The following is a 56194-nucleotide window of genomic DNA, read 5'->3' on the forward strand; positions in this document are numbered from 1 at the left end:
TCGTTACACAGTGCTCCTTGGGATGTTTAAAGCTTGGGAAATCTTTTTGTATCCAAATCCGGCTTTAAACTTCTTCACAACAGTATCTCGGACCTGCCTGGTGTGTTCCTTGTTCTTCATGATGCTCTCTGCGCTTTTAACGGACCTCTGAGACTATCACAGTGCAATTGCATTTATACGGAGACTTGATTACACACAGGTGGATTGTATTTATCATCATTAGTCATTTAGGTCAACATTGGATCATTCAGAGATCCTCACTGAACTTCTGGAGAGAGTTTGCTGCACTGAAAGTAAAGGGGCTGAATAATTTTGCACACCCAATTTTTCAGTTTTTGATTTGTTAAAAAGGTTTTAAATATCCAATAAATGTCGTTCCACTTCATGATTGTGTCCCACTTGTTGTTGATTCTTCACAAAAAAATACAGTTTTATATCTTTATGTTTGAAGCCTGAAATGTGGCAAAAGGTCGCAAAGTTCAAGGGGGCCGAATACTTTCGCAAGGCACTGTACATACACACATAAATACATACAGCGTCATTTTGCGTATAAATTCATAAACCATGTGACATGGTATCGGTACGTCGTAAATCTCATCCAGACTATTTTGCAATCTGTATATTTTTTGGTCCTTAAACGAAACTGCTATACTTTTTTATTACTCACAATTTTCTTTAACCAATTATGGTCTTTAATGCAGGGCCGACAAGTTCCCTACTTTTACCCCTTCGCTTTCCCCGTCCATTTTTGCGGTAATGCTGCAATTAGTTGGTAGCCACGTTATTTTTCCTCTTCATTGTTATTCGTTATTCACTGTGTATTTATTCTACGTGTCACTGTTTAAATTTTTTATCATTATCTTTAACTCTGCATTTTTGGAAAAGGACCAGTAAGCATTTCACTGTTAGTCTACACCTGTTGTTTATGAAGTATGTGACAAATAAAATGAGTTTTGATTTGAAAAGTGAGATTTGACTGTACAGTTGCAGTAACAGCCTATCCCATTAAGGCTTTCAGTATCAACCTATCAACCTGTAAACCTGCGATTAGCCTCCACTGATCTCATCAGGGCTGCCTAAATCTGAGGACCAGAGCCCACAGGAGCCCACTGGTTTATCCCTGCCAGAGTTACACACACTTCTCACTCACACCGATAATGCACTTAAGTTTAAGCGGGTGGCAGGTAGCCTAGCGGTTAAGAGTGTTGGACCAGTAACTGAAAGGTTGCTGGTTCAAATCCCAAAGCCAGCAAAGTGAAACATCTGCTCTTGAGCAAGGCAGTTAACCCCCAACAACAACTTCTCCCTAGACATTGATTAAGCCAGCCCCTCGCACCTCTCTGATTCAGAGGCGTTGGGTTAAATGCGGAAGACATTCTGGTTGCATTCAGTTGTGCAACGACCTAGGTATCCCCTTCCATACAAACACACACTGAGTAAGCATTTCACTGTTAGTCTACACCTGTTGTTTACGAAGCATGTGATGAATAAGATTTGACATGTTAACACACAAAATCATATAAAATGTCACTGTAGTCCCCTTTTACATTGTCTTGATGTTTGCACGCCACAGACACATTCATTGGCTAGCCACCTCTCCTCCTATACAGATCCAACACTGATGCTAGTGTTAGCAGGGTAGGGCACTAGAAGTGAAACATGATGTCACAAAGGTCAGGCCATGAGGCCACATTCTGTGTACTGATTGACATGAGGAGTTTGCAGGGTGAGTGGTGGGGAATGGGCAGCCACTGACAAGCCCTGACAGACTAGCACTAAGAACTCTCAAAGAGTACACACATGCACATACGCACCAACACACGCACACATGAACAAACATAGACACACACACACAAACTTGGACACATACACACCTGTCAACTGGAGGTCGAATGCTTCACAAGCCCTCTGCCTGGCGTGGGTGGCATTTTTCTGCTATAAGTAATAGTTTGCATAAGGAATGCAAATTCCACAAAGAAAATGCAAATAATTCAAATACAGTACATCTAGAGGGTGTACTAGATATACACATACTATACACGTGTGTGTGTGTGTGTGTGTGTGTGTGTGTGTGTGTGTGTGTGTGTGTGTGTGTGTGTGTGTGTGTGTGTGTGTGTGTGTGTGTGTGTGTGTGTGTGTGTGTGTGTGTGTGTGTGTGTGAGAGCATGTGTGGCAATGTGCGTACCTTTGTCAGCGAGCATGAACGTGTATGGGTGTGTGCATGCATGTGTTGTGTTTCTATGACAGAGATGGTTAAAGTAGATGCAGGCTCAGAGGGACTAGTGGACCCTGGAAAGACTCAAAAGGAATAGTGGACACTGGAAAGACTCAAAAGGAATAGTGGACACTGGAAAGACTCAGAGGGACAAGTGGACACTGGAAAGACTAGGAGGGACTAGTGGACACTGGAAAGACTCTGAGGGACTAGTGGACACTGGAAAGACTCGGAGGGACTAGTGGACACTGGAAAGACTAGGAGGGACTAGTGGACACTGGAGAGACTCGGAGGGACTAGTGGACACTGGTGAGACTCGGAGGGACTAGTGGACACTGGAAAGACTTGGAGGGACTAGTGGACACTGGAAAGACTCGGAGGGACTAGTGGACACTGGAAAGACTAGGAGAGACTAGTGGACACTGGAAAGACTCGGAGGGACTAGTGGACACTGGAAAGACTCGGAGGGACTAGTGGACACTGGAAAGACTCAGAGGGGCTAGAGGACACTGGAAAAGCTCTCCTTCCTGGTGGGAAAACGGGGTGCTGAGGTTCATCACCTTCTCCACTATGGAGTAGAGGTCAAAAGATGCCTGCCATAAACCACTGGCCACCAACAGAGAAAGGCCTCTGTCCAACACAGGCCTTGTTCAACTAGGCTATATTCACTGCCACAAAGTTTCAAGGCAAGATGGCCCTTTGGATTGTAGCCTGGACAGAATGTATATGCCTTACAATGTTTTTCTGTTCTTTAAAATGACAGAAATACACATATTTGTGTCAATTGTGTGTATTTATCATGATCTTAGATGTACATTATAAGGTCAAATGTAATAGTACTGTAGTAATAGTGGTAGGCCTATACCTGCATATTAAAAATGATCTCATTTCAATTAACAGCATATAACCACATATTACCGCTAGGTCCAATTTATATAACTGATCAGGCTAGTAGTATCTTATAACATTTAAACAGCACCTGGAAAGCCATTCATATTCGTTATTGTTGTTCATTTACAGGATCAGGATCTGCCTGTCCATGCCTTTGCAATGCTGAGAATAATTATTGAAAATAAACAATTTATCTGTGTGCATGGTAGTTCCTTCCATTCGTGTCGTCAAAAAAAATCAGCAAATTACCTTGCATTGAGATCCTTCAATGAAATGATAGGGCAGGGAAGGTACCACTTCCACATTTTGGGTGCGGTTATCACACAATACACCCACTAATAATTCTAAATAATCTTCGGTCTATAAGGCTATATAGGCTACAATTACTCAAATACAAGACAACATGATACTATTTCAGATTTACATCAGAAATGTATACTATTTTCTGTCTGTCTGCTTTAAGTAATCCGCCTTGTGGGGGCAGCACTCCCTCTGAAAGTGATGTCTTTTGGTTTCTCCCAAGATGATGTTCCAGATCCTTTTAAAATCTCCTGACCGCTACCTCTGCGCGATGAAGTTTGGAGCGGCGCCGACCGGCCATACTGACGGACGTGGCTGGAAATTACTATATTTTTTTGCAGAACATTTTCTGTGAGTAAATGTATTGAACCAATTACGAGGTTGGCGCAAATGATTTTCTCCGAAGTTGGACTAATGGACAATCCTGCTACTGGCTGTCTAATCTGAAATCGGCCACATATGTTCCTAAAACGACTCGCCATTATGATCCTTTCACTCTGGTGCAAGTAAAAGTTGTATTTCTCACGCATCGCAAGACAGGGAAAGATACCTCACAACAAGACGGTTTGCAATATAAACGTTTGGAACGGGATGTTTTATCCCTCTGAAGTCTTATTCTACATCGAAATGGATCAAGCACCTCCAGGTATTTGTTGGATCTGTAATCATTATGCATATTATCATATTAATCATCACTTCCAACAATGATAGAACGTTGACATTTGGCCAGTTGTGCACACACAGGTGTCCGTGCTGGTACATTATTGTGTGTCCCCTCTATGGGCTTTGCCCAGACATGCAAAGTGCAATTCGCTGCTTGCCAATTACGTAATACTTTTCTCGTGGACTTGCTTGACGCGGTGGTTTTGCTCTTTGTCTTGCTTCGTGTCACTAAAGAGATATATCAAAATTAAACATGATATGTTTGGTCGTATGTTGGTGAAATACTCTGTATCGTATTATTATGTTATAACGCACCTTACCAGCGCGTGAACAATGTTGAGTGGAGAAGAAATTCCGCATGAAACGACTGCTTTGTTCCCCTTTCTCCTCTCGTCTACTGTAGCCGACCATATTTAATTCGTACGCAAGCACTGAAAGGCTACCAACTTGTCGCATGACTTATTTTCAAACTACCAATTCACGTGTAGCCTATGCTACTTGATGTGATATTGTAATAGTTTAGAATATATCACATCGTTTAATATTTTTAATTTAGTAGTCTCTATAAGCGATTACAGTGAATGACATGGTGCATTGGGCTGGTTTGTGTCAAAGAGAGGGACAAGTCCCTGTGTTGCATGAACTGAAATACATAATTAATGTATCTTTATATGGGCTTTTATAAACTATTTTCCTCATAATACGGTATTTGTGTATTAGCCCCTAGGCTACTTTACATCATGACACAACCTCTAGAGTGATGGGCACAGTCACACTACACACACGTACACACCACACATACATACAGTTGAAGTCGTAAGTTTACATACACTTAGGTTGGAGTCATTAAAACTCGTTTTTCAACCACTCCACAAATTTCTTGTTAACAAACTATAGTTTTGGCAAGTCGGTTAGGACATCTACTTTGTGCATGACACAAGTAATTTTTCCAACAATTGTTTACAGACAGATTATTTTACTTATAATTCACTGTATCACAATTCCAGTGGGTCAGAAGTTTACATATACTAAATTGACTGTGCCTTTAAGCAGCTTGGAAAATTCCAGAAAATGATGTCATGGCTTTAGAAGCTTCTGAGAGTCTAATTTACATTATTTGAGTCCAATTGGAGGTGTACCTGTGGATGTATTTCAAGGCCTACCTTCAAACTCAGTGCCTCTTTGCTTGACATCATGGGAAAATCCTAAGAAATCAGCCAAGACCTCAGAAAAGAAATGGCAGACCTCCACAAGTCATGTTCATCCTTGGGAGCAATTTCCAAATGCCTGAAGGTACCACTTTCATCTGTACAAACAATAGTTCGCAAGTATAAACACCATGGGATCACGCAGCAGTCATACCGCTTAGGATGGAGACGTGTTGTGTCTCCTAGAGATTAACATACTTTGGTGCGAAAAGTGCAAATCAATCCCAGAACAACAGCAAAGGACCTTGTGAAGATGCTAGAGGAAACAGATACAAAAGTATCTATATCCACAGTAAAACGAGTCGTATATCGACATAACCTGAAAGGCCGCTCAGCAAGGAAGAAGCCACTGCCATAAAAAAGCCGCCATAAAAAAGTCAGACTATAAAAATCGCCATAAAAAAGCCAGACTACGGTTTGCAACTGAACATGGGGACAAAGATTGTACTTTTTGGAGAAATGTTCTCTGGTCTGATGAAACAAAAATAGAACTGTTTGGCCATATTAACCATTGTTATGTTTGGAGGAAAAAGGGGGAGGCTTGCAAGCCGAAGAACACCATCCCAAACGTGAAGCACAGGGGTGGCAGCAACATGTTGTGCGGGTGTTTTACTGCAGGAGGGACTGGTGCACTTCACAAAATAGATGGCATCATGAGGATGGAAAATTATGTGGATATATTGAGACAACATCTCAAGACATCAGTCAGGATGTTAAAGCTTGGTCGCAAATGGTCTTCCAAATGGACAATGACCCCAAGCATACTTCCAAAGTTGAGGCAAAGTGGCTTAAGGACAACAAAGTCAAGGTATTGGAGTGGGTATCACAAAGCCCTGAACTCAATCCTATAGAAAATTTGTGGGCAGAACTGAAAAAGCGTGTGCGAGCAAGGAGGCCTACAAACCTGTCTCAGTTACACCAGCTCTGTCAGGAGGAATGGGCAATAATTCACCCAACTTATTGTGGGAAGCTTGTGGAAGGCTACCCATAACGTTTGACCCAAGTTAAACAATTTTAAGGCGATGCTACCAAATACTAATTGAGTGTATGTAAACTTCTGACCCACTGGGAATGTGATGAAAAAAATTGAAGCTGAAATAAATAATTCTCTCTACTGTTATTCTGACATTTCACCTTCTTAAATTAAAATGGGGATCCTAACTGACCTAAAACAGGGAATTTTTACTAGGATTAAATGCCAGGAATTGTAAAAAATAAAAAAATAAAAAAAACATAGTTTAAATGTATTTGGCTAAGGTGTATGTAAACTTCCGACTTCAACTGTATGTATGTATGTATGTATGTTTTTCACAACTCATGGCATTTAATCCTAGTAAAAATTCCCTGTCTTAGGTCAGTTAGATCACCACTTCTTTTTAAGAATGTGAAATGTCAGAATAATAGTAGAGAGAATGTCTCATGCACAAAGTAGATGTCCTAACCAACTTGCCAAAACTATAGTTTGTTAACAGGAAATTTGTGGAGTGGTTGAATACAAGTTTTAATGACTCCAAACTAAGTGTATGTAAACTTCCAACTTCAACTGTACATACATACATACATACATACATACATACATACAGTGGGGCAAAAAAGTATTTAGTCAGCCAACAATTGTGCAAGTTCTCCCACTTAAAAAGATGAGAGAGGCCTGTAATTTTCATCATAGGTACACTTCAACTATGACAGACAAAATGGAGAAAAAAAAATCCAGAAAATCACATTGTAGGATTTTTTATGAATTTATTTGCAAATTATGGTGGAAAATAAGTATTTGGTCACCTACAAACAAGCAAGTTTTCTGGCTCTCACAGACCTGTAACTTCTTCTTTAAGAGGCTCCTCTGTCCTCCACTCATTAACTGTATTAATGGCACCTGTTTGCACTTGTTCAGTATAAAAGACACCTGTCCACAAACTCAAACAGTCACATTCCAAACTCCATTATGGCCAAGACCAAAGAGCTGTCAAAGGACACCAGAAACAAAATTGTAGACCTGCACCAGGCTGGGAAGACTGAATCTGCAATAGGTAAGCAGCTTGGTTTGAAGAAATCAACTGTGGGAGCAATTATTAGGAAATGGAAGACATACAAGACCACTGATAATCTCCCTCGATCTGGGGCTCCACGCAAGATCTCACCCCGTGGGGTCAAAATGATCACAAGAACGGTGAGCAAAAATCCCAAAACCACACGGGGGGACCTAGTGAATGACCTGCAGAGAGCTGGGACCAAAGTAACAAAGCCTACCATCAGTAACACACTACGCCGCCAGGGACTCAAATCCTGCAGTGCCAGACGTGTCCCCCTGCTTAAGCCAGTACATGTCCAGGCCCGTCTGAAGTTTGCTATAGAGCATTTGGATGATCCAGAAGAAGATTGGGAGAATGTCATATGGTCAGATGAAACCAAAATATAACTTTTTGATAAAAACTCAACTCGTCGTGTTTGGAGGACAAAGAATGCTGAGTTGCATCCAAAGAACACCATACCTACAGTGAAGCATCGGGGTGGAAACATCATGCTTTGGGGCTGTTTTTCTGCAAAGGGACCAGGACGACTGATCCGTGTAAAGGAAAGAATGAATGGGTCCATGTATCGTGAGATTTTGAGTGAAAACCTTCCATTAGCAAGGGCATTGAAGATGAAACGTTGCTGGGTCTTTCAGCATGACAATGATCCCAAACACACCGCCCGGGCAAAGAAGGAGTTGCTTCGTAAGAAGCATTTCAAGGTCCATGAGTGGCCTAGCCAGTCTCCAGATCTCAACCCCATAGAAAATCTTTGGAGGGAGTTGAAAGTCTGTGTTGCCCAGCAACAGCCCCAAAACATCACTGCTCTAGAGGAGATCTGCATGGAGGAATGGGCCAAAATACCAGCAACAGTGTGTGAAAACCTTGTGAAGACTTACAGAAAACGTTTGACCTCTGTCATTGCCAACAAAGGGTATATAACAAAGTATTGAGATAAACTTTTGTTATTGACCAAAAACTTATTTTCCACCGTAATTTGCAAATAAATTCATTAAAAATCCTATAATGTGATTTTCTGGAATTCTTTTCTCATTTGTTTGTCATAGTTGAAGTGTACCTATGATGCAAATTACAGGCCTCTTGAACTTGCACAATTGGTGGCTGACTAAATACTTTTTTGCCCCACTGTACATACATACATACATGCATGCATACAGTAGGTGTGCAGGGTGAATTTTATGAGTCTAGTAGGAATCCAGGATTTCAGCTTCTTCTGTCTGTCTGCCATTGTGCTTTTGCACCTGTCTTGTGCTTATTTTAAAGTTGTTAAAAAAAAAAGAGAGAGCGGAGGGAGTGAGAAACCATATTTCCCCCTGACTGAAGTTATGTGCAATTCTGCTACAGGTTCCTGAAAGGCACTTCTGTCCTGTAGTGAAAGATATCGCCTTTCTCTTCCTCTTGATGTGGTTTTCTCCCCCATCCCCAACCCCCTCTTGTCATTTTTGGAGAGATCCAGACGTTTTTTGTTGTTGTTAGTTTTAAAATGTATATAGAAACGTTAAAGCTGCAATATGTAACTTTTCACATATAAATGTGATTCTCTACACTATACTTGCTTGTTTTGTCTCATAAACGGAAATTAGGGGAACTATTAGAATTTTTGCAACTGGGATATAACAGAGCGATTTCTGCATAGTGCACCTTTAAGAGGGTTTAGAAAGTCTGAAAAATTAAAATACTTTTATAGATGATCGTAACTTTAGAATCCTCCCTGAAGATGGATGGTTTATGGTTTTGGGGCAGTTGCAGTTTGGACACTGGACAAGCAGGGGATGTAAAGTTTACCCCATCCACTTTACTGACAGACCAGTGAAAATGGGCAGAATTTGCAGCATTTACACTTGCCTTAGCTTCATTGGTTTTTCTGACCTGTTGAAAAATATGTCAAATATATTTCCCCTGCAAGAAAAAAATATTAAAAGCATACTGGAGTTAGCCGGCTTTGTGTGTGTGAACCTACCCTCTTTTTCACTGACCGATCTTGTCCTTCGTCTTTGTTTCAGAGCATGTGGCAGTCTGGCATGTTCTCAGTCCTGATATGGTCGATCTGGGCCATTAGGACATAAACTGTTATCAGCTGGGGACATGCCTAGACTTGTCTGGAGATTTGACAGTGTCTGGAGAGAGTGTGTGTGTATGGGGGGGTTGAATAGAGATGCACCCCCCACTTGTGCTGAAACAGCTTTTTCTTACAAACTGTCATCCTGATCTGATCTCTTTTTCTTTCAGCTCTCCCTCCCAGGTCAGCCAAACCCATTACCTCCTTCATGAACGACAACTGCCTAAGGGAAGCCCCAGTATATCCCCTGCAGGATGCCGAGTGGTACTGGGGAGACATTTCCAGGGAGGAAGTCAACGAGAAGCTCCGCGACACACCTGATGGTTCCTTCCTGGTTCGTGACGCTTCCACTAAGATACAAGGAGACTTCACACTAACGCTGAGGAAAGACGGGCACAGCAAGCTGATTAAGATCTACCACCGTGAGGGGAAGTATGGCTTTTCAGAGCCCCTGACCTTCTGCTCTGTAGTGGAGCTCATCTGGCACTACCAGCACCATCCTCTGGTGGAATACAACGCTGTACTGGACGTCATGCTCACACACCCTGTTTCCCGCTTCCAACAGGTAGGCAGTAGGCACCTCTCATCCTCTGTTTCAAGACGGTCTTCAAAGAATGCAATAGAGTTGAGTTGACATTTGTCAGGGAAGGAAATTTGCCTTTGTCTTCAATTTAGTTACGAAACCACTCATCATGCACAGACAACAAGTTTATGTCTGCTGGACCAGCCGTGAGTTTCATAAATGTATTAAATATGTCTGTGTGTATCCAGGATGAGCAGGTGAAAGTGGACAGTGTTGATGTTGCCGGAAGGAAGCTACAGGAATACCACAGTCAGTACCAGGAGAAGAGTCAACAGTTTGACTGTCTGTACGAGGCCTACACTAAAACCTCACAGGAGATCCAGATGAAGAGAACTGCGATAGAGGCCTTTAACGAGACCATGCTGATCTTCGAGGAGCAGTGTCGCGAGCAGGAGCGTTATGGGGAGGAGTGTGAGAGGAGCATTCGATCTAAGGGAACAGAGAAGGACTTGGAGAGGTGAGTCTGGTAACTAGTCTGGTTGTATCTTGGTCTATCTCACATGGAATGTGAGACGTATGCTCATAGTGTGGATAGATGGATGTCTTTTTATTGTTTCCTCTGACTTGCATGCAGCTGTGGTTCAGCTCAGGCCAGTGGCACTACCCCTGACCCTTCTTTTGACCTCTCATGACCTTTGCCCTTTGCTCCCCAGATTCCTGATGAACTATGAGAAGCTAAAGTCTCGGCTGGGGGAGATCTATGACAGTAAGGTCCATCTGGAACAGGACCTGAGGACCCAGGTCCAGGACTACAGAGAGACAGACAGGAGGATCAACAGCCTCAGGCCTGACCTCATAGAGCTACGCAACATCAGAGACGAGTACCTCAAGTACATTACAATACTTCTATTTTATTATATTCTATTAAAGTCACTATTAATAAAAAGTCGCTTTTTTAAAACACTTGGCACAGACATTCATTTTCTTTGGTTTTCAGTTGGCTGAATCACGAAGGTGTGCAACAGAAACGCATTAACGATTGGCTGGGGTTCCAAGACAATAGCAGTGACAAGTAAGTATTTCACATTATAGACCTAAATTGTAATAATACTTCTTAATTGTATTTAGTTGTGCTAAGAAATGCTTGTAGTGCTTATAACTGTTTAGAACTTATTCAATACTAATGTATACATAGTATGCACACTACTTACTTATCATTTATGATTCTTATCAATTAAAGATTTGTTAAATGTCCTTTCTGGTGTGTGCAGCACCTACGTGTTGAAGGGTGAGAGTGAGAGACTGGCGCACCATGACGAGGGGAGCTGGTTCGTGGGCGAGCTGAGCAGGACCCAGGCTGAGGAGATGCTGTTGGACAAACCCACCGGAACCTTCCTGATTCGCGAGAGCAGCAAGCAGGGTTGCTACGCCTGCTCCGTAGTGTGAGTGTCCTCTTCCTGTGAAAAAAGAACAATATGTAAATGGTCATGAAGGAATGTGGAGTTGGAAGAATATGGGAATACTGCTACACTGTTTTATAGGCTCTTGTTAAGTTACTTCACTGTGATCCATGTTCCCAAGGCTTAGGGCCACTACACTGGTACTAACCTATATTTTTATTTTGTATCCTTGCAGTGTTAATGTAGAAGTGAAGCATTGCATGATTTATAGCACGCCACGTGGCTATGGCTTTGCTGAGCCCTACGACCTCCACTGCTCTCTGAAGGAGCTCGTTCTGTACTATCGCCTCAACTCCCTGGCACAGCACAACCAGGCGCTGGACGTCCGGCTGGAGCACCCTGTCCACGTCACTCCTGTCTCGTCAGCCTTGCCACACACAGCCACAGAGGACTGCCTGCTACAACAGACGGAGGAACACCACCTTCTACAGACTCAAACTAAACTACCTGCTGGACTCCCTGCAGCCGCTCCGGAGATGTAGATTAGTCAGCTGTGGGACGTGTTTGCGTACTGTAGCTATCCTACGAGGACTACTTGAGGGTGGACTTGTTTGCGTACTGTAGCTATCCTACGAGGACTACTTGAGGACGGACGTGTTTGCGTACTGTAGCTATCCTACGAGGACTACTTGAGGGTGGACTTGTTTGCGTACTGTAGCTATCCTACGAGGACTACTTGAGGACGGACGTGTCTGTGTACTGTAGTAACTTGAGGGCGGACATGTTTGCGTACTGTAGCTATCCTACGAGGACTACTTGAGGACGGACGTGTCTGTGTACTGTAGTAACTTGAGGGCGGACATGTTTGCGTACTGAAGCTATCCTACGAGGACTACTTGAGGGCGTTCTTTTCTCAAAGAAGAATGTGTGAAATTTGCACTAGGATGATTCCAACTGATTGGTGAATGTAATTTCACTTAATTGGAACTTTGACCGGAACTTGAATGTCAGCTAGGACTTTGTTTTTTATAAGATTCTGTTTGCTATTTGTTTTTTTTGTACCCATTTTTCACCTTTTCTTTCATGGGATTTGATTTGTTTTAGTGGGCCTGGTCATCCGGGAGATGACTGACTACATATACTATGTCACAATATGTTGGTATTTGTCAGGTGCTGTTTTTTATTTGGACTTCTAGGGTCCCATTTTGACAACACAAGTACTGGTGCTAATGTAAAATGAGATTGTAATACACCCAATACCTTGGAATTTAGAATTTATTTCAAACATTTTAATTGTTGTGATGTCCATGCACGGAAGATCCTAAAAGTGGAATTAGAATATAATGGTACAGAAAAACAAGATGGCTGACTCAGTGGCATAGCTAGCTGTGGTACACATGCCAAACATGTTCTGGGTATTTCAGTACATAGTCATGCAAATATAGGAACTGATGTGGCGCATCTTGACAGTAGCGCTGTTTTTTTTGTTGTCAAAATATAACCCAGTTACCAGTTGATATGTATTGTATGTAGCATAAACAATTTTCTGGATATCCTTAGAATGACATTTTCCATATTGTATCCAATAACCAAAGCACTTGCTATTAGTGATAAAAGTATATATTCCGACCAGAATATTACATTTATGGTGATGGCGGAAAACACACCACACGTGCTTGATCAAAACATAAATTGAAGTACTGTATATTATATTCTGTTATTCAAAGTATAAGCTTTTTGTATTTTTTGATATTATATATTTTCTGAAATATGCCACAGAAGATGAAAGCTTGAGGAAAGTGCAATCCAACAGTATTTGTAATTTTAGAAATTCATTATTATAATTATGGGGGGGTCATCAGCTTTTGCCACAGAAATGCACTAACTTTTAATTGGTGGTGTTATTCATCTGATGACGTGACCTTTTAAGAACATTGTGTGAACTGCCAGAGATGCGGAAGTGTACATGTTGTCTCTATTACTTGAACTGTGGCATTGCTCAATAAGAGCGATTAATATTTCCTCAAGACATGTAGGCCTTCATAGCTTAAGGAAAATAATAAATTTTGTTCTTGGCACATATGTCAAGTTTGAGGACAAAAGACACTCTGTATTGAGATACTGTAAAACTTTTGTGGTTGGTTGGATGGAGGGTGTTTTAGTCTTTCTTAAAAACTAGACAGGAGCATTGAGGAAACTCCCGGGCGACTTTAAGCAATGTGAGATTCTTAATTTTTCTTGCTGAAGACAATAAACTGATGAGGGTTTTGTTGAAGTTGTGTTGTCCTTGTTCCACTTCTTCCAAGTGTGTGTTAATGCAACCAATCAATTACAATATATATCTTATGAAGACATCACTATGCCTTTAAATGTTGCTGCCAATCCTACACGAGGCGGGAGTGAAATCTCTCACCCGAGCAGCTGCTTATGGACAGATCATCCCCCCCAGCCTCAGGACATCCTTTCACCTATAAAATCCTCAAAATCCTGGTGTGATGAGAGTGATTGAGAAGGGACATAGGGACACAACACATGAGTCAATCAGAGATAGAGAGAGAGAGAAAACGTGGCGACATGGGTCAAATGAGAAAGGAGGGATGAGGGTTTCCATTAGATAAGATAGCCACAAAGTCAGATTCTACAAAACAGCTTTATGGTGTTAATTTAAGGTTAGGGTTAGGAACAAGGTTAGAAGGGTGGTTCAATTTAGGGTTAAGGTTGGGGTTAGGAATCAGGTTAGAAGGGTGGTTAAATGTAGGGTTAAGGTTAGGGTTAGGAATCAGGTTAGAAGGGTGGTTAAATGTAGGGTTAAGGTTAGGGTTGGGAATAAGGTTAGAAGGGTGGTTCAATTTAGGATTAAGGTTAGGGTTAGGAATAAGGTTAGAATGGTGGTTCAATTTAGGGTTAAGGTTAGGGATAGGAATAAGGTTAGAATGGTGGTTCAATTTAGGGTTAAGGTTAGGGATAGGAATAAGGTTAGAATGGTGGTTCAATTTAGGGTTAAGGTTAGGGTTAGGAATAAGGTTAGAATGGTGGTTTAATTTAGGGTTAAGGTTAGGGTTAGGAATAAGGTTAGAATGGTGGTTCAATTTAGGGTTAAGGTTAGGGATAGGAATAAGGTTAGAATGGTGGTTCAATTTAGGGTTAAGGTTAGGGTTAGGAATAAGGTTAGAATGGTGGTTCAATTTAGGGTTAAGGTTGGGGTTAGGAATCAGGTTAGAAGGGTGGTTCAATTTAGGGTTAAGGTTAGGGTTAGGAATAAGGTTAGAAGGGTGGTTCAATTTAGGGTTAAGGTTAGGGTTGGGAATAAGGTTAGAAGGGTGGTTCAATTTAGGGTTAAGGTTAGGGTTAGGAATAAGGTTAGAATGGTGGTTCAATTTAGGGTTAAGGTTAGGGATAGGAATAAGGTTAGAATGGTGGTTCAATTTAGGGTTAAGGTTAGGGATAGGAATAAGGTTAGAATGGTGGTTCAATTTAGGGTTAAGGTTAGGGATAGGAATAAGGTTAGAATGGTGGTTCAATTTAGGGTTAAGGTTAGGGATAGGTTTAAAGTCAAATTTGAAAGCAGCGAAGTTCAACTTTTTGGGAGACGACAAAATTTGCATAGAAATGCGATAGATCTTTCATTCTCATTGAAAGCACATTTAAGAAGCCAACCTGGTCTCAGAGCGAATAAATCCGAGATACCCCATTTAATATGTGTTACGTTTGGTATGGTTACATAAGACAGATGGTTACTTGAGGTAAAAACGAAAGGAGAGTGGTTGGTCGAGGTGGGTGTATAACATGAACGTTTAGCAACCCAAAGGTTGTGTGTTCGAATCTCATCACGGACAACCTTAACATTTTCGCTAATTAACTACTTTTAAACTACTTTTTAGCTACTTTGCAACTACTTAGCATGTTAGCTAACCCTTCCCCTAACCCTAACCTTAACCCTTTTAGCTAACCCTTCCCCTAACCCTTTAACCTACCTAACTCCTACCGAACCCTAACCTTAACCCCTAGCCTAGCTAACGTTAACAAGCTACAGTAGCTAACATTAGCCACCTAGCTAGAATTTGTAACATATCATACGTTTTGCAAATTCGTAAACATTTTGTACGTTTTGAAAATTAGTAAATATATTGTATATTTTGTAAATTCGTAACATAACATAACATAATCACTCAAAATGACATATCATACTAAATGGAGTGTCACAGATATATGTACAGAATAATACAAAATGCTCTGAGACCAGGTTGAAGAAGCAGTAGATCTGTTCTATGTGCACTATTTCTATGCTCCCGGTTTTGCATACCAGTTTAAAACAGCTGAAAATACTATATTTTTGGTTATCGAAAAGCAATTTCACAGTGGTTTAGATGGTACAATGATTGTCTACACTATAATTGCTTGTTTTGTCACATAAACTAAAGTTTATGTGGCAAACTATTACAATTTTAGCAACCAGGAAATGGAGGGGCAATTTTTGCAGAGTGCATATTTAAGAAGAGAAATTGTAGAAATGGGCAGGGTTTAGAGAGTAGACAGGACAGCCTGCTTGGCGGGAAGGATGGACCAGATGCAGTGGAGTCAGGACAGCCTGTATGTTCTCACTGCAACCGTGCCAGCCACCATGAGCTGCTGCTGACTCACTACCAGGGTGTGTGTCTGTGTGACAGAGTGTTCCTGATTATAAAGTGGACAGAAGGCAAAGCATCACCGAGACAGATTACACGAGACAGATTGCACAGGTTAATTTTGCACTGCTCCGATTACACCTCCAATTTAACCCTTAACTTCCTCCCAACTTCACTTCAACAGTTTGAGCCTAATAATCGATGCTACCTGGTTTGAACTCTGACTGACTTGACCTGAAACTCTCTTCCCGCCATAACCCTCATCTCTTTCTCTCATGGCAATATTTGCACATTTGCATTCTTCCATTGATAATCCACATACTGTTTTATTTATTTTTTGCAATCCCTTGCTCTCTAACTATCACCATACCCCCTTCGAAATAACTTCAGAGCAAGGAGGGCTTGAGGAGAATGAATTACCTTTATAGTCACACCTAAATACTGTTTCCACTAGTTACCACAGTCACAAAGTAATTTAAAAAAAGGTCTATATCGTAAAATATAATGAAAACAACATTTTGCTTTTTTGTTTTAAGTTAAGGTTAGGGTTAGGCATAAGGTTAGCAGTGTGGTTCAGGTTAGGTTTAAAATCAAATTTTGAGCCGAGGAATATAAGAAATAGGCGGGGTTTATGACTTTGTGGTTTGGTAACTAGTGACAACCCTAAAGGACACCGTCAAACCTGCTCTCAGGCATTGGCAATTGAGCCAATGACGGCCCTCTTCCCTCTGTCTCTGTCTGCCTCTCCGGTTCCACACCAACCTGGTCCACCAATGAAACGGCGAGCTGATCTCTGACTGGCAGCCAATCAGCAGCCAGTTGCTATGTTGGTGGCAGACTGTAGCCCAGTGACTGACACTGACACTTTCCTTTCACCAGCATATATACACTTGAATGGTTTGTGGAAGGCATGAAAAAATGTGGTTAGTTATGCATACATTGTCTGTTTTGTAATCCTGCAGAATCTTGAAGGTCCCCAAACATTAAACAAAAATTGTCCTAACTGACATCCAGTCAATGCTCACACAATTACAAAGAATAGGCCTATCCTCATTATACAATTTGTTTTAATGTAATTTCAACCCAGTAAAAATATTATTTTATTAACTGTAATTGTATTATATACATGCTTGCTTAGATTTTTACTTGTCTTCTCAATTTTATCCAGGCCTGCTGTGTATTTTATCACTACTGTGCACACATTGTTCCATTGCTGAACCGTTCTTGTCGCCAGTGTGGACTGAATCATTTATCCTATTTATTTGGTATTATAAACTGGGTGGTTCGAGGCCTGAATGCTGATTGGCTGACAGCCGTGGTATATCAGACCGTATACCACAGGTACGACAAAACATGTATTTTTACTGCTCTAATTACATTGGTAACCAGTTTATAATAGCAATAAGGCAACTCTGGGATTTGTGTTATATGGCGTTGCGTCGTGCCTAAGAACAAACCTTAGCCATGGTATATTGGCTATGTACCACAGCCGTATTGCTTAATTATATTAGTCAAGTGACTGTCTATCCCAGGGCATTACTACCTCAGGGATCTAATTTACTTATAAAGAAAATCTATAAGCAAACAATTAACTGTTTATAGACTACTTAGAATCCTTTCATTAAGTTTTACCATGAAGTCTTACATTGTTCCATGTTTATGTAACCTTACATGGTTGTTTTCGGCTTGACCTTTTGGCAAAGGCTACCTCTGGCATCTCTGGTCAGGTAGAGGGTTGAGGCCAGACGTTCTGCTGGTTCAGCAGTTTTAGTAGGCTACTACTTCCTGACTGACCGCCCTATGCTTGCTAACAAACCATCCAGGGGGATGCTAATCCAGCAAATATGATCTGTAGGAGCTAGTTTGGCAGCCAGGGGATCCGTCTTTCACACACTGTCCTCCTCTAATTAAACCTCATAACCCTTCTTCACTCACCCTCATCATATAATTATGATTATGAATGTATTTATTTATCCAGGAAAATCCACTTACAATTGCCACAGTTTACCCGGGAGTCCTCTTTTCCATCCCAGTTACTCTCACGAGTCTCACCTGATCAATTTGAGTCCACTTGCACTGAGTATGACGTCTGATTTAACTGCGGAACCCAATTGGCCCGGGCCCCCTCATAATCCTCACAAAATTATCTCACCTCTGTCCGTGAACAAGAACCTCCGTCCACCTCGACAGTCAACCGTGTAAAGGTGTTCAGCTCTGAAATATTAATATGGCCACTGGGCTGGCACAGGGCCAGTGTCACTTGGATGTGGCCTGGGATTGGAAACCATTAGCTACATGCAGATGGCTGGAGGGCCGCTGGTGACTAATCACGGAGGAATTAGAGCTGGAAGTGGTAAGGATGGCGAGGTCAGCCAGGAGGAGTAAAAGGATGTAAGACCTAGAGTCAGGCGAAGATACTCTACTGATGATATCCCCCACAAGGCCACAGAACAGACGGCATTTGACATTAGGGAGATACATGAGATACAAAACCTCACTGAATGGATATCAGGTGTACGCTGCACCTGAATGGATATCAGGTGTACGCTGCACCTGAATGGATATCAGGTGTACCCTTCACCTGCATGGATATCAGGTGTACCCTTCTACCCTGCATCTTAGAGACTGCTGCCCTATGTCCATAGAGTCATTGAACACTGGTCACTAAATACCGTTTTACCCACTTTATATGTATAAATTGTATCATGGCTCATCCTATACAACTACTGCTGTACATACCTTTTCTATTCTAATGCTGTCCATACTTTCTATATTCCGTATTCTGGACCGGAAGCTAATTTCCTGCAATTCTGTCCATTTTGCCATGGGGTTTTGTACTGTGCATTTAAATACTGTATTTGCGACATAGCTCATTCTAATATTTCTACTTCTGTACAGTACATTGCATTTTAGTTACACTGTTAATACACACTGTATATTTATTTATATACTGGATTCTTGACATAGCTCACTCTAATATATCTACTGCTGTACATATCATTCTTGTGTAAATTAATTTGCTGTATATACATGTAGATTGCATTTGGATTACTGTTACAGTGCTATTTGAATTGTTAATTTAATTACTTCCACTATTTCTTGATTTAATTTATAATTTCAAAAGATTTGACATTTTACTGCATTGTTAGGAGCTAGTAACATAAGCATTTCACTGCACCTACTATAACATCTGCTAAACTGTGTACGCAACCAATAAACTTTGACTTGATTTATAGATTCTATTTATAAAGGGCTGACTAGTGGAGAAGAAGAGGGATTTGAAGATCTTCTTTAAATCGAATGAGCTAATTGAACCAATTTCTTGATTGTCTTGATTAATTGACCTTTTTAACCTTAAGGTTAAAGAGGAACAGGTTTCAGACACCGTGAACAGGGTTCCAGACAATCAAATCATCCAAATGTCCCAAAAATGAAAGAAGTAATGGGTTGGTGGGCTATAAATGTCCGCCGCCCTGTGTCGTCAGGCCAAAGAAAGTCTAGTTAACGATAGTCAACAGGTTCAGGTTCAAAAAGTAAATTGAATGAATTCACTTTTCGTACAGTAGCCTATGTTCTACAAAAACCATTAACGAGCTTGTTATAGGCTTACTGTCCTGATTCTGCTCTAATTTACATATCTGATTAGCCAGTTGTTTCACACAGTCAATGGCCATAATGTTAATAGCTTAAGCACGAAGCAAGGGCTACAGGCAAGTTTGCAGTAAGTGCATGTAGGGGCCATGTAAAGCCTCACAAACCGTCTGATCTCGCAAGCTTACATGAATGGTTCACAACCAATAGCGCAGCGGAATTCAGTCTGGTGGATTATATACAAGGCTAGGGCCCATGACCTCTTAAACCCTATTTAAAAAATGTTAACCCTCACTGTGTGCCCTTTCATTTAACAATCAACAGCACTGTGGGCAAATTATAACCAAATTACAGAAAAGATAGAGATATTGCAAACTATGGGCCATGTCTTGCTTTTCCTTACGACCACATGCTACATGCAGAATTCTAGATATAATAATCATGTGGTTTTAACTCAATGACTGTGTCCTTCATTTTGGTAGGCAAGCAGGCAGCAATGCAGGCCTTTGGTCCCAACCCTGGTTCTTTTTTGCATGTGTTTCACTTGCACGCCAAGGGCAATGATGCCATCTACTGGTGTTGACTTCATTATACGTTTGGTATTTGCTTAGTTAGACCTAGTATTCCTTCCACTTAAGACCGTACAGTCGATCCAGAAAAAAGATTGACAGATCTGTTTGCGGAAGTTGCCTGCTGGAAATTAACTAACTTGAAAACTTAATGTGGACTAACAAGCAACTGTACAGGTTGGCGTATTATATTTCCTTTGTGTAGACAAGGTTCTATTTGAACATGTTCGATTATCGTAATTTAGCATTCAAATAATAAAATGGTCTGACCCTATCTGTCACATAATTTAGCAGGCGCTAACGTTGGCTAGCTAACGTTAGCTGCAGGTATGTTTGCTTACCGACCAACTGATCTCTAGGGCGACGGTACACTAGTAGCCAGACTAGTGGGACACACCAATCCATCTGATGATGCTGCTATACTTTTTATACCGTGAACAAAATTAACATTATTGTAAATCCATCTCGGTCTGTTTGCTAGTAAGTGAGGTGAACTAACTTCATTCTTTTTGTATCCAATATTTAGCTAGCATCCATAGAGCAAAGTCACAGATCAATGGTGGATGAAATGCTGTGTTTTATAGCAAATATGTTGTCATGAGCTGGTTGTACAGTTTGAACTAGTCCAGATGGTGGTGGTGATATAAAAACAAGGGACCTTTTTGATAACTGATACATGAACAGTTATATAATGCATCACTTGAACTCAATAGAGGAAATAATTCACCCCCCTCTTATTTCTTGTTCTCACAAACACAGTTGAAGACAAAAGCAACAAACAGAACACCAGCATCAAATATTTGGAACTTTTTATCATAATGATGTTATTTTGTATTGTAATGTTATACCAGCTTGTTACAATCTCAAATGTAACATAACATACTGTATCATCTTTCATGTTTCTCGTGCTCTTCTCCCTAGAGTCAGATGTTGTGTCCACTTGAAGAGTCCTGCACCATGAAGCTGCAGTAAGGGTAGACCGTGTCTGTGACACCGCCCCCGTCTCTTTCCCTCCCTGTGACTGAGCCACCATGTCCTCTGTGATGTTTCCACCTCGCTCCCCACCTGGGAGCAGTGGCTCTGGCGGCGGTGACATACCTGCAACTAGTGTGACGACCCAGTCTGCTGAGCAGGCTCTGTTTGCATCGGACCGCTACGCCCGACTCATCCTGGCCCAGATGAACAAGATGCGCCTCCGGACAGATTTCTGTGACGTAAGGCTGCGGCTGGGAGGCCGTGTGTTCAGTGTCCACAAGCTGGTCCTGGCTGCAAGCAGCCCCTACTTCTCCGCTCTCTTCTCTGGGGGGATGAGCGAGGCAGACAAGGAAGAGGTCCAGATCCTGGGGGTGGAGGCACCAGTGTTTGAGGTCCTGCTGGAGTTCATATACACAGGTTTGCCCTGTCAGGAAATGTACAATTTACTGAGTGTGTTCATACAAAGAACAGTAATACATGATACAGATTTCTTTGTGTTTCTTTGAACTGAACCCGTCCAGGTATGATTAACGTGACTGTGGAGAACATGCAGGAGCTGATGGTAGCAGCAGACATGCTACAGCTGAGTGAGGTGGTGTCTATCTGTGGAGAGTTCCTCAAGGGCCACATGGACCCGTCCAACTGTGTGGGGGTATACCAGTTCCTTGAGCAGATCGCCTGCATAGACATGCTGGCGTTCACTGAGAACTACATCCAGGTCCACTTTCTGGAGGTGCTACGCATGGTCTCTTTCTTCCTCCATTTCTGTCTGTCTTCAGATTCTCTCTTCCCTCTTTGCCTCTCTGAGGCTCTTTTCTCCTTTCATCTCATTCTAATCTGCTGAGGGTGTGTAACAAAAAGTGAATAACCTGTTACCACTGACATCAAAAAACGAAATCACATTCAAAACATCTGACCTTTAGGTGTGTGTGTCGGACGAGTTCTGGGGCCTGTCCAAGGGCCAGCTGGTGAAGCTGCTGCGGAGTGAGGAGCTGCGAATCGAGGATGAGTACCAGGTGTTCACGGCGGCCATGGACTGGGTCCTGCAGGACGTGACCAAGAGGAAGAAGCATGTGGTGGAGGTGCTGGACCCAGTCAGGTTCCCCCTGCTCTCCCCACAGAGACTCTTCAAGTACATCGAAGGTTAGATGGAAAGATGTTTCCTCCTGATTTGTCATGAAGGAATGTCCTTATTTCTCCTGATTTATCAAGAACTGATTTTCTTAAATCCTTTTTTATTCCTCACACCATTAAAATGTACCTATCCCCAAACCAGTATCTTTCCCCCTGATTTTTATTGTTGTGCTGCTAATCGATGACATCATATAATTTCTCTGTGTAGGCATTTCTGACTTCAGCCTGCGGGTGGCGCTGCAGACACTGCTGAGGGAATACACAGAGGTCAGCAAGTCTCCCAAAGAGAATAAGGTGTACAGCCTGTTACAGCCAGCCAAGATGAGGCCAAGGAGAAAGGCCAGGAAATACCTCTATGCCATAGGTAGGTCAAGCCTCAGTTCAGCACCTGGCCACCTTTATATGTTGATGACAACAGAACTGGGGTGATCACTTTTGTTGTAGCATCTTCAGTGTAAACTCAGCAGATTATATGAGTACCAGCTCGATCCAAATTGAATTATTCCATTTCATGAAGTGATCCAGGCTTTTGCGTCACGGTTGGTTTCCCCTGTCTCAGGAGGCTACACTCGGCTGCAGGGCGGCCGTTGGAGTGACAGCCGGGCCCTGAGCTGCGTGGAACGCTTTGACTCATTCAGCCAGTACTGGACCACTGTGTCCTCCCTGCACCAGGCCCGTAGCGGGCTGGGAGTGGCTGTGCTGGAGGGCATGATCTATGTCGTTGGAGGTGAGACTCTTAATTTTATTTATTTAACCAGGATAGTCCACTCAGTAATGAGTCCTGTCTGTGTGGTTCTGTGTTTGTTTGTACGGAGAACATGCCATGTGTTTCAACCTGTGTCTTCCTCAGGGCAATACAGTTATATGTCTAGGATTCTGTTTCTTGTCATTTCCCAGGGGAGAAGGACTCCATGATATTTGACTGCACAGAGAGATACGACCCGGTGACTAAGCAATGGGCAGCTGTGGCCTCTCTCAATTTCCCTCGCTGTGGTGTCGGGGTCTGCCCCTGTCACGGGGCTCTCTACGCACTGGGTAAACTAACGAATCAAAGGCCTTGATTGGGAATATATGCTTATTTTTCCCCTCCTTGAAGTCATCACAGATCTAACATGATTGAACAGGTGAAAGCAAGGTTTCCACTGCATAGCTTTCACCAAAACAGTCATGTCAGATCAGTTATTTTTTTTAAAGAAAGGAATGAAGAAATTAGTGTCCAAGAGTCTGTCACTTGGGTCTATGGGATAAGGTATTAATACCATGTTGCTGTGTTCCTGCAGGTGGTTGGGTTGGATCAGAGATAGGGAAGACAATGGAGCGCTACGACCCGACAGAGAATAAGTGGGAGATCATTGGAAGCATGGCAGTGCCTCGGTATTACTTTGGATGCTGCGAGTTACAGGGTAATTCAATTCATACATAACAACAATACATAAAACATTTACAAGAGAATGTACTGTATCAATATAATTGCTTCCGCTGTCTCAATGTCAGAATTTCTGAATGGCCGCTGATCATTCCCATCTCCCCTATGTCTAGGCTTCATCTATGTGATCGGGGGGATTAGTGATGAGGGGATGGAGCTGCGTTCTGCAGAGGTGTACGACCCCATTTCCCGGCGCTGGAGTGCCCTGCCAGTCATGGTGACCCGGCGGGCCTACGTGGGCGTGGCCTGCCTCAACAACTGCATCTACGCTGTGGGGGGCTGGAACGAGGCACTGGGCTCCCTGGAGACGGTAGAGAAATACTGCCCTGAAGAGGTGAGGGAGTTATGGTGGATTTATACAGTGCATTCGGAAAGTATTCAAACCCTCTTCCCTTTTCCACATTTTGTTACGTTAGCCTTATTCTAAAATAATGAGAAAGCGAGAATAGGTTTTTAGACATTTTTGCAAATGTATAAAAAAAAATACAAAACATACCTTAGACATACGTATTCAAACCCTTTGCTATGAGATGCATCGTGTTTCCATTCATCATCCTTGAGATATTTCTACAACTTGAATGGAGGCCACCTGTGGTAAATTCAATTGATTGGACATGATTTGGGAAGGCACACAACTGTCTATATAAAGGTCCCACAGTTGACAGTGCATGAGCAAAAACCAAGTCATGAGGTCAAAGGAATTGTCCGTAAAGCTCAGAGACAGGATTGTGTCGCTGCACCGCTCTGGAGAAGGGTACCAAAACATTTCTGCAGCATTGATGGTCCCCAAGAACACAGTGGCCCTCATCATTCTTAAATGGAAGAAGTTTGGAATCACCAAGACTCTTCCTAGAGCTGGCTGCCTGTCCAAACTGAGCAATCAGGGGAGAAGGGCCATGTTCAGGGAGGTGACCAAGAACCTGATGGTCACTCTGACAGAGCTCCAGAGTTCCTCTGGAGATCAGAGAACCTTACAGATGGACAACTATCTCTCCAGCACTCTACCAATTAGGCCTTTATGGTAGTGGCCAGACAGATGCCACTCCTCAGTAAAATGCACATGACAGCCCACCTGGAGTTTGCCAAAAGGTACCTAAAGGACCATGAGAAACAACATTCTCTGGTCTAAAGAAACCAATATTGAACTATTTGGCCTGAATGCCAAGCGTCACGTCTGGAGGAAACCTGGCACCATCCATACGGTGAAGCATAATGGAGGCAGCATCATGCTGTGGGGATGTTTTTAAGCAGCAGGGATTGGAAGACTAATCAGGATCAAGGGAAAGATGAACGGAGCAAAGTACAGAGAGAGATCCTTTATGAAAACCTGCTCCAGAGCTCTCAGGACCTCAGACTGGGACAACAACCCTAAGCACACAGCCAAGACAATGCAGGAGTGACTTTGGGACAAGTCTCTGAATGTCTTTGAGTGGCCCAGCCAGAGCCTGGACTTGAACCTGATCGAACATCTCTGGAGAGACCTGAAAATAGCTGTGCAGCAATGCTCCCCATCCAACCTGACAGTGTTTGAGAGGATCTGCAGAGAAGAATGGGAGAAACTCCCAAAATACAGATGTGCCAAGCGTGTAGCATAATAAAAAAAATGTAAATCAATTTTAGAATAAGACTGTAACCTAACAAAATGTGTAAAAAGTCAAGAGATCTGAATACTTCCGGAATGCACTGTAAATACTGCCTTGTTTAAAAAGCCACACGTTGTCACCATACCTCATCATAGCTTTATGTACAGTTGAAGTCGGAAGTTTACATACACTTATGTTGGAGTCATTAAAACTAGTTTTTAAACCACTCCACACATTTCTTGTTAACAAACTATAGTTTTGGCAAGTCGGTTACGACATCTACTTTGTGCATGACAAGTCATTTTTCCAACAATTGTTTACAGACAGATTATTTAATTTATAATTCCCTGTATCACAATTCCAGTGTGTCAGAAGTTTACATATACTAAATTGACTGTCATGGCTTTAGAAGCTTCTGATGGGCTAATTGACATAATTTGAGTTAATTGGAGGTGTGGATGTACACAATTTTTTTGAGCAAAGGGAACACTTAAACAACACAATGTAACTCCAAGTCAATCACACTTCTGTGAAATCAAACTGTCCACTTAGGAAGCAACACTGATTGACAATACATTTCACATGTTGTGTAAATGGAATAGACAACAGGTGAAAATTATAGGCAATAAGCAAGACACTCCCAATAAAGGAGTGGTTCTGCAGGTGGGGACCACAGACCACTTCTCAGTTCCTATGCTTCCTGGCTGATGTTTTGGTCACTTTTGAATGCTGGCGGTGCTTTCACTCTAGTGGTAGCATGAAACGGAGTCTACAACCCACACAAGTGGCTCAGGTAGTGCAGCTCATCCAGGATGGCACATCAATGCGAGCTGTGGCAAGAAGGTTTGCTGTGTCTGTCAGCGTAGTGTCCAGAGCATGGAGGCGCTACCAGGAGACAGGCCAGTACATCAGGAGACGTGGAGGAGGCCGTAGGAGGGCAACAACCCAGCAGCAGGACCGCTACCTCCGCCTTTGTGCAAGGAGGAGCACTGCCAGAGCCCTGCAAATGACCTCCAGTAGGCCACAAATGTGCATGTGTCTGCTCAAACGGTCAGAAACAGACTCCATGAGGGTGGTATGAGGGCCCGACGTCCACAGGTGGGGGTTGAGCTTACAGCCCAACACTGTGCAGGACGTTTGGCATTTGCCAGTGAACACCAAGATTGGCAAATTCGCCACTGGCGCCCTTTAAAGACAATGTTACCAAATACTAATTGAGTGTATGTAAACTTCTGACCCACTGGGAATGTGATGAAAGAAATAAAAGCTGAATTCTCTCTACTAATGTTCTGACATTTCACATTCTTAGGATCACCACTTTATTTTAACTGACCTAAGACAGGGAATTTTTACTAGGATTAAATGTCAGGAATTGTGAAAAACTGAGTTTAAATGTATTTGGTTAAGGTGTATGTAAACTTCCGACTTCAACTGTAGATGGAAACTACAACGCCTCTGATTTCCCTCAGACGGTCTCTCTCAAATATGTATCCATTACTCCTTCCCTCTAATAGGAGAAATGGGTGGAGGTGGCCCCCATGGCAGTGGCGAGGGCCGGGGTGTCCGTGTCAGCCGTTAACGGACTGCTGTACGCCGTGGGGGGACGGGCCTCCAGCAGAGACTTCTCGGCCCCCGTGACGGTGGACTCTGTGGAGATTTACGACCCCCACCTGGACACCTGGACGGAGATTGGCAACATGATCACCAGTCGCTGTGACGGGGGTGTGGCCGTGCTCTGAGATTGAGCCGTAGTAGAACCAAGGGAGGTGGTTCGGTGAACCGCGAAACCTGATGAGTAGCCGTTTTCTTTTTTTCTGGAACAAATCTCATTCTCAGACGAGAATGTGGTTTTATGTCTGGCACCGTGAGATTACATGATGAGTAACCTTGCTTGAGATTTGGATACTTGAGTTAGCTACAGAGCTATAAAGGCCAAAATGGCTTTAGCTTTGGGGCAATTCCATGGTATCAGAAGACTCAGATTTTTCACTTTAAAATGTATGCCAAACAAATCAAATTGTATTTGTCACAAGCGCCAAATACAACAGGTGTAGACCTTCGTGAAATGCTTACTTACAAGCCCTTAACCAACAATGCAGTTTTAAGAAAATACCTATAAACAAAGTGAGAGATAAGAATAACAAATAATTTAAAGAGAAGCAGCAAATAACAATAGCGGGGTTATATACAGGGCATACCGGTACAGAGTCAATGTACAGGGGCACCGATGTCGATGTAGGGAGAGTTATTAAAGTGACTATGCATAGATAATAAGAGTAGCAGCAGTGTGTGTGGGGGGGGGCAATGCAAATAGTCAGGGTAACCATTTGATTAGCTGTTCAAGAGTCTTATGGCTTGGGGGTAGAAGCTATTTAGGAGCCTCTTGGACCTAGACTTGGCACTCCGGTACCGCTTTCCGTGCGGTAGCAAAGAGAACAGTCTATGACTAGGGTGGCTGGATTATTTGACCATTTTTAGGGCCTTCCTCTGACACCGCCTTGTATAGAGGTCCTGGATGGCAGGAAGCTTGGCCCCAGTGATGTACTGGGCCGTACGCACTACCCTCTGTAGTGCCTTGCGGTCGGAGGCCGAGCAGTTGCCATACCAGGCAGTGATGCAACCCGTCAGGATGCTCTCAATGGTGCAGCTGTAAAACCTTTTGAGGATCTGAGAACCCATGCCAAATATTTTCAGTCTCCTGAGGGAAATAGGTTTTGTCGTGCCCTCTTCACGATTATCTTGGTGTGCTTGGACCATGTTAATTTGTTGGTGATGTGCACGCCAAGGAACTTGAAGCTCTCAACCTGCTCCACTATAGCCCCGTCAATGAGAATGAGGGCGTGCTTGGTCCTCCTTTTCCTGTAGTCCACAATCATCTCCTTTGTCTTGATTACATTGAGGGAGAGGTTGTTGTCCTTGCACCACACGGTCAGGTCTCTGACCTCCTCCCTATAGGCTGTCTCATTGTTGTCGGTGATCAGGCCTACCACTGTTGTCATCAGCAAACTTAATGATGGTGTTGGAGTCGTGCCTGGCCATGCAGTCATGAGTGAATAAAAAAACATATTTCTAAGTTTAACAAACCATATAACTCCATGCACAACTACTACTTTGAACAATTTACACAGTAACAAAATATACATTTACTAGAAAAACTGTGCAGATGCAAAGTTTCGTAACAGAATTACAGTAAAATCTCCCTCCGTTTTATTCTGTTACCAAACTTTGTAACGGCACAGTTCTTAATGTAAATGTGTTTTTGTAAAAATTTCCATTGGAAATTGTTCAAAGTAGGCATTGTGCATAGAGTTCTATGGTTTAACTTTGTAATCATTGGTTTTTGTTTGACATATTTTAAAGTGAGTCTCAGCGTAATTCCGTTATCATGAATTTGCCCTTAGCGGGCTGACTCGGTGGTGCAGCAGGAGACTGGGTTTGCTACCCAGGTTGGACACACTAGACAACTGCATATGATGTTCTTAGCCATATCAAAGACGAGTCCTCAAGTTTATTATCAACATGACCTTCACCAGCAATGTATTTAACTTTTGAACAGCAGTGGCAGAATGCCGCAGCAGAATCAAATTCCGTTATCTGCTATACCCATGGTCACACATTGTACTCTGTTAGCTAATGGAGGGTGAACTACAGTTGGGATGAGACTTGTAGAATACTCTTTTATGCTCTTCACAGAGCATGAACACAGACTTTTTTAGCTAGAAGAGTTTGGTGTTTTCTCAAAATACCAGACAAATCACTTTTTGTGGAATAGATGGATTTCGGAATGTTTGGATTGTTTTGTTGTTCTGGATTGTTTTTTTTATTGCTTTTATGTAACTGAACTAAACGTACATTGAGCCAAACGGATGACTGGGACACTGCCAACCAAGAAACTGTTGATTCAAATGAGCTGGCTAGGCTACAGTACTTACTCCCAGTCAGTCACATGGCAGACCCATCTGTTTCCATCAGTCAGTCACTTCACTGTTCTGTTTCAGAGAAGTGTGCCAGTGTTTCTGGATGGTCAATAGCTTTCATTGTTACTGTATTGTCTCAGCTTATTTGTGTGAACTTAAAAACATTGGCACTTTCAGGACCATTATATTCTCCACTGAAGTGTACGAAGGATGTTTGTCTGTTTCTGAGAATGGGATGGCTGGCTGTCACTCTTTGATATCCTATGAATTGTTTCAACCGGTGCACTTTTAATGGAAATTTTTATATTAATTTTGCCCAACTTCAATTTCTCAAAATTACCACCAAAACTATGTTTAACTTCCATGAGAGTTGTGAGTTATCCATGTTGACTGAAGGTTGACTGACCTCTAGTGCGATGAGCTTCATGTGTTTACACTGAGTTATATTATACCTTGTACTGCACTTACTTGACTGCTGAAGGAAGAAGCTACTATGAGCAAAATGTTACTTATGGCCCCTCATGTGAAACTTTGTTACGGTTGGAAATGGTAAGCTTATGGTATCGTTCTGCTGTGCTCACAGCGTTTGTTAAATGATCACTAAGGTACATTACTCTGTAGTAGAACTGTTGCACTCAAGTATTTCTGTTTAATATGTTGCATTGACAAACGCAGCCATTGTGTGTGTGTGTGTGTATATATATATATATATGTGTGTATATATATATATATATATATATATAAAAAAGAAAAACACTGTAAATATCAGTGCCTTTTTAGTCAGTACTCACCATTCCAAAAACATTGAGAAATGTCCCTTTGTTTGAAAATACTGTAGCTTGTATCACCTTCATTCAGCAACGGCACTAGATTAAAGTAAATTTATATTTCAATTCTCACCTGTTGAGGAACAGATGTGTCATGAATAACACATTGATTAAAAGAAAATCCATATGTGAAAATGTCATTTTTTTTGTTGTTGTTTTAAACAATGTTGCAACACCTCCATTTTCTCCCGTTAACTCCTACTGAACAAGACCCTGATCTGTGTTCCACTATTCATTCACTTGTCTTGAGATACTTTAGCTCTCAAGTGTAACCTCTGAGTCAGTATCCCCTCACCACCATTACCTAGTCAACTGTCTTGATCTTCTTCTCCGGGCACATCTCCTTCAGTGTCAATGTGGCATCCAGGGAGAAGGTAGCCACCAGAGTAAGTATGGTTTCCAAGGCTTTCAACTAGCCGGGGTAGCCAGGCAGCAGAGTTTGATTGTTGTGCAGGGCCAGGCACAGCCCCATGATAACCACCAGGGCTCCTTCTGCAATGTTGTCCCTAGAGTGCAGAGCCAGCCAGGCCAGCAGGGAGGGCACCACACTGTTGCCCAGGTTCATCCAGTCGTGCTGGGCAGGGAAAGCCCCAGTAGGCCCCGGCCCAGGAAGGACATTATGGAGGCCCCATAGACCACCTGGGCGTAGGCCACCTCAGGGAGGTAGGACTGGGTCACTGCTATCAGCAGGGGGGCACCCAGGAATGGAAGGAGGGTGGAGAAGCCGAGGCATTGACCAGGGTTTTCATACTGAGGCGATGTTGGTTCTCTCCTCCCAGGGGTCCTGGGAGCGGAACCTGGAGGAGGCTAGTCTCCAGAACAGTATCGAAGTCACCATGGAAACTTGTGGAGATATCAAGTGGTTGGAACTGGTGTAAAAACATTCCCTCTTCACTGTGCAGCTGGACCCCCTGTGTATCCGTTGCAGAGATCGCCATGTTGGACCCTAGGAGTAAAATAAAGACAGTGTTGCTGAAAGCATTTCTCAGTAGGGTTTAATATGATCTGGCCCACTGTGTCTATCCTGGTCCAGAGAACCCTGATGTTTTTGGCTATTTGTTGCAAGGTCAATTTGACAGATAGACCAATATGATGGTGTCATAGAAGCTGGTGTAATGTTTCTACTTACCACACAAGGATTCAATTGTCTATTCAATGCAAATTAGATTTTAACAAATGTAACTAAAAGGGGAAGAGGTGAATGTGCATTTTACGAACTTCACGTTGTGCAGATCAATAATAAAATTAGCCATTGCATAGGCTTGTAAGGTCGATTACTCGATTCACTGTGTCTGACGAAAGTTTGATTTCCGCAACGATCGATTAGTGCGCCTTTCTGGAAAATAGTGTGTCGCATTCAATATCACAAATATGTAGCTAGCTAGTAGTACTTTGTTTTAGTACTAGTTAAACAAGGATGGCAGGTACTGGATCGAATCCCCGAGCTGACAAGGTAAAAATCTGTCGTTCTGCCCCTGAACAAGGCAGTTAACCCCCTGTTCCCCGGTTGGCCATCATTGTAAATACGAATTTGTTTCTGACTTGCCTAGTTAAATAAAGGTTAAATAAAGAAATAAAGACAATTTTGATCGCAAAATGTTTTAACTCTAATTTATTTCTAATCTGTTTCGACGTTTTTAGTATACAAAAAATCACACTCCTATTCAATTTGAAACAAAATGCTACGCGCCTGAGGTTGCAAAATTATAAGAACTTGAACGTACCCCAGATAAGTCAACTCCGCGAGCGCACCAAAAATCCAAACAAACACCCAATCGCCACTTTAATCTGGAGGCACATAGGACGAAAGTATTGCAGTGCTAAAGGAATATTAATAGTCAAGATATATTTTTTAAATCATATTTCGTGAAGATATTGCTTGATATAAGTAGGTTTTGGCATCATCCTATAAAATCTAGCAAGCTAACGTTATTAGCTAGCTAGCGCCCGAATCCCCCGACCCGGTGTGGGCTAACGCGGTAGCCATTTTGAAGCCGTGTTGTGCCAACGAAGCGAAGGTCTGTTTACCTTTTATTTGCAGAAATTTGACAGCAATATTAGAAACAACTTCACGTTACTCTGTTGCAAAAATATATTGTATGTGTTTGAGACTGGGTCGTAGTTTTGCGAGTTACTGCATGTTAGCTAGTTGACTTGCTAACTTTGGTGATAGTCGTGGCTAACTAGCTTGCTAACAACTTGGTTACAACGAGTTTACAAGGAATATACTGTACATTGCATGGCCAAAAGTATGTGGATACCTACTCGTTGAACATCTCATACCAAAATCATAGCCTATTAGCATTAATATGGAGTTGGTTCCCCCTTTGCTGCAGAAGCAGCCTACACTCTTCTGGGAAGGCTTTCCACAAGAGCATTAGTGAGGTCCGGCACTGATGTTGGGTGATTAGGCCTGGCTCGTAGTCGGCGCTCCAATTCTTCCCAAACGTGGTCGATGGGGTTGAGGTCAGGGCTTTGTGGAGGCCAGTCAAGTTCTTCCACACCGATCTCAACAAACCACTTCTCTATGGACCTCGCATTCTGCACAGGAGAAATTGTCCTGATAAAATACCTTCTCCAAACTGTTGCCACAAAGTTGGAAGCACAGAATCATCTAGAATATCAATGTATGCTGTAGCGTTAAGATTTCCCTTTACTGGAACTAAGCCCAAACCATGCGAAACAGCCCCGGACCATTATTCCTCCTCCACCAAACTTTACAGTTGTAAGTATGCATTTGGGTAGGTAGCGTTCTCCTGGCATCCGGCTAACCCTGATTCGGCCGTCGGACTGCCAGATGGTGAAGCGCGATTCATCACTCCAGAGAACACGTTTCCACTGCTCCAGTCCAATGGCGGCGAGCTTTGCACCACTCCAGATAACGCTTGGCATTGTGCATGGGGATCTTAGGCTTGTGTGCTGCTGCTCGGCAATGTAAACTAATTTCATGAAGCTCCCGACGAACAGTTATTTTTCTGACGTTGCTTCCAGAGGCAGTTTGGAACTCACTAGTGAGTGTTACAACAGAGGACTGACGGTTTTTACGCACTACAGAGCTCTGCAGTCCCGTTCTGTGAGCTTGTGTGGTCTACCACTTTGCGGCTGAGCCGTTGTTGCCCCTAGACGTTTCCACTTCACCACGTTGAAAGTTACTGAGCTCTTCAGTAAGGCCATACTACTGCCAATGTTTGTCTATGGCGATTGCATGGCTGTGTGCTCAATTTTATACACCTGTCTGCAACAGTTGTGGCTGTAATAGCCGAATCCACTAATTTGAAGGGGTGTCCATACTTTTGTAGCTAGCCAGATAATTAGCTAGCAGTGATCAAAGTTTTTGCTTCCTGAATCTGCTCAAATTATTTCTTAACTTGCTAAGAATTTTGACAGTGCCTTAACTTGTTTGTAAAAGTGAATGTGTCCACAATAACTTGGTCAACTCAATACACAATGGAAGCCATTGGACAGCCTATCACAGTGCTATAAAGGATATTTTAATAAAAAATATATAATTGTACCTTTTAACTAGGCAAGTCATGTTTATTGATTTGTATTTAGGAAGCACTACAGCTTTATGATCATTAATGCTGATGACATGCTGTGAGTGGGTTGCAGTTCTTAGTAGTTTAGAACACAATCACTCACTGCCCGATTTAGATCAGGGGCTGGGAGAGAGAAACATTTCAGGTCTAGAATATTTTTAGACTGGTATACATATTTGATAAAAGCTTGCAGTTTTATAAGAGAGTATAAAATGTCTCAAGAGCTCCGGTTTTTGATTATGTTTAGCTTCAAAACGTTTCTTTTTACCATTACAATGTGTTTGCTGTCTTTTGAATGAGAAGCTATATTGTGGGTTCATCAAAGGTGTTCTGGGAGAACTATTCATCAAGTTTGACATACACTACATATTGTGCTGGAAACATGACTCGGGTATACACCTGCATAAACTTGTAAGCTAAGGGTCTGTGCATTATAACCTTACCGGTGTGTCTGAGATTCAAAAGTATTTATGTTTTTGTGTTTGCAGGTCCGGTCTGCATAAGTGCAGATACTACTACATGTGAAAGCAACGCTACAAGAGGACGGAAAATACTAGGAGTAACTGCACAGCACCTGTCCTTCTGACACATGCTCCATATGTTCCTACACTTTCTTTGCTTTGAAGAAAGGAAGATATTTGCCTTTCAGAGGTTCCCTCTTTTATGGACAAGTTTATTTTTTGTCTTTCAACCAAGTGTCCCAGGTGTGTTGTGACACACAGAACACTGATTGTAAGCAATTGCTGTTATACTGTTTAAAAACCTTTGCACTCTCATCCTTCAACCACACAACTACAGCTAATTATACCAGCAAATATAATAGAACAGATGAAGAAAGCAACCAATCTAATCAGCCATTGAGACACCATTGTCCTTAGCATGCATTGAAAAGCTGCATTATAATGGGTTGTTCTGCAGTATCAACATTTCACTGACCGGAATTGAAGATGTCAGAAATGTAACAGTGGATTCTACTGCCTTTACTGTCATGTGACTGTAATACTAGACACCCTTTTTTTCCCCTTCAACCCCAGACAGCCTTTTCACCAGTTTAATGAGGTGAGCTGTGGATTTCAGTGACCTCCATTGGAATAAAAAGAGGTCTCTGAATTTATTTATTTTCTGCATGCGTTTGGGTAGAGCCTAAAATGACTAAGAGCTGGCACTCATAGTGGCAGGAGAAGAGCCAGAACCTCCTTCTAGCACACTTCTGATGTCATAGTGAAACTGTCCCGTTCACACTGACAGGGCTCGATGCCCCAGAGCTTCCAATCTCAGCAGACGACCTGCACCTGCCTCTCCCATTAGGCAATTCACTTGCCTGTCTACTGAGCCCGCCAATCAGAACCTTCTGTTTCACAAAACGGATCAAGCAGGTTCCATGTGTCTCTTCCCCTGACAAAGAATCCTACCTGCTTCGGTAGAGTGATCAGGACGAATTTGGGGGTAACAACGCGCCTCTGGATCACCATTCCAGATAATCCCAGAATCTTGTGACCCGACTCCCAACTTTTCACCCTGGACGACGGGGTCTGCCTCTGGGGAAAGGGGCTGTTCTGTCCTGGAGGAGGAGGAGGGCTCGGCAGTGAGGTGCTGCTCTCCATCACACACTCTGAGTCAATCCCACAGAGGAGGCAGAGACCAAGAGGAAGAGGAGAGGACTTCAGAGCCAAAGACTCTGGGGTAATAATGACAAGTCTTATGTAACCATGTGTTTCTTTTGTCCCAAAATCCAAGATTTCTCATTCATTTTACTCTGTGTCAGATCCTTGCCATGAGGTTTGATGCCTCGATCCACTGACAGGAGACACTGGACCTAAATGGCGCAGCATGACTTTGTTCCTGCCTGGCTTAACTTCTCCACGCCCCAGCCTGCCAAGGTGAGACCGTGTTTGTGTGGGTATTTATGTACGTTTGTGTGTGCGTACAAGCAGGGGCAGGCTTATTGGGGGCAGACTGACTGCAATCAGCACGGGAAAAATAGTCAGAGATACAGTTTGTATGAAGGGAAACCGACAGGAGAAAAACAAGGAAGTCATATTGAATGAATGTAGACTGTAATGGAGAGAGGATGAAGAAACTGACAGGGAGTAAAGGGGATTTTGCTTGTTTTATTATCATTCCTCATAGAATTGCTATCTTCCAGTCTCTGTATGATTGATTTCTAATGTGTTTTTTTTCTGTGGTAAGTGAAAGCAGTAGAATACATTTTATTTTTTATTTAACCTTTATTTAACTAGAAAGGGAAGGTGAATGGACAGAGACAGAAGTGTAAAAAGCAGGAGAGCCTGTTGTGGTGTTGTCTTGCTCATGGGACTACTAGACATGGGATTGAGATTCAGCTAAATGAGAACCGTGTTTTTTTACTCTCAGCAAGAGCTTGGAGTAATCTGGTCGTCAGAGTGTAGCCTATACCAGGTGATTTTTTTTCAGGTTGTACACCAGCCAAATTAGTTGTGGATACCGATCTCAACATTGGCAGTCCAGTAAGATCAAGCTGATAGTAGTGACTGATGGACAACACAAAGTTATTACATAAACACCAAACCTACGCTGCTAAGCTGCCTTCTGGGGAAGGCCTTACACTAGATGTTGGAAAATTGCTGCAGGGACTTTCTTCCATTCAGCCAAGAGCATTAGTGAGGTCAGGCACTGATGTTGGGTGATTAGGCCTGGCTCGCAGTTGGCATTCCAATTCATCTGAAAGGTGTTCGATGGGGTTGAGGTCAGTCCCATCGAGTTGTACGAGCTGCGCGCTTCAGCACTCGGTGGTCCCGTTCTGTAAGCTTGTGTGGCCCACCACTTCGCAGCTGAGCCGTTTTTGCTCCTAGACGTTGCCACTTCACAATTACAGCATTTACAGTTGACTAGGGCAGCTCTAGCAGGGCAGTATTTGATGAACTGACTTGTTGGAAAGGTGGCATCCTATGACGGTGCCACTTTGAACGTCACTGAGCTCTTCAATAAGGCCATTCTACTGTCAATGTTTGGCTATTGAGATTGCATGGCGGTGTGTTCTATGTTATAAATCTGTCAGCAACTTGTGTGGCTGAAATGGCTGAATCCACTCATTTGAAAAGATGTCCACATACTTTGTATATATAGTGTATGTGTATTATGTATCTGTGTGACATTGTATTGATAAATAAATCAGATGAAAAATGTTGCGTTTGTTGTGAGAGAATTCGTTCCTGTTTCATAATTGTGTGTGTGGAGGTACTAGAAGACTAGGGGTATGATCTGGGAGCACGTGGTTTCACTTCACTGGCCTTTTTTTTGTGTTGACAATGATGACGTCGTACTCTATGGCTGCAGTCTTGCGAGCTCAGACGCAACTTTTTTGTGTTTCTTCTGGTGTTTTTCTTAGACTTTTTTTTTACCCCGTACATGGCTTACTTACTTTCTAGTGTTGTTATTTCTAGTGTGTTTTTGTTCTATTTATAATACTATTGATTACTGCATTGTTGGGAATGCGGTTACAAGAAAGGCATTACACTGTACTTGTGCACGTGACAAAAATATGAACGTTTTATTTTTGTATCCAGTCCCCTGCAGCCAGCCTAGAGAAGCATGGCGACCCCCATCACCACCGGAACAGCCGTGCTGCCGTGAGCCGCCGCCGACACAACTCCTCCGATGGCTTCTTTAACAACGGGCCCCTGCATGCCCCCGCAGGTAACCCTGACGATCAGAACCCCCTGCGCGCCCCCCCAAAAACGTGTTTGTGATATGTGGTTTGTTGACAGCCTGCTTGAAAGAGCTGTGTTTGTTTCGTTACATAGTATTAAACTTACTGTCCTGTGTGTGTCTGCAGGTGATGGGTGGCAGCAGCCCTCTCTCCTCCTGAGACATGACTCCGTGGACTCTGGGGTGGCGAAGGGGGGGCACGGTGGTCTAGCGGGGGGATCCTGCTGGAAGGAGGCTCATCCCACCTGGCACGGGGCGCCACGGGCAGCACAGGACAGGCACCACCACCTGGGGCGCCAACCCAAACGCCATGGGACGGGAGGAGGGGACAGGCAGGGGGGACACCGGCAGCGCAACGGCAACTTCCATCCCCGCAAGAGCGCCCCTGGGACCCTCTACCAGGACAAGTTCCCCAATGATGAACACAGCAGGGAGGACAATCTGAAGTTTGTGGAAGAGGACTTTGTAAGTAATAATCTCATCCTCCATTCCTTGAAAACTCTTGACAACTTCTTGTCACATTTTACAGTCTTGAGGTACTGTGCCATTTGTCACATATTAGTCAATGGGCATAGTGACATTAAGACCTAACGGAAAATACCTGGCTTGGTACAGCTAAACATAAAACATCATAGGAAATATACTGTATATACAAACTTGTGAAGTAATGTCAATGTTTTCCTACCAGCCCTCCCTTAACCCTGAAACAACTGGAAAGCCTGGGAACCAGATGAGGCCAGTGGCTCCTCACGCTGGAGTATGGGGTAATCCCTCTAATAGATGAATTGATCTATTGACATTACAAAGTTGACACCAGTAACATCTTTCCAAAGTTCAGCCCACTCCCTTTGTCTCCATGTCATTACACCCCTCCTAACTAGTTGCTCCCATCTCTCCAGAGAACCCGCCTAGTGGCAAGCAGATGGTGTCTAAGATGCTGGTGATCAAGAAGGTTTCCAAGGAGGACCCAGGATGCACTGTGTTCTCTACTGGCTTCGCCAGCTCCGGAGCCCCGCCCATCAATGGCAGCAAAGCCCTGCCCACCATCACTAGCTCTACCCACTCAGTCTATAAGAACCTGGTGCCTAAGTCTGCCATGGTGCCCACCAAGCCCCCTCAGTGGAAGCCGAGTGGGAGAGACTCCACCAAGCCTGGCCTCCACCTGTCAGGACGAGACTCTGTCTTCACCAGCCCTGTGTCTGCAGCCAAACCCGCCACCCAGCTACATAGCCACAACACCCCCAAAGAGGTGAGGGCAGCTCTCCAGACCCCCTACACAGGCCAAAGGGGTTCATGGAGAGCGTATAGCAGGCCATACAAATCCAGTCCCGAGGAACAAAATAAAGGGAGAAAAGGTTTACGTAACTGTTAGAAACCACAAGCAAGGGCTCAACATTTTTCCTCCCTCTCTTTTCTATCAGCGTCCTTTCAGTACGACTCCTCCCATAGACATCACCTCGTCGTCACGGCTGAAGCTGATGCGGCGCGGACCAGACCGGAAGAGTGACTTCCTGCGGACGCTGAAGGACGAGGTCACCGGTGACCTGACCTCCAGCAGCAGCCCTGGGACACCTGGAGAGGTACATAACACCCCTAGAAAATGTCCCAATGGGACGCAAAGGCCCTCCAAAACAACATCCAAAATGTTACATTCAAACCAATTGAAGGTAAATTCACAGTCTGACTGAACGAAAATAAACCAGAGGCATGTCAAATGTGGAGCGTCACATGGCTCACTACATATGTAAGCAGAAGTGACCTGTTTTATTTTGGAGTCTATTATTTGGTGTAAATTACTCCTCAGGGCGAGAGCAGCACCCCAGAGCCCAAAGCCTACAGCCAGGGAGTCTGCAATGAGAACGGCCTGTCTCACTCCCTCAGCGACTCAGACACTGATCACTTGTCTAGCTCACTGGAGGCAGAACACCGGTATGACTGACATACACACACACACACACACACACACACCATCACTCTATTAAGCAGTGTTCACTGTTTCGTTGCAGGTTACTGAAGGCCATGGGCTGGCAGGAATACCCAGAAAACGATGACAGCTTCCTGCCCCTGACTCAGGAAGAGCTCAGAGAGTTCCAGACTAAAACTGAACATGTACGTCTGAGTTTGTGACACGATCTTACAATAATACCATTAATGTTATGAGCATCTTCGGTGACTGCTTTAAACCTCATAGGAAGTGACATGTTTAAATATAATGAAAATGGCTAGTGCTTAGGTAGCCTAGTGTATGTGCTGTTGCCAACTCTTCCATTGCTGTCATGCTGTACGGTAGAGTTGTCTCAAGCACATAGTGTGGGACCAGGCTTGTGTCTGGAGACCCATTTATACCTGGGTCTAACATGCGTCCTTTGTCCACATTCTGATTGTGCCCAAATCTTTTGACCGGTGTAGATTATTAAAAGTCTCCTTGTGATCTGACTGATCTGCATGGTCAAACCATTTAAATCATCATCATACTGGCCTCTTAAAATCATTGACATTTAGTGCAATGGACTTATGGCATCAATACTTGGAAAAATAAAATACTGGGAGTTTTTATACATCTATACAATACCAGTCAAAAGTTTGGACATTCAAGGGTTTTTCTTAATTTTTACTATTTTTCTACATTGTAGAATAACAGTGAAGACGTCAACACTATGAAATAACACATATTGAATCATGTAGGAACCAAAAAAAGGTGTTTTTTAAAAATCTAAATATATTTTAGATTCTTCAAAGTAGCCATGCTTTGCCTTGATGACAGCCTTGCACAATCTTGGCATTCTCTCAACCAGCTTCATGAGGAATGCTTTTCCAACAGTCTTGAAGGAATTCCCACATATGCTGAGCACTTGTTGGGTGCTTTTCCTTCACTCTGCAGTCCGACTCATCCCAGACCATCTCAATTAGGTTGAGGTCGGGTGATTTTGGAGGCCAGGTCATCTGATGCAGCACTCCATCACTCTCCTTGGTCAAATAGCCCTTACACAGCCTGGAGGTGTGTTGGGTCATTGTCCTGTTGAAGAACAATGAGTCCCATTAAGTGCAAACCAGATGGGATGGTGTATCGCTATAGAATGCTGGTTAAGTGTGCCTTGAATTCTAAATAAATCACGACAGTGTCACCAGCAAAGCACCATCACACCACCTCCTCCATGCTTCACGGTGGGAACCACACATGAGATCATCCGTTCACCTACTCTGCATCTCACAAAGACACGGCGGTTAGAACCAGAAATGTCAAATTTGGACTCATCAGACCAAAAGAGAGATTTCCAAAATGTCCATTGCTTGTGTTTCTTGGCCCAAGCAAGTCTCTTCTTATTATTGGTGTCCTTTAGTAGTGGTTTCTTTGCAGCAATTCGACCATGAAGGCCTGATTCACGCAGTCTCCTCTGAACAGTTGATGTTGAGATGTGTCTGTTACTTGAACTCTGAAGCATTTATTTGGGCTGAAATTTCTGAGGCTGGTAACTAATGAACTTCTCTACAGCAGAGGTAACTCTGGGTTTTCCATTCCTGTGGTGGTCCTCATGAGAGCCAGTTTCATCATAGCAATTGATGGTTTTTGCGAGAGCACTTGAAGAAATGTTCAGTTATTGAAATTTTCCTAATTGACTGACCATGTCTTAAAGTAATGGACTGTTGTTTCTCTTTGCTTATTTGAGCTGTTCTTGCCATAATATGGACTTGTTCTTTTACCCAATAGGGCTATCTTCTGTATACCACCCCTACCTTGTCACAACACAACTGATTGGTCAAATGCATTTAGGAAAGACATTCCACATTCACTTTTAAGAAGGCACACTTGTTAATTGGAATGCAATTTTAGGTGACTACCTCATGAAGCTGGTTGAGAGAATGCCAAGAGTGTGCAAGGCTGTCATCAAGGCAAAGGGTGGCTACTTTGAAGAACCTCAAATCCAAAATATATTTTGAGGGACCAGGCTTGGTCTGATACTTTTGGTTACTACAGGATTCCATGTGTCATGTCATAGTTTGGATGTCTTCACTATTATTCTACGTGGGGAAAATAGTACAAATAAATGGTGTCCAAACTTTTGACTGATACTGGTACTCTTTTTATAGCTTACAATCAATACTTGTTTTAAATTAAATACATTCATATTTTGAAAGAATCTGTAAAATGTGTACAGGGAGTAACCGGCAAATCTGGTCACAATGTGGACACAGACGGATATGAGACACACAATACTACAATGTGTAGATGCAACGGCTAGTGTGGGCACCATCAGAATGTGGATAAGATAAGGACAAAGGACGCATGTTAACACCAGGTATAAATAAGGCTTAGGTTTGTGTTTTCACTTAGGTTCTTGTTCTTCCTAGCTGAAGAGGAATGGGATCATCCCCCTCCACTTCACCCACTGGAGGTGTGTTGCCGAGGCCCACTTAGAAAAGGACGAGGGCTCCGAGTCTGAAACCAGCAGCCAGACCTCAGACGATGATGATGTCAACTTGACGAAGTGGCTTTAAAGAACACACACACCCCTCGTCTTCAGAACACCTGTTTGACTTATTCTTGCACAAGGGGAAATTCCAGTGGAAGTTCCTGCTCAGCCATGCAGATGTATTTTTCCTGCGTTTGCACCTCTTCCCTCGCTTTGTGGAACTGAGTGTTCGTCAAGAAAAGGGCAATGCACATCTGATTTAAGAGACTAACAATATTAAAATGGTATCCTGACGTTTCAATAGGAATCAGGCCTTGGTGTTCTGATTGTGTCTATGAATGAGTTGGATTGCGATCATGGTTAATCAATGACATGTGGATTCAGTCACCATAGACAACTGTCTAATAGTGTTAACCGTGCTGGGTGGTCTAGCAGTTAGGGCTGGATTCAATTTGTATCCAAGTTCTGTTATACCTCGATTTAAATGCGAAGTTCACGGTGAACGCTGCATGTCAGCTCAATCGGAGAGAACCTTCATTTTAACAGATCTACTGCTATACGGATTGAATCCAGCTGCTTAACAGTACACAAACCTGACAGTCAATAGTTCCCAGTTTCTCACCTCTCCTATAAATCAAATGAAAAAATGAACAAACCATGCAGACTTGTTACCACTAAGCCAGAGACTTAAGCCTAGATTCAATCAGTGCGGTTGAAATTTAAAGGCAATATCCCTCCGTTCAGAGCCTGCAATCACAGTAAACCCTGCATGTCGGCTCAACCGGAATTTACCTTAATTTCAACCACACTGTACTTCAGCGATAGGGATTGAAATGAGCCGTTAGTGGTTTAGCATTGTGCCTGCTCCTTTGCCAAAGTGTCTCACCAACCCAGTCATCAGTGAATTCAGCTGGGATGGCCACAGCCAGGATATCTATTCTAGAAGCATACATGTTTAGAGTACTCCACTGATCAATGCGAGGAGGAACTGGGAGGTGAGTCCAGGAGGTGTCTTCTTGAAGTCTCTTTACACAAATCAAAGCTGACAAATTGATCAAGTAGGTAGTCTTTAATGATCTGGTACAAAACCTTACAAATATGAAAAAAATCAGAGGCACACAATAGGAAGATGACACATTTACAACTTGATCTGCAGTAGGACGATGTGATGACAATCAGGAATTGGCATAAGTCACCAGGGCTTCACTGGCTGCAGGGGGAAACATGAGAATAATCACAATGAATGCATCACTGAAGTCACAAAAAGCCACACATGCTATTGAATGTGAAACGAGCAGAGGGTGATCTACTTCATAAATTTAAAAAAAGAAAAAGTTGAGTAGTACATGTAGGTATTCCAATGACAACCTTACAGGTTGTCTTGGGCTCCCGAGTGGCGCAGCGGTCTCAGTGCTAGAGGCATCACTACAGACCCTGGTTCGCTTCCAGGCTGTATCACAACTGACTGTGATTTTGAGTCCCATAGGACGGTGCACAATTGGCCCAGCATGGTTAGGGTTTGGCCAGGGTAGGCCATCATTGTAAATCAGACTGTTCTAAACTGACTTGCCTAGTTAAAGGATAAATAAATAGTCACTACTTGCAGTGGAAAACACATACTCCATACATACCGTTCAACCTCCATTTTGTCTTTGACACCGTTGTCGCTGTTGCTGTTAACTTGAGTCTCCTGTTTAACCTTTTTAGAGTTGTTCTCCTTTACTGGACTGTCTCCTGGTTTCCTCTGTTAAACAATACAAAAATGTGTTTGTGGATACTGGGGGGGTGGATCTGGACGCACATAGTTTCACTTCACTGACCTTTTTTCTGACCAGGTGTGAGATGTCAGAGGCAGGAGACTTTGAGGGGGCGTTTCCGTATGTGGATCTGACTTGAATCTGAGTGAGGGGAGGACACACCGACATATCCCTTAGAATACGTTGTTTAAAGGACAACAAATAAAGCTGACTAAAATCATGAGGCGCAGGCTTACTATAGATGCAGACGCCCCACCGTTTTGAGAACTTCCACTCGGAGTTGGAAACGCTGAACCACCTGCCTGAAAAATAAACCAAAAACAACGAAGTGGAATCAAACTTCAAGCTCGCAGGTATTGCATAAATTCAAACCTTAATTAAGAGAGCCTAAAAAAGTAAGTGGGCTAGGACTGATTCAATCACTGGTTAGAGCCACCATCTCAATCCCCTTCTCACCAGTGTCTCCTGCACCACAGCGGCAGCCATTTTCTGTCCCACGGTGGCGTCCTCAACCTTCTCCTGGATCTCTGGCAGTAGAGCCTTCAGCTCCTCCATCTCCTTTCTCTCCTCAGGGGCCACCTCTGGCCCCCCTGCCTTCTCCAGCACCTTGGCTGGGAGACAAACAATACAAGGGTGTTACAAGGTAGAGGAGTAACATTTTCCAATAATAAAACCAGCAGCAGCCAACCGGCCGTCTTTTGCTGTTGGAGGTAGGTGCACTTGATTCAGAAGTGTTCCCATTTTGAACCATTGCATTTGTCGAGGAGAGCGGTGGCTAAATCAACTGTCTGCTGCCCTGGCCAATCGAATAGCTCAAATCACCATTCCTACTGCTTCCATGACCGTACAGCAAAGTTTGAAACTAGCCTATGTGAGATTTCATAACTTTTGAAACCATGACCAGAGAGACAGAATACCGCAAAGAGCTGATCTTTCAAATTAATAACACGCTTCACCTTACTTCCACTCAGCTGTAGCTGCAATGAATGAGTAGCCAACTACCGATAAGCCTGCATCGTGTCCATTTTAATATCCAGGAATATTTCACTTTCTCTGGTCATAGGAACATGAATTTGTGCATGAGGCAGAAATAATGAGGTGCCACTCAAGCTTCGCCATCAGGTGGAAGACTATGCCCTCTGGTCAGTCTCACCGGAGGAAAGGAGAGAACAGGGACCGGGAGAGGTGGACCCTCCGCTGTTCTCTCCCTCTGTAGACTGACCATCAGATTTCAATTTATGCTCAGCTGTGCCTCGCAAGTTATACAACTGATCTATTTTGTTATCAAAGCTAGAGTTGTGAAATATATGATCTGAGAAGAACATTGGCAGGCCAGGCATATAGCTAATATGCTGTGATAATGTATTAGGTCTACTGCACACATCTCATTCCTACAGAACTGGTTTTATTAGATTAATGTTGCGTAGACTTTTTAAAATCCTTTTTATACATACACATATAGACACTACCACCGTTCAAAAGTTTGGGATCACTTAGAAACAGTGAAGAGGGGACTCCGGGATGCTGGCCTTCTAGGCAGAGTTGCAAAGAAAAATACATCGCAGGCCAATAAAAAGAAAATATTAAGATGGGCAAAAGAAGACAGACAGACACTGGACAGAATAACTCTGCTTAGAAGGCCAGCATCCCAGAGTCACCTCTTCACTGTTGACGTTGAGACTGGTGTTTTGCAGTAACTATTTAATGAAGCTGCCAGTTGAGGACTTGTGAGGTGTCGGCTTCTCCCAAAAAAGGTCCAGTTGCCAGGACCACGAATATAAATTCCATCTAGACACCATTGCCCTAGAGCACACAAAAAAAACGACACATTCCTTGGCCTAAACAGCAGCGCCACAGGTACAGTTTAAGTCAGAAGTTTACATACACTTAGGTTGGCGTCATTAAAACACGTTTTGCAACCATTCACAAATGTCTTGTTAACAAACTATAGTTTTGGCAAGTCGGTTACGACATCTACTTTGTGCATGACAAGTCATTTTTCAACAATTGTTTACAGGCAGTTTATTTCACTTATAACTCGCTGTATCACAATTCAAGTGGGTCAGAAGTTTACACAAAGTTGACTGTGCCTTTAAATAAACAGCTTGGAAAATTCCAGACAATTATGTCATGGCTTTAGAAGCTTCTGATAGGCTAATTGACTATTTGAGTCAATTGGAGGTGTACCTGTGGATGTATTTCAAGGCCTACCTTCAAACTCAGTGCCTCTGCTTGACATCATGGGAAAAATCAAAAGAAATCAACCAAGACCTCAGAAAACAAAATTGTAGACCTCCACAAGTCTGGTTCATCCTTGGGAGCAATTTCCAAACGCCTGAAGGTACCACGTTCATCTGTACAAACAATAGTACGCAAGTTTAAACACCATGGGACCACGCAGCCGCTCCGGAAGGAGACGCGTTCGTTCTCCTAGAGATTAACATACTTTGGTGCGAAAAGTGGAAATTAATCCCAGAACAGCAGCAAAGGAGCTTGTGAAGATGCTGTTGGAAACAGGGACAAAAGTATCTATATCCACAGTAAAACGAGTCCTATATTGACAAGCTGAAAGGCCGCTCAGCAAGGAAGAAGCCACTGCTCCAAAAACCGCCAAAAAAAAGCCAGACTACGGTTTGAAACTGCACATGAGGACAAAGATTGTACTTTTTGGAGAAATGTCCTCTGATCTGATGAAACAAAAATAGAACTTTTTGGCCATTATGACCATCGTTAAGGTTGGAGGGAAAAGGGGAAGGCTTGCAAGCCGAAGAACACCATCCCAACCGTGAAACACGGGGTGGCAGCATCATGTTGTGGGGGTGCTTTGCTGCAGGAGGGACTGGCGCACTTCACAAAATAGATGGCAGCATGAGGAGGGAAAATTATGTGGATATATTGAAGCAACATCCTCAAGACATCAGTCGGAAAGTTAAAGCTTGGTCGCAAATGGGTTTCCAAAAGGACAATGAACTAGACACTGGGGCCTCCCCTCCCACTCCTCATATTCTGGTTAGAACCAGTTTGCGCTGTTCTGTGAAGGGAGTAGTACACAGCGTTGTATGAGATCTTGGCAATTTCTCGCATGGAATAACATTCATTTCTCAGAACAAGAATAGACTGACAAGTTACAGAAGAAAGTTATTTGTTTCTGGACTTTTGGAGCCTGTAATCGAACCCACAAATGCTGATGCTCCAGATACTCAACTAGTCTAAAGAAGGCCAGTGTTATTGCTTCTTTAATTAGCACAACAGTTTTCAGCTGTGCTAACATAATTGCAAAAGGCTTTTCTAATGATCAATTAGCCTTTTAAAATTATAAACTTGGATTAGCTAACACAACGTGCCATTGGAACACAGGAGTGATGGTTGCTGATAATGGGCCTCTGTACGCCTATGTAGATATTACATTAAAAATCTGCCGTTTCCAACTACAATAGTAATTTACAACACTAACCATGTCTACACTGTATTTCTGATCAATGTGATGTTATTTTAAATTAACAAAAAAGTGTTTCTTTCAAAAGCAAGGAAACTTCTAAATGACCCTAAACTTTTGAACGGTAGTGTGCACGCGACACACACACCAAAAAAATAAACGTCCCATTTTCAGGACCCTGTCTTTTCAAAGAAAATTCTTAAAACTCCAAATAACTTCACAGATCTTCATTGTAAAGGGTTTAAACACTTTCCCATGTTTGTTCATTGAACCATAAACAATTAATGAACATGCGCCTGTGGAACGGTCGTTAAGACACTAACCGCTTACAGATGGTAGGCAATTAAGGTCACAGTTATGAAAACTTAGGACACTAAAGATGCCTTTCTACTGACTCAAAAACACCAAAAGAAAGATGCCCAGATTGCGATACAGATTATTGGAGGACCAAAAAAAGACTATACAGATTAATCGGCCGAGATTATTTATTTATATATATATATATACACTGCTCAAAAAATAAAGGGAACACTAAAAATAACACATCCTAGATCCGAATGAATGAAATATTCTTATGAAATACTTTTCTTTCCATAGTTGAATGTGCTGACAACAAAATCACACAAATTAATCAATGGAAATCAAATGTATCAACCCATGGAGGTCTGGATTTGAAGTCACAAAATTAAAGTGGAAACTACACTACAGGCTGATCCAACTTTGATGTAATGTCCTTAAAACAAGTAAAAATGAGGCTCAGTAGTGTGTGTGGCCTCCACGTGCCTGTATGACCTCCCTACAACGCCTGGGCATGCTCCTGATGAGGTGGCGGATGGTCTCCTGAGGGATCTCCTCCCAGACCTGGACTAAAGCATCCGCCAACTCCTGGACAGTCTGTGGTGTGGCGTTGGTGGATGGAATGAGACATGATGTCCCAGATGTGCTCAATTGGATTCAGGTCTGGGGAACGGGCAGGCCAGTCCATAGCATCAATGCCTTCCTCTTGCAGGAACTGCTGACACACTCCAACCACATGAGGTCTAGCATGGTCTTGCATTAGGAGGAACCCAGGGCCAACCGCACCAGCATATGGTCTCACAAGGGGTCTGAGGATCTCATCTCGGTACCTAATGGCAGTCAGGCTACCTCTGGTGAGCACATGGAGGGCGGCTGTGCGGCCCCCCAAAGAAATGCCACCCCACACCATGACTGCCAAACCGGTCATGCTGGAGGATGTTGCAGGCAGCAGAACGTTCTCCACGGCGTCTCCAGACTCTGTCACATGTGCTCAGTGTGAACCTGCTTTCATCTGTGAAGAGCACAGGGCGCCAGTGGCGAATTTGCCAATCTTGGTGTTTTCTGGCAAATGCCAAACGTCCTGCACAGTGTTGGGCTCTAAGCACAACCCCCACCTGTGGACGTCGGGCCCTCATACCACCCTCATGGAGTCTGTGTCTGCTCAAACGGTCAGAAACATGCACATTTGTGGCCTGCTGGAGGTCATTTTGCAGGGCTCTGGCAGTGCTCCTCCTTACACAAAGGCGGAGGTAGCGGTCCTGCTGCTGGGTTGTTACCCTCCTACGGCCTCCTCCACGTCTCCTGATGTACTGGCCTGTCTCCTGGTAGCACCTCCATGCTCTGGACACTACGCTGACAGACACAGCAAACCTTCTTGCCACAGCTCGCATTGATGTGCCATCCTGGATGAGCTGCACTACCTGAGCCACTTGTGTGGGTTGTAGACTCAGTCTCATGCTACCACTAGAGTGAAAGCACCCCCAGCATTCAAAAGTGACCAAAACATCAGCCAGGAAGCATAGGAACTGAGAAGTGGTCTGTGGTCCCCACCTCCAGAACCACTCCTTTATTGGGGGTGTCTTACTAATTGCCTATAATTTCCACCTGTTGTCTATTCCATTTGCACAACAGCATGTGAAATTTATTGTCAATCAGTGTTGCTTCCAAAGTGGAGTTTGATTTCACAGAAGTGTGATTGACTTGGAGTTACATTGTGTTGTTTAAGTGTTCCCTTTATTTTTTTGTGCAGTGTATATATGACAATTACAACAATACTGAATGAACACTTATTTTAACTTAATATAATACATCAATAAAATCAATTTAGTCTCAAATAAATGATGAAACATGTTCAATTTGGTTTAAATAATGCAAAAACAAAGTGTTAGAAGTTAAAGTGCAATATGTGCCATGTAAAAAAGCTAACGTTTAAGTTCCTTGCTCAGAACATGAGAACATATGAAAGCTGGTTGTTCCTTTTAACATGAGTCTTCCATATCTCCAGGTAAGACATTTTAGGTCATAGTTATTATAGGACTATTTCTCTCTATACCATTTGTATTTCATATACCTTTGACTATTGGATGTTCTAATAGGTACTTTAGTATTGCCAGCCTAATCTCGGGAGTTGATAGGCTTGAAGTCATAAACAGTGCAATGCTTGAAGCATTGCGAAGAGCTGCAGACAAACGCAGTAAAGTGCTGTTTGAATGAATGCTTATGAGCCTGCTGCTGCCTACCACTGCTCAGTCAGACTGCTCTATCAAATCATAGACTTAATTATAATAACACACAGAAATAGGAGCCTTCGGTAATTACTATGGTAAAATCCGGAAACTATCATTTCGAAAACAAAGTGTTTATTCTTTCAGTGAAATACAGAACCGTTCCGTATTTCATCTAACCGGTGGCATTCATAAGTCCAAATAATGCTGTTACATTGCACAACCTTCAATGTTATATCATAATTATGTAAAATCCTGGCAAATGAATTACGGTCTGTTAGGAAGAAATGGTCTGCACACAGTTCGCAACGAGCCAGGCGGCTCAAACTGCTGCATATACCCTGACTCTGCTTGCACAGAACGCAAGAGAAGTGACACAAGTTCCCTAGTTAAAAGAAATTCATGTCAGCAGGCAATATTAACTAAATATGCAGGTTTAAAAATATATAATTGTGTATTGATTTTAAGAAAGGCATTGATGTTTATGTACGCATTGGTGCAACGACAGCGCTTTTTTCGCAAATGTGCTTATTAAATCACCCGTTTGGCAAAGTAGGCTGTGATTCAATGATAAATTAACAGGCACCGCATCAATTATATGCAACGCAGGACAAGCTAGATAAACTAGTAATAGACAATGTGTAGTTAACTAGTGATTATGTTAAGTTTTTTATAAGATAAGTCTAATGCTAGCTAGCACCTTACCTTGGCTCCTTGCTGCACTCGCATAACAGGTAGTCAGCCTGCCACGCAGTCTCCTCACGGAGTGCAATGTAATCAGCCATAATTGGTGTTCAAAAATGCCTATTACCGATTGTTATGAAAACTAATTAAATCAGCCACGCCGATTAATCGGTCGATCTCTAGTTCCTGCTCATCTGCGTGAACGCGTCTTAGGCATGCTGCAAGGAGGCATGAGGACTGCAGATGAGGCCGAGGCAATAAATTGCAACGTCCGTATTGTGAGACGTCTAAGACAGCGCTACAGGGAAAGAGGACGGACAGATGATCGTCCTCGCAGTGGCTGACCACGTGTAACAACACCTGCACAGGTTCAGTACATCCGAACATCACACCTGCGGGACAGATACAAGATGGCAACAACTGCCGAGTTACACCAGGAACGCACAATCGCTCCATCAGTGCTCAGACCGTCCACAATAAGCGGAGAGAGGCTGGACTGAAGGCTTGTAGGCCTGTTGTAAGGCAGGTCCTCACCAGACATCACCGGCAACAATGTCGCCTATGGTCACAAACCCACCGTTGCTGGGCCAGAGGACCAGACAGGACTGGCAAAAGTGCTCTTCACTGACGAGTCCCGGTTTTGTCTCACCAGGGGTGATGGTCGGATTCGCATTCATCGTCGAAGGAATGAGCGTTACACCGAGGTCTGTACTCTGGAGCGGGATCGATTTGGAGGTGGAGGGTCCGTCATGGTCTGGGGTGGTGCGTCAAAGCATCATCGGACTGAGCTTGTTGTCATTGCAGGCAATCTCAACACTGTGTGTTACAGGGAAGACATCCTCCTCCCTCATGTGGTACCCTTCCTACAGGCTCATCCTGACATGACCCTCCAGCATGACAATGCCATACTGCTCGTTCTGTGAGTGATTTCCTGCAAGACAGGAATGTTAGTGTTCTGCCATAGCCAGCGAAGAGCCCGGATCTCAATCCCATTGAGCGCGTCTGGGACCTGTTGAATCGGAGGGTGAGGGCTAGGGCCATTCCCACCAGAAATGTCCGGAAACTTGCAGGTGCCTTGGTGGAAGAGTGGGGTAACATCTCACAGCAAGAACTGGCAAATCTGATGCAGTCCATGAGGAAGAGATGCACTGCATTACTTAATGCAGCTGGTGGCCACACCAGATATTGACTGTTGTTTTTTAATTTGACCCCCCTTTTGTTCAGGGACACATTATTCCATTTCTGTTAGTCACATGTCTGTGGAACTTGTTCAGTTTGTCTCAGTTGTTCAATCTTATGTACATACAAATGTTAAGTTTGCTGAAAATAAACGCAGTTGACAGTGAGGACGTTCCTTTTTTTGCTAAGATAGATATAGTAGATCTCAGCTTGCTTTTTGACTGCGAAAGTCATCTCTACTCAGAAAAGGTTGGTTACCACTGATCTAAACAATTCATTTCGAAATGAGAATCTCACTGATCACATTCACCTCCTCACCTAGTCTGCTCTTGATAACCCTAGCAGAGTGGTTGAAGTGTTCGATGGCCTGGCTATACTGGCAGTCAGAGCAGAGGGTGAGGCCCAGCTGGTAGTGAGTCTCGGCCAGCAGACGGCTGTCTGAGGCCAGGTGCTTCAGCTGTAGGGACAGGCACTCCTGGAAGTCATCCACCGCCTGGCTGTAATTGCCTGGGGAGGAAATCGAACAGATAGTTAGGAACACACCTCACAGAAGCACAATGTATGAGCCAACCCCATATCAATCCATACAAAAATGGGCCAACCCAAAGTACCAGCGGTGGTTGAGAAAGTACCTGATTCAGCCGCTACTTCTCCCAGATTCAGATGGGCCTGGGCTGCCAGGAGCTGGTCCTCCTTACCCTCTTTCCTTCAATAGAACACAAACAAACTCAGGCTCTCAAACTGTTAAGTCTGTCTCATATGCATCAATCCAACGGCGCAAATTGATTTGTTGGAATAGACTTGAGCACGTACACAACAACTGGAGGATAGCAGGGTAAAACAGGGACGAGTGGGTATTTATTTCCTACCGTACCTTTTGTAGATGACCTTCGCCACCTCCAGCATCTCCCAGGCTAACTGCAGGTTGCCCACTTCCTCATCATCACTGTCCTCCGGTATGTCCTCCTGAGGTTAAACGGTAATGGAATGTTAACTTACTGACTTTACAACAGCTAAACCATCGGCAGGAACACATAGGTCAGTAGTAGATGAAGTATCACCTTTTCTTCCCCATCCTCACCATCTGAAACATTGACAGAAGTGTGTGTGAGTGCATGACATTTATTTTCTTGCATCAAAGATATTGTGTAAACATTATGACAGGTTTGCCTCAAACCTCCATCCTCCTCTTCTGGGTTGTCTGATAACTCTTTAGTCTCAGCTTTGTCACCCTTCTTCTCTCCAATAACTTTCTCCTCGCCGTTCGTGGTGTCAGAACCGTTAACATGGCCGTTCACAGTCTGTCCCTCCTCGCCTCCTCCAGTCTCCTCCACTGTGTTCTTATCTGAATCTGCATTCTCGCCATTCTTCTCTTCTTCTGCCATGGCATCATAGACCTGAACTCTGAGGTCATCCCTGGTCTTCTCTGTGATAATAACAAAAAGGTATATTGAGAAGCGTGTAATATATATATTTTTTTAACAGGTAAATGTGACTACCACATTATACAGCATTATCTGCATTATCAGAGAGATCAACAACCACTAGGCCAAATGGTATACTTTTTTTCAACATGACCGCTGTACCTTTAGGAAAGCATCAACTACATGTGGTTTAACAAAGCAAAATGCTTACCATCAACATTGTCTGTGCTTTCAATGTTGGGGTCTTTGGGCTTCTCCTCTTCCTCTTCTTCTGGAACCCCTGTCAGAGCGTTCCCCAAGACGCCATTCTCCATCCTGCGACACAATGACAACATTACATTTAAGTCTTAGTTACAACTGTAACAGCAGTGGTTCTGAGACCAAAATACTGTTTACGAGCAGCATTCAGTGGGGTACTTCACTAAAATACTGTGAAGGACAGTGAACACCTACCTAGCAAGCTCTAAGAGAGCTTTACCACATAGGAAGAAAGCCTCCCCACACTCATCTGCTGTGTCACCATACCTTTTGGCTCTGGGAGAAAAAAAAAAGGTAGTTATTTATTAATAAATTAATAAGTAATCGCGAATATTTTTACAGACCAATTCTTTCAGTGTCACTTGACTTCCACTCACAACATCCCGCAGGCTTCTTGAAGGTAGTTGACCGCTGATACCACGTCCCCCATGACAAGATGTCTCTTCCCTGTGCCAATGAGTTTGTTTGCCTCCTCCATAACCATTTTGCAACTAGAAGAAAACATTGATAACCAAGTCATTTTTGCTGTCTATTAATGTCGGCACTTAACAAAGTGGCTATCTAGCTACATTGGAAACAATATTCAAAGGTCTTGAATAAAGACCCGTAGCGAGCTAACGAATCATGCATTCGTTTACGAACGCAATAACCAACGTTAAGCGGTGAAATTCGGTGGTTGCAACTCCACTTCTAGCTTCTCATCTCAGTAACGTTAGCGCGTTTTCGCAAACCCTGTTCAGTGATACTTTCCTGGCCATGAGCATTAAACACATTTTATGGTAAACATGTACATACCGTGGATGCGAGTAGCTATAAAAGTCTATCAGAAGAAACAAGGAAAAACAAGCACAGCTCTCTCGGTCTAATTGTTCCAAAAATGGCGCCAAATTTGCTAATAATTTCCTGTCAACTTCTTCTTGGAGAAGACGCGGGAGAAAAATTAAAGTTGCAGTGACACATTTTTATATCCGTCGAATACTGGGGGGGACTCGGTCCAACTGGAAGGGAGGTCCGGAGTGAAAACGTTTGGTAACCCCTGGTTTATTTTACATGGGAGAAAGTATGGTGACAAAAGCCAGTAGCAAAGCAAATGATTTGTGCATTTACCAGTAAGAAAGTATCAGTGTGATACTGTTCTACTTTGCCTACAAGTGGGGATTTAGAAGTCTCTCCATGTCACATCACCTCTGATCAAAGGAACCCTCATTGAGACTGCCTCTTTGAGCCCTTCACAATGGCACTGCATTGCAATCATTTGATTGAACTCCAGTATGCATGAGATGCAAGCCTCGGGAAGTAGAGATCAGAGCAGATGAAGGTTCAAAACAACTCAGAAGTGTTCTTTCACCACACCACACATTTCTCTCAAGATGCATTTAGTCAGCTCGGTTCACTTCACAAAATGTTAATACTAGTTGTCCTAATGGAACCAATAAAGTTGTATTGAATTGAATTAAATCAGAGACATCAGCTCTGTCAGGCCTGTATGCGCCTGGCCAAGATCCACCCAGAGAGAGCTGACAGGTGTGAAGGCCCTTGTAAATAACTTGCTGCTCTTGCTCTGTCCAGGGAGATGAGAGAGATCAGCCCTGCTGTCAGTGCCTGCTGTGAGGTGAGCTCTAGTATCAACCCCCTCACTGAAGTACCCCTGCTAGCTCCCCTGTTACAGCCTTGTCAAGGCAGGCCTGGACATGACAGCCAATCATAGGGCAGGCCTGGAAATAACAACCAATCACAGGGCAGGCCTGGACATGACACCGCCAATCAGGCTCACAGTGAGACCCATCACACCAATTTGGTCATACATCTTCATCAACACAATACTTCTATTCTAATACCCTGTGTCCTATGAATTGTAGAACGCAAATGTGTATTGTGAATTGTAAATGTAATTGAAATGTAATTGTGTATAGTGAATTGTAAATGTAATTTAAATGAAGATGTGTATTGTTAATTGTAAATGTAAATGTAATTGAAATGTAAATGTGAATTATGTGTCCTATAGTCACCTGTGCTAGATAGTGTGGGGGTAGACAGTGCCTGGGAAGTCTTTAAATGTAGATTCCTTGATGTGGTGAATGTGATGGCTCCTATTAGACGGGTCAGGGTAAAGCAGAGATCTAGCCCTTGGTTTAATCATGAGATTCTAGAATCTATCCAAGCAAGGAATAAGGCCTTTAAAAAATATAAGAACTCTCAAGAGCCGCCTGATTTTGTCCTATATAAACATTACAGAAATTAAGCACAGAGCAGGATGGATGAAGCTAAGAGGGGTTACTTTGCTGAGAAAATAATTGAGAACAAAAATGACCCTAAAAAGCTTTGGAAATCGTTTAAGAAACTAGGCTGTAGTAGTATTACCAAAAACAAACTAAACAGTATTGGATTGAACATCAGGGGGGAGATGATATATGAAAAAGCAGAGGTTGCCAATGAATTCAACTATTTGTTTTACTTATGTTGCCAGCAAACTGGTTAGCAAGCTGCCCACCAGTTCTGGTTTGTATGAAAGCAAAGCAGTCAAGAAGTATTATGTAGAGATAGGGGTTCAGCCAAACTCTTTTTCTTTTGCAAAGGTAGCAACAGCCAAAATAGTTAGTATGCTGGCAGAGCTTAAATGCTCCAAAGCCACAGGCCTGGATAATATTCCTGCAAGGTTTCTTATAGATTCTGCTGAGCAAATTGGCCCTTGTAGTACGCATATCGTTAATCTCTCTCTTGAACAATGTACCTTTCCCAGGGACATGAAACAAGCTAAAGTTATACTTCTGTATAAGAAGGGGATAAAGTCTGACCCTGGGAATTATAGGCCTGTATCTATCCTCTGTGTAACATCAAAGATCCTGGAGAGAGTTGTACATGAGCAAATGTATGAATATGTTAACAAACAAGGTCTAATGTATGATTTTCAGTTGGGTTTTAGAAAAACATACTCCACTGATTCATGTCTACTTTACTTGACTAACTTTATCAGGAAAGATGAAGGAAATCTCTGTGGAATGGTACTGCTTGACCTACAGAAGGCCTTTGATACAGTTAACCACTGTCTCCTAATCTCCAAACTGGAGGCACTGGGGTTAAGCAGTATCCCTCTAGGAAGGGTAAAGTCCTATTTATCAGGAATGGAGCAAATAGTAGAGGTTAATGGTTCACTGTCTCAGGCAAAAGCAATGAGTTGTGGCGTTCCACAGGAGAGCGTGTTTGGGCCTCTGCTGTTTTTATTGTATATTAACGATATGAAAGATGCTTGTTCTTGCAGTCTTTTTCTTTATACGGATGACTCTACACTTCTGGTGTCTCACAAAAGTAAAATTATGTTGGAGAGCATACTTAGCACAGAGCTGCCTAACATTAGCA

General features: G+C 43.1%; 4 protein-coding genes and 1 pseudogene across 7 annotated transcripts; 3 read left to right on the forward strand and 2 right to left on the reverse strand.

The window, feature by feature from the left end:
* The first annotated feature begins 3659 nt into the window (after positions 1–3659).
* Positions 3660–13567, forward strand: LOC115114621 (phosphatidylinositol 3-kinase regulatory subunit gamma-like). The gene is made up of 7 exons (XM_029643022.2): positions 3660–4052; positions 9540–9934; positions 10141–10409; positions 10606–10782; positions 10890–10964; positions 11164–11334; positions 11528–13567. The coding sequence occupies exons 1-7, from the start codon at positions 3998–4000 to the stop codon at positions 11832–11834; spliced, it is 1449 nt and encodes a 482-aa protein (XP_029498882.1). The 5' UTR covers positions 3660–3997; the 3' UTR covers positions 11835–13567.
* Positions 13568–20159: 6592 nt separating this feature from the next.
* ipp (intracisternal A particle-promoted polypeptide) lies at positions 20160–30079 on the forward strand. The gene is made up of 10 exons (XM_065013532.1): positions 20160–20254; positions 20999–21469; positions 21574–21785; positions 21976–22195; positions 22395–22550; positions 22746–22913; positions 23084–23221; positions 23467–23589; positions 23726–23946; positions 26710–30079. Exons 2-10 carry the CDS (start codon positions 21109–21111, stop codon positions 26932–26934), a joined length of 1824 nt encoding a protein of 607 aa, XP_064869604.1. The 5' UTR covers positions 20160–20254; positions 20999–21108; the 3' UTR covers positions 26935–30079.
* LOC115114872 (transmembrane protein 69-like) lies at positions 30053–35082 on the reverse strand (annotated as a pseudogene).
* Positions 31655–41884, forward strand: LOC115114623 (vasculin-like protein 1). Of its 3 annotated transcripts, none has more exons than XM_065013534.1 (11): positions 31655–31957; positions 33967–35161; positions 35244–35358; positions 37024–37153; positions 37293–37630; positions 37854–37929; positions 38065–38414; positions 38587–38745; positions 38970–39094; positions 39172–39274; positions 41499–41579. In XM_065013534.1, the coding sequence occupies exons 3-11, from the start codon at positions 35299–35301 to the stop codon at positions 41517–41519; spliced, it is 1362 nt and encodes a 453-aa protein (XP_064869606.1). In that variant the 5' UTR covers positions 31655–31957; positions 33967–35161; positions 35244–35298; the 3' UTR covers positions 41520–41579. The 3 variants fall into 3 exon arrangements, with proteins under 3 accessions (XP_064869606.1, XP_029498884.1, XP_064869605.1); XM_029643024.1 differs by having other exon boundaries at positions 31657–31957; positions 41516–41884; XM_065013533.1 differs by lacking the exon at positions 31655–31957 and adding an exon at positions 32488–32664 and having other exon boundaries at positions 41516–41884.
* A 747-nt stretch (positions 41885–42631) lies between these two features.
* On the reverse strand, positions 42632–53740 carry LOC115114624 (nuclear autoantigenic sperm protein-like). 2 transcript variants are annotated; one of them, XM_029643027.2, is made up of 14 exons: positions 53633–53740; positions 53215–53328; positions 53033–53113; positions 52791–52894; positions 52333–52581; positions 52217–52239; positions 52030–52121; positions 51788–51861; positions 51474–51662; positions 43791–43945; positions 43571–43636; positions 43398–43475; positions 43209–43321; positions 42632–42787 (listed from the first exon to the last, which is right to left on the reverse strand). In XM_029643027.2, the coding sequence occupies exons 2-14, from the start codon at positions 53319–53321 to the stop codon at positions 42781–42783; spliced, it is 1338 nt and encodes a 445-aa protein (XP_029498887.1). In that variant the 5' UTR covers positions 53322–53328; positions 53633–53740; the 3' UTR covers positions 42632–42780. The 2 variants fall into 2 exon arrangements, with proteins under 2 accessions (XP_029498887.1, XP_064869607.1); XM_065013535.1 differs by lacking the exon at positions 53633–53740 and having other exon boundaries at positions 53215–53357.
* Between the last annotated feature and the right edge of the window lie 2454 nt (positions 53741–56194).

Source organism: Oncorhynchus nerka, linkage group LG9b (assembly GCF_034236695.1).
Source record: "Oncorhynchus nerka isolate Pitt River linkage group LG9b, Oner_Uvic_2.0, whole genome shotgun sequence".
NCBI classification, from domain to species: domain Eukaryota; kingdom Metazoa; phylum Chordata; class Actinopteri; order Salmoniformes; family Salmonidae; genus Oncorhynchus; species Oncorhynchus nerka.

Excerpts from the sequence above, each read along its gene's own strand:
- LOC115114621 (XM_029643022.2), top strand. The coding sequence starts at position 3,998 with ATGTTTTATCCCTCTGAAGTCTTATTCTACATCGAAATGGATCAAGCA. Across the intron at positions 9,935-10,140 it reads CTGTTTCCCGCTTCCAACAG|GATGAGCAGGTGAAAGTGGA; the intron begins GTAGGCAGTAGG and ends GTGTGTATCCAG. Across the intron at positions 10,965-11,163 it reads CAAGACAATAGCAGTGACAA|CACCTACGTGTTGAAGGGTG; the intron begins GTAAGTATTTCA and ends TGGTGTGTGCAG.
- ipp (XM_065013532.1), top strand. The coding sequence starts at position 21,109 with ATGTCCTCTGTGATGTTTCCACCTCGCTCCCCACCTGGGAGCAGTGGC. Across the intron at positions 21,470-21,573 it reads GCTGGAGTTCATATACACAG|GTATGATTAACGTGACTGTG; the intron begins GTTTGCCCTGTC and ends GAACCCGTCCAG. Across the intron at positions 21,786-21,975 it reads TCCAGGTCCACTTTCTGGAG|GTGTGTGTGTCGGACGAGTT; the intron begins GTGCTACGCATG and ends TCTGACCTTTAG.
- LOC115114623 (XM_029643024.1), top strand. The coding sequence starts at position 35,299 with ATGGCGCAGCATGACTTTGTTCCTGCCTGGCTTAACTTCTCCACGCCC. Across the intron at positions 37,631-37,853 it reads AGTTTGTGGAAGAGGACTTT|CCCTCCCTTAACCCTGAAAC; the intron begins GTAAGTAATAAT and ends TTTTCCTACCAG. Across the intron at positions 38,415-38,586 it reads GCCACAACACCCCCAAAGAG|CGTCCTTTCAGTACGACTCC; the intron begins GTGAGGGCAGCT and ends CTTTTCTATCAG.
- LOC115114624 (XM_065013535.1), bottom strand. The coding sequence starts at position 53,357 with ATGACTTGGTTATCAATGTTTTCTTCTAGTTGCAAAATGGTTATGGAG. Across the intron at positions 53,114-53,214 it reads CAAGAAGCCTGCGGGATGTT|AGCCAAAAGGTATGGTGACA; the intron begins GTGAGTGGAAGT and ends TTTTTCTCCCAG. Across the intron at positions 52,895-53,032 it reads GCTCTCTTAGAGCTTGCTAG|GATGGAGAATGGCGTCTTGG; the intron begins GTAGGTGTTCAC and ends ATTGTGTCGCAG.